The sequence below is a fragment of the Pyrgilauda ruficollis genome, unplaced genomic scaffold (genome assembly GCF_017590135.1).
Source record: "Pyrgilauda ruficollis isolate IOZ18807 unplaced genomic scaffold, ASM1759013v1 scaffold25, whole genome shotgun sequence".
Classification (NCBI taxonomy): domain Eukaryota; kingdom Metazoa; phylum Chordata; class Aves; order Passeriformes; family Passeridae; genus Pyrgilauda; species Pyrgilauda ruficollis.
The window spans coordinates 15,541,793-15,613,881 of record NW_024523822.1 but is presented as its reverse complement, the minus strand read 5'-3'; the positions used below and the strand labels follow the sequence as shown (position 1 = coordinate 15,613,881).

Genomic DNA, 72,089 nt, shown 5'->3' with positions numbered 1-72,089 from the left:
AGGTTCTTGTCATATATTTCATTAGTCTTGTCCACTCAGATTTAAAATATACCTTGATTGGTGGCCAAGTGTTGTCACTGGTCACATTTTTAAAGTTGTCACAGCAACAGCAATTACATGGAGGAACTGCAGTTTAGAAACCTGGTGGAAATGCTTCTATTTTGGGCTCTAATAGCTCTTCTCTGATCGAGGAGGTAGACAAGCTTGGCAGTATGGAAGAACAGTTGTAAAACTGGAAGGTGTTGGAAAATCCAGATTTGTTCTTATAAAACCTGTCAGTTTGAGACTGACGATTTCTTTCAAAGCAAGCTCCATGAAGCTGTGAGTAGTCTTTCTTTTATAGCCTACCCATGTGCTCTTGAGAAAGAAAGAGAACCAGTGAAACAAAATATAGTCAAAGGCTTGTACACTCTCCAACACTATGGCATGATTTAGCTTTACATTGTCCATTCCTCTACTTAAAGGGAAGAGTTCAAAATTGAGGCAATTGATCTAAAAGAGTAGACTTTGTACTTGGTACTTTAAGGGATAAAAAGTGCAATAGCTTTTGAGTGAAGACACTTTCATGGACATGAATGGTACGTTATCACATCTTTAGATTATTTATTTTGATTTATTTTGAAGTGATTTTTTAAAAATGTGGCCACAATCACACATCTATTTATAGTGCACTGTCTTCTCAGATCTGAAGGCACAACACAAACATATGGCAGTGATTCTGCAAGGAGCCCCAAGGACTCAGGGCTACACATGGACATTTTAGAAAATGAAGCCTTGAATGTTCTTGCATATGGGGATCCCTCGTTCTCATGCATTTTGTAGCCAACCCCTGTGAATCCCTGTGTAATCTCATGCCTGGGATGCCATGTGTCACAGTCTCTTTTTCATTCTAACAGCTGCAAATTGTCTGACAGCAACATGACTAGCACTCAGTACTGTGACCACGTTTATCTGCTGAGGTGAGCTGTGTTTCTTGCCTTCTAATCAGTCAGAAAACACCTCCTGGGGTGTATGAGGTGGGAGGGAGGATGTGACTGCCTTTTCCCCAATGCATCAAGATCCCACTTTGGCACGCCCAGACACGGGGAGAAACTTTGATGGCAGAGATGCAGCTGTAGCATCAGCCACTGGCTCCTCGGGGCTCCCCAAGTGTGTGCTTGGTTTTAGGAAAGACAGTAGAACTACCCTTGCCTTAGATTAAGCACGTGCTCAGGACTTGCTGCTGCACAGAGGATTCTGTACCCCCAGCAGTGACACAAAGTGCAATAGTTTAGCATGTAAGCCCAAAGGACAAAAGGTACCTCCACCCCGAAGTGTTTTGCTGACTGAGGGCGTTTTGAAATACTTTTTTTCACTTGAAAAATCATAATCAGAGCTGAGAAGGTCAAAAAATAAAACCTGAAAGAAATACATAGGGAATTCAGGATTCTAGACATAAAGTATCTGCAGCAACTATTTTGTGTGGCCATGCCAATTTGTGTGTGTATAAAACAGGCTTTTTTATTGTACTTTATGAATTGACTGTAGTCTATGTAATACAAGCAAAACATAAAAGAATAATGAAAAGAACAAGATACAAATTAGTCTCCAAAGGGTTTTTTATGGCCTTTGTCAGAAGAATAACCACACCCACACCTTACTTTGTAACTGCCTTTATCTTCACATAAAGATGCAATATTAGAACAAAATCTGTTCAGAATGTTCTTTCACTCTATCTCCACAAGAAAAGCATTAGAATCTGTCACAAAATGAATACAATGATGCTGATTAGAAACAGCACAAACTGGCTCTTCATTTTGCTAACTAAATTGGGAAGCTGAAAGGGTAAAAAATTAATTATTTTCCATGCCAAGCATAAATTCCTGTACATCATTAGTATTTTGCTGCTATTTTATTTGAATAATCCTATAATGATGCAAAGATAAATGGTAAGAGCATGCTGGCTGATGAGCATACAAAGAACTAATGTTGTGAGAGATACAGAGCTTGGGCATGTGGAATTTGAGTGTAAGTCCATTTGGTGGAAAAAAGCCTATCTTCACCACAAAGCCATTTTACCTTTGCCAGATGCAGGAGCAGTTGAATGATTTGTGTGATATAGTCAGAATATTCTATGATAAAAATGAGGTATTGATTCAAGGAGATTTTAATTTAGATTAGTTCACTTAAAATGAATAATAAATTGAAATGAACTCTACAGAACTCATGCTCAGAATGAATTCTCTTGCCATCTCACTGAAACCTGAGGTGAAGAATAGTTCTAGTTAAAACCTGAGCCCAAATAATCAATTTTAAATAAGAATTGTAAAAATAATTTGTACAAGAAAATGACAGATGTGATATCTGATTTATAAATGAATTCTAGGGAAAGGAAAAATAAGAAAACTTATTTTCCTAAAACAAATCAGAAGGAAAAATGTTAGTAATTTCAATACTATGCTTTAATGTTAACAGCTCCTCACATATCAAATACTGCATTAATATTTGATAAAAACTTGAATATTGCCAATAGTATTTCTTTCCAATAATACTTTTTTTTTTTTTTTTTTCTCATCATCCTGGCCATTCTGGATAGGATTTTTATGAGTCATTCCTATATTGAAGCCTTTTACAATAATTGACTATTCTGTTTGCTAAGACATCTTGTGCTGATTTAACCTATTTTGCTTTGCATATTGTTTATCCATGCATGTTTACAATGGGCACAGCCACCACCCACACTCAGCCTGTTAATCTGTGTAAGCATGTGTTCACACACTTCAATATATGATTTTTTCTTGCTCCCTTTTAAAGTCTCCAGTTCCCTCCTTAGTTTCTTACTATAATTCTGATTATATTTTTTCTATATTCATTTCCCTGTATATTGCTGAATTTATTTTCTACATGTGTTGAAATTTTCTACATGTGTTGTTGGAAATACAAGTTCTAAAAATAGATAACAGAACAAAATTGTGATGTATTTTACTTCTATTTTTTCCATAATAATAGCTTGCCCTTTAATCTTCATCTTATTTATTTTATGGGATTTTTTGTTGTTGGCATTGCTAATAATAAGCTTTCCTCTTATAACTGATGATCTTTGTTTTGCTGTCATGGCTTAAGCCCAGAGGGCAACTAAATACCCTGCAGCCTCTTACCCACTCCCCTCACAGTGGGACGGGGAGGGAGTCAGAAGGGTAAAGTAAAGAAACTCATAGGTTGAAACAAAACCAATTCATCAGATACAGCAAAAGCAAACCAAGGAGTTTGTTCACTGTTTCCCATGGGCAGGCAGGCCAGCTCCAGGAGAGCAGGGCTCCCACAAACGTCACAATGACTTGGGAAGAGCAGCACTATCATGCTGAATGTCTCAGCCAGGGGGGACTCACTCCAGGGATGGGGCATTGACAGCTTCTCTCAGCAACCTGTTCCAGGGCTTCAGCACCCTCATGGTAAAGAATTTCTCCCTAACATCTAATCTAAACCTGCCCTCGTTCAGTTTAAAACTACTGCCCCTTGTCACTGTCTGCCCACACAAAACATTCCCTCTTCTCCTTTTTAGAAGCCCCTTTTAGGTACCGTAAGGCTGCAGTGAGGTCTCACCAAAGGCTTTTCTTCTCCAGGCTGAGCAATCCCAGCTGTCCTCAGCTTGCACCCAGAGGTGCTCCATCCGTCTGAGCATCTTTGTGGCCATATTCATGCGACTTGTGTCCAGGCACTTGTAGAGACCAGTAATTGTAGACAGTGATAAGGTTTCCACTGAGCCTTATCAAAAGGCCTGTATAAGAAAATATACAAATTCCACAGCCCGTGGCATGGCTGCTTTGGACTTTTGCTGCCTGTATGTGGTCACCCTGAGCTACCAGCTCCTCTCTGCTTATGGAGCTGCCCAACTCTTGCTGCTCCCCGGAAATGGGACTAGAAGGTGATTGACATGAAAACATTGCTGATTTCACTCACACTTCCACACCAAGCACCAGGATTTACATACACTGGTGCTCTGTCCAGCATCAAAGATCCCTGAGTCCGTGTGGTCTGTCCAGGGTTCCTAGCGGAGGACAGGATACCATCTATTGAATCCTTATCTTGTCTCCTGGTTTGGGAGCCCTGTGCTGACTTGTGTGTGCTCTTTTCTGTGCTCCTTTGGGCCTGATGGTCCTTTGTGTCTCCACTTCACCTCCTCTGTGAGTTGTCAGGATTTACTCACAATCCTTTGCCACCCGGGTGACATGTGAAGCTGCACTTTGCTGCATGCTGCATGCTAGGATTGTGATGAGCTACTGATCTCTAGGTGTCTTCAAAACATGATCTGACATTTCCTTTCATTCCCCATTCACACCAGTCACAACATTCCTATTACTTTTCTCTACACATTCTGCACGTGTTTTTTTATGCACTGAACATTTCCAGTGGTGGTCAGATCTAAAAATGTATCAGGGTTCCTCTTCTCTTCCCAAAGGAATAAATCAAATGGTGCTAGCAAATTTTAGACACTTTAATTTAAGAAGAAATACATTTCCAGAAGCAGAGATAAAGGGAAAATTAATAAATTTTCTTCATGTCACAAAATAAATTCAGGTCTAGACTTAGAATGGATTGTATTTGACAACAGAAAAATACCATCTTTACTGTTTGACTCAAAGGCTGACAAGGATTCTGAATGGGGAAGAAAAAAACGACTAGCTCTTTGACAGCAGTTTCTGTGTTGCTGTAAATCTGCAGCATTACAAAAAAGGCATTTATAAATGGGCATCCACTTTCACAAGATGTTTAATTGGGATCCAGTACAAATAGGTCCTTTCTGTCACCCTCATGTGTCTGTGGCTTCTGCAGTGAGTGAGAGGCTCCTAAACTTGCTTAATGCTATCAATCAAATTTATCATTTGTGTAATTTCTAGAGAATGTCATGTTTCCCTGAGGAGTTTGTGACCACACAGGTAAATTAAATATGTCCAGGCCTATTCTCCAGTTCTGAGGCCACCTGGTATGCTGTCACCTGCACTCATCAGTCCCAAGGCAGGTTACCCAAGTGCAGATTGCCCAAGTTGGCGGTGCCAACTTTTGAACCTTGCCTGGGAAATATTTAGAAGGGAGCTAACTGGGTTTGGGCAAAATCATACCAGCGATTGGTTCTAAAAATTTACCACTTTAAATGAATGGGTTATCATTCTAGGAACCTTTGGAACAGCCTCATTTATGAGTACAGGCATGGCCAGTGTGGACTCAGTTCTTTGAAAAAATGAACAGATCTCAGCATTTAGTGTCAGAGAAGGGAGAAGACATTCACTGCACTGTGTGTTGTGGCTAAATTGTTTTTCTTCCTTTCCTTCTCCATGTCTGCTTTAGTCATATTATCTCCAGAGTGGATATGACACTATTTAATCCTTCTTCTAACTTTTTTCCAGGAGATTACATAGTTATCATTTAGGTAGTAATTAGATTTTCTCTAACATTAGATCAAATCCAATATTAGTAGATATAACTTTGATTTTAATAAGAAAGTATTTCTATTTCATAGACAGAATGAGCTAATTAGTAGATAGGATCGTAAAGTCAATACCTTTGAGCCCCTTCCTCAGATTTAATTAAATATTAATTGCAGAACTGCCATTTGCACATGAAAATTAATAGCAGGTTTGACCTTGCATGTTTTATAAAACATAAAGCTTTTCTTAGTTTTTTGCTGCTTATTTCCTTTCCAGCCTGATTCTTAGCTGCAGGCAGTTAATCTCCATTCTACTGCCTTCATCGTTTAGAAGAGAAAAAAGTGGATCTGAGATGTTTCAGACCTGTATTTGACAAATAATTCTTTCTCCTGGTGACAGCATGAAAAGTGTTTTGAGAGTGGTTTGGAGACAGAGGTGGTGCTTTGCCTGGGACTGGGCAGGGGGAAAAATGTTTTTTCTTTCCTTTTTTCTTCCTTTCATTCATTTGCTTTTTTAAAAATTCCACTCCTCTTAAATGACAGACTGGGGACACTACTGTACTTACTCATCCCTGTCCCGCAGTGCCTCAGACACATGGATGTTTTTCTTAACAGAACAAATCCTTGCTTTGTGGTAGTTTTCCTGCAAATCTCAGAATATCAGCAACAAGAAATAAAGTCCTTGCAATTGTTAGGTTCAGTGATGGGAGCAACGTGTGGCAATCAGAATGGTGCTAGGAAATGAGCCTGGATATTGAGAGAAAATCGCTTCAATCTCCTCAAGCAGTGTGAGCTGCCAGATATGAAGTAACTGATGGAGTTGCCAAGAGACCAGGATCAGGTCATGATTCATGCAGCAGACAGCCATACTAAGATACACTTTTTAAAACAGCTGTAATTTGAAGGGTGATGTAATTTTTAATTATAATAACAAAAAAACTGGTCTGCTTGTTATTTACCCTGTGTGATTTGCTAAATGACTTCAGCTTTCTGTCAGAATAAAACAGAATTAGTTACAAAGTTATACCTTAAGTCAGTTCATACAGCCATGTGTGAATGGATGACTGAGATCCCACAAGACTCAGGTGTCTGGGTACTTCCAGTGGAATCCAGCACCTCCCTATTGATTCCCAGACATCTGGTAAGATTTTGCTGCATGCATACAGATATATAACATGATAGACATTGTTTCTGCAGACCAAGGTTCATTTGTACAAAAGGCACAAGAGAAAAATAGAACTTTAATCATGCTGAAATTAAAGATACATCCTGTTGGTTAAGGGCTTCTAAATAGCATGACAATGCAGTGATCACATACTGGGGAGCAGTCTGCAGTGCAGCAGAGCTCTGCTCAGCAGCTTCTCCTGATAGCTGGGCACTGAGCAGCGTGAGCACCTACCGTGCTGAGCTCAGGGATTAGTGGCCTTTTGGGATGGTTTGTCTCTTTGGATGCAGGATGGGTGGTGGGCATGGTGACCACGCTGCAGGCCATGCAGGGGAGGCTCCTGTGCTGCAGCTTCGTGGCTCAGCAGAACGAGCAGCTGCCCTGATTTTGTAAAGCAGCTCCTCAGCTGTGTGGACCCTGCCTGGTGAGGAGCTGCCAGGCATGGGCAAACATCACCACAACTGTCTGCACCGTGTACAAATGAGGATTCCAGGCAGCCATGCTCATCCCATGCCAGTGGTGGGAGAGAAGCACTGGGGGAGGCTGAGTCGTGCCCTGTCTCTTGGGCTGCTGTCATTGAGGGGGGAGTGAGTTGCTGCTCCTGGTCTTCGACCCCCCCCAGCCCACTGGCTGCAGCAGCAGGGGAGTGTTGTGGGGAGCTGTTCCTGTACTTTCCACTTGGCATCTTACACTGACCAGTTCTGGAGACACAACAGAGGACTAGGTTGTCTATTTGCTTCTACCTGTTCTTAGAGTTTCATTTACTTATGAATTGCCTCTGGAATTTCTATCTGTTTCCACTGATTTTATATGGCACTGAAGAGGTTAGCTTAGACTAGATGCCTTAAAGTCAAATTATATTAATTCTTACTTAAAATCTTAACATTTCTATTCTGGGAAAGCAAACATACAAAAGGTTTTCACTCCTTAACCAGCAAGTAAATCTATAATATCACTGGGACTCAGCATGCATTTAAATGTTCATTAGTGCCTTAATAACTAAAATGATACTGAACCATTTTGGCAATTATAACACAACCGTGCATGAATAGAATATTTTTCACTGCTCTGTGGTGTATGCTGCAGTGCTCTTGCAAAGTAAACCTGTGAATACTTGCTGCTTAGCCTTTCTAATCTCTGAAATTTCTAATTAGTTCAATCAGGGACTTTTCTGTTTACTTGAACTGGCTTTGATTTGAACAGTAGTTAAGACAGCATTATGCAAATTCATGGCAGATGTGCAGAAAATTATTTTTCTGCTGTTAATATATTTGTCCAACCCCTTTCTCCCAATTCCTAAAAATATCTCTTTTCTTTTTCAACATTACTTTCCCTTTCCCAGCCCCATAGACACATTTGAAAGGAGAGAGAAAATCCACTTTTAGCTAGGCAAATAATTTCTTATTCCCTACCATTCAAAACATCTGAAATACTGGTCTGACAGCTTCCTTTAAGAATTCCCTGAGATGAAGCACTCCTGCTCAAAGCTGTACACAGAAAAGTGGAAACTCCTGGAATCTGGTTGTCAGGGACCTGTGCTGAAGTTACAGCAGGAATGTTGCATCATGAAAAGAAATGTTATCTCCTATTAAGAGGTAGAAAAAAAAGTCTAAATACTGATTTAGCAATAAAAAATAATAGGCCAGAAACCTCTTCATATGATGATTTTTAGGTAGGTGCTCTTCATGGATTTATATTCAGTTCATACTACTTAGAAAAGATTTCACAGAATCACAGAACGTGCTGAGTCGGAAGGAACCCTCAAGGCTGATCCTGGCCCTGCACAGGACATCCCCAAGAGTCACACCATGTGCCTGAGAGAGTTGTCCAAAGGCTTCTTGAACTCTCAGGTTTGGTGCTGTGACCACTGCCCTGGGGAGCCTGTTCCAGTGCCCAACCACCCTCTGGGTGAAGAACATTTCTTTTAATACTCAATATCAATCTGCTCTGACACAACTTCAGACCATTCCCTCGGGTTCTGTCACTGGTCACCACAGAGAAGAGATCAGTGCCTGCCCCCTCTCCCCACCCCGCTTCCCCCCGTGAGGAAGCTGTAACTGCAATGGGATCTCTCTTCAGTCTCCTCTTTTCCAGCCTGAACAGACCTAGTGACCTCACCCACTCCTCATTTGGCTTCCCCTCAAGGCCCTTCATCATCCTCATTTTCCTTGTGTGGACACTCTCTAATAGTTAATATCTTTCTCATATTTTGGCACCCAAAACTGTCCCCAGCACTCGAGGTGAGGCCGCCCCAGTGCAGAGCAGAGCAGGACAATCCCGCCCTTGCCCAGCTGGTGCTGCTGTTCCTGATGCCCCCCAGGACAGGGTTGGCCCTCCTGGCTGCCAGGGCACTGCTGGCTCATGTCCAACTTGCCACTGACCAGGACCCAGGTCCCTTTCCATGGCACTGCTCCCCAGCCTCTCATCCTCCAGTCTGTCCGTACATCCACGGTTGCCATTCAATGGGAATTAATGCTCAACTATTGCTATTAATTGATACTTTAATTCTTTAGCCATTTTAAAAATCAATTCCCATATGTCTGGGTAATGAAATGTCATTCTGCCAACCAAAGCAGATGTTTTACTGCAATGCAGTGGAGGAAAAATATAATGTGCTGGTGTAAGGAAAATTTGTCTGGCTTCACATTCCTCTTCACTCAAAGTTCTGAAAATATTGCACAACAGTTCCAATAAAGCTCCAGTACTATAATGCAGATACAACACCTCCAGAGGTGTTCTCATTCTGGTGTTATAAGCATTAATACATGTGTAATAGCTGGAAATATTGGAAAAAGAAAAATAATTGAACTTGGATGTCAGCATATTTTCCTTCTATTGCATTTCTCCTCTATGCAAATGTGTGTTTTCACAAACTGTTCCTTGTTCACTACAGAAAATGCACCTGCAAGATAAACTTGTCCCCTGGTCTATTCTTGCAAGAATTCTGAGCAGATTCTTTCTTGATGTCTCTCCTTTTTTTTTTAAAAAAAAAAATAGCTTTCTAGCGCAACAGAAACATTCATGGAAAACATCTGCTTTCCCTGGTTTTTTTTGGTCAGGAAATCAAATCCACACTCAAAACCCCTTTAATCCAGAACTCTAAACTTCATCTAATTTATGCTGGCATATATTTACATAAAGTTGGTGTGCATAGGTTTAAGAGACTGCATAAGCACTCAATATTAACATGTCCCATAGAACTACCAGCCTCATTCCTCTTTATTCATGATATATGGGAATGAAGCATCTTTGTTTCTGCAGCTTCTGTCATTACAAACCTCAGTTGCTGCTTTCCCCCATATCTTCTTGTTATTTTCTTGCTGTCATCTGTAGCCAACAGCCCATCCATCACTGTTGCTTTGATGATTGCCAGAGCCCTCACACCACCCTGCCAGTTTTACATCCTGTGGGTGGAATAACCTTCCCATTGCAGCAGGGGTTTCTAGCAGCCCAGGTGCCAACGAGACTGGCTATTCCCTGCCAGTGATGAGCATGCAGATGAAAAACTCCTGTCTTTCCTGAGTTTACATTTGTTTGTTTGTTTTATTACTGTCTGTTTTGATTTATGGTTTTGGTCATTCTGATTTCTCTCCTATGCTCATGTTGCTGCTGTGACACAATCTTTTATCCAGGATAAAATATTTTTTGGAAGAAGTGAACAGGATTTTATTTGCTCTGGTTGACCACAGTTATCAGGAGTGCATGGTGCTCTCTGTATTAGGTCTGATTTCTCAGTAAATACCAGTAAAATGGTGCTGTGAATGCTAACTCTCCTCAATTTTCCTTGGTTTGCATCAAAGCAGTTTTAAACAGCATGTTTAAACAATATATTGCCTTCATCCTTTCCCATGTAGCCCTCACACATACACCTGCATGTATAAAAGTATTGAATTTTATACATAAAGCAGGATAAAGCAAGTCAGATTCTAGGCATGAACAGACCCGACATGGAAGTAACCACGCTGCATTCCCTGAAATTGTTCAGCTTTGGGAGTGGCGGTGTGTCCTTCCCTTGCATTGCTGGGAATTCCTCAGTGAAGGAAGGTTGTGAATGCCATCTCTCTACCATGTACAGTTTGGGACATGCAAGCAGACTCCAAAGGTTTCAGTTTTAATCACTCACAGTCAATTAGTACACTTATGTCTTTCATTACATTATTTTATTTAAAATTTTTAAAAAATCCCAAGCAAGAAAAACTAACCTCAGAGAAATTTTCTGAAGTTTTATTTTGATACAGGATGTGTTCTTTTTTTAATTCTCCCCAACACATATCTGAGATTTTGAAAGCCTTATCTTGAACAGCTTTTTTTGGTACTCAGAGCCTTATACTATTAAATTGCTTCATTGGTCAGTCCACAGCCTGGACATAAAACTTCCTAGAACATAGGATCTTGCAAAAGATCTGTTTCAAGAGCATCTTCCCTTGTTGTGTATTTGTTGTATTTTTCATTGATGTTATCCAAGACTGCTCAGGCAACAAAATGTTCCTGTTTTGATGTTGGGGGAATGATGCTGCCACAAAGAATTTGCATATTCCTTACTTAGCAGGGGTTTTCCTGATGCAGTCAGCATGATGCACCAACAAGGAGATTTGCCATTTTTCTTTCTTCAGAGGAATCAGCTAATGCGTGTAAAATGTGAGGAAGCTCGAACATGTGCTCAGAGATGATAAAAATAAAATTATATTGGGATAATTTGATTTCTACTTTGTCATCAAAAATTATAAGAAATAAGGAGACAGTCACTCTCCTTGTAGTTATAGTTAATGGGCAGCTTCATCACCAGTAGAGCAAATACCTGCTCAGTTTATAGTTTTCCAGGTACACCTGCAAATGGAAAGGCAGACCCTCCAAGTAATAGAAAGTGTAAAGGAAACTAATAGTGGCTTCTGTGCAATCTTGTAGACAGTATTTGTCACAGCAGAAAGATGAAATAGTCTCCAGAACTGGAGAAAAAGTATTTTGGAAAGGAAATTAATTTCAAATGTTGAAAGTTGCTGAATTATACAAAGTGCTAATGAGTACAATTTGACAAAACCCTCAGAAAGGGAAATTACATTTAATATCTCCATGGCAGAAAGTGCACCAGAAAATAGAGGGGAAACTGCACTTCATTACTGGAAAAATGAGCTGGATTTATTCCTGAAAACATTCAATTCCTGACCTGCCAGTACATGGTCTGCCTGTGCCCATGGCATCCATGCCTATCAGGAATTTGTCCATTCCTCTCAGAAAGTTTATGACTAATTCTGCCATTCCTTGGTCAGGTAACTTTAAATTTTGGTAAATATGTGTCATTCAAACATATGATATTGACCCACAAAAAAAAGGTAGCAATGAATTTATGCATAAATATCCAGAATCATAGCTGTCAGTCTGCAGTAAACATAAATGTCAGTCTCTTCCAGTCCTCATTTTAATCTGGTGTGCCCAATATTAGCTTAATCATCAGCTGTTTTGTGAGGAAGATTTAAAGGCGTGCAAAACACTCCCAAAAGGGGAGTGTTACACAGCCCTGGGGCAGGGATCTGCACAGGTGCAAAGGGCAGAGCAGGGACAGAAGTGATGAGATGAGAACCTTCTCCCCCCAGCAGACTGACCACTCATCCTGGTCTGGCTTTGTGTGTAAGCAGAGCTGCCTGACTACCAGAAGAAGGAAACTGCAAGAAGAGAGAAAAAATCAATTCAGAAGAAGGAAAATGGGTATCTCCTATGCAATTGCCAGATTCTTTCTGATGTAGTTTTTGCATTAAATGCCCCATGGGCCAAGGATACTGCTAGCTTGGAAGAGAAATTGCCCTCAGAAGAACCAAAAGGACAGAAGGACTACACCTTTTGTCAAAGAAGACAAGGAGACTTTATTATTGCCTATCCCCAAAGTCATGCTGGAGTTACAAATATTGAGACTGGCTTGAAATTTACATGTCTGAATGAAAGGTTAGATTTATTATATTTACTATCTGATTCCTGAGCCTGTAGTAAGAAGCATTTATGTTACATTCTTAAATTTTCTGATGACCATTAGTGTTGGACCTTGTGGCTGCCTTTTTTTCTCATAACAAAATGGGCTGAGACTGGCAGTGAGTCACCTACTTCCAGAGACAAACCATAAACTATTGCAAGAATCAATGAGATGCTGACAGTTGTCAGCAGCAGGCTGGCTAAAAGGTGGCAGTAATCTGACTCTGGCTTCACAGAAATAATATGAAGTGCAATTTCAAAGCAAATAGGACTGGGACCATGCAAGGTTTCTATCAGATTCATGTTCTCATTTCCCTATGGGTCTCTCCCTCTTCCCAGCTGGCTGCATTTCTTTTCTACTGGTCACAGGATTTTTAGAACAATTTGATAAAGAATATTCTCCTTTATCAGCAAGTTTTTCTTGCCAGGTGATTTTTGCTGAGGAATTTTTGTAATCTGTGGTTTCTCTGTGTCTACAGAAGTTGTCTTGCAGAGGAAGATATTTTGTTTCATGTGAGCACTACCATAGGCTTTGGAGTTTAGACTTAATTTGATATCTAGTAATGCAATAATAAAGACATTTCATGGCATCTAGAGCAGAAGGTTGCCCCAACAGAGGAATACTTTTGCCAGATAAGGGCCAAGATGTATTTTCAGTGATGTTTTTCTCACTCCAAACCAGTTTTTGTGAAGTGAAAAGCAATGATGTGCTGATGGGAAGGAAAGCATTTCAATTCACTCCACCTTCATCTATTAATCTCCAACTTTTACATTTCTTTGCTTTATTGTTTCTGGATGCTGGTCAGCGTGCCCGTGGCTGTTGCAGAGCCCTGGTGCTGTGCTGCAGCAGGAGATTTTCCTGAGCCCCAAGGTCCAGCTCCGTGCCGCGCCCGCGGCGACACCGGCTGAGCTCCCGTCCCTGGCCGCACGTGGGTCAGGCAAAGGGCACCGCAGAGACAAAAGGTTTATTAAAGTTTAAATGACATGGTTGCCGTGAAGATATCTTTTATTTTTTCTGACATCTCCACTGTCAGCAGGAATGACAAAGTGTTCATCACTCACTCTCTTTCTGTAGAGCTGAGGCACATGGAAGTCTGGAAGGGTTTAGCTAGGGCATCCAGTCAAAAGGAGCTGCTGGGTTTGGCGGCATTATGGCAAACGTTAAGGAACAGGCAGGGCAGGGCTGCCAAGAGAAAGCCTAAAGGACACCAAGACAGCTTCACTGCTGATGTCCTCAAGGTGCCCTTCTTAGGGAAACTTTGTGACCTGTGGTGAGGGTCTCCAAGCAAGAATATGTTTTGGACCTGCCAGGAGAGAACCCGCCTGCTCTCAAAAAGGCAACCAGGTCCCTAATGTTCATTGAAATCTGCAGCAAGGATCAAAAACTGAATTCTCAGCACTAGGAGGACGACTGACTGAATTGTGACAGCATAAAACAACTTTGTTTTTTTCACGTCCTTTTTATGCTTCCTCAAATTCTCAGTTACCTTTGTGTTACCTCATTCTCACCCAGTTCCTCAACAAGAGGTTTCCTGAGGTGCTCAAACACACTCATCAAGCTTTCTGAGGTAGAAATATAAAGCTGAATGTCGTCAGCATGCCCTTTAGGCCATACCTCCTCTGAGCTGAAATGAGCATTTGTAAAAGAAAAATTATTCTGCCTTCTCATTCAAGCTCACGGGCTGAAGAGGAATTTTCCAGCTTTACCCCCAGGCTTTCCCTTTTCCAGACTTTGCAAGTCACTACCACACTACTCCTAGCCCAAAAGCATTTGCTACATCAAAGCAAGGACATCTAAGGACTAGTAGGAATTTCCTTGTCTCTAGCAAAAGATGCTTCTTGCTCTCAGTCATGCAAAGCAGCTGGTAAAAACTTGTTGGATTTGTTGCTTGTATCTTCAGTAGATGGCCATCCAAATGCACATGTCAGAGACAGGGACATTTAAGACGGAGATCTTCATTATGGGCTTTTCTCTTTTTTCTTGCTAAGTGCCAGCAGTGAAACTACAGTCTTAAATTGGTTGATATTTTGCCATCACCTTGAGGAAAGTAAAGACTTCACCTGCAGAATTTGAGACTTTTCTTCTCTGCTAATGTGTACAGAAAGGGCAGGGCAGACTTCCTGGGGAACTGTCATGGTTTGACAACCAAAGTGAAGAAAGGTTTTTCTTTAAAAAAAAAACAAAAAACCACTTTGGTTTGTAAAGCTAATTTAATCTTCTGTTTCCCTTGCCATGGAAAGGACAATGCAGTGACTACTCTCTGTTTGATATTGCTAGGTTGGAGCTGAAATAACTTTTATCAGAATTAAGTGACTTTAGGCAAGGATTTTTATAGGGATCACAAAGCACATGCTAGTTATTTGGGATGTCTTACAAGTAGATTGGACAAACAGGATAATCTTGGATCTTGACCCTTGTAATTTGGTATTGTAAGAGTTAAAGACTTTAATACTTGGTATGTTATAATAAATAACTAATATTTTGTATCACATCATAGTTACTGTATGAGTATTTTAGATGACCTTCTATTTCTGTTCATTAAGACATGGCATATTTGACTGTAACTTATTGAGATCAATAAATGCTTAATGTATTAACTTCTCAGTCTAATTTTATGTGACACCTTGCTGAGCCAGCAAAAGGAATGGAGGACAGATTGGGATGTGCAGTGATATCTGAGAGGTATTTATATACAACGGCTATGGATTTGTGGCATGTTTGCCAGGGTTATTAAACTATTTTCACATTGCTAAGTCCTCTAACTACCTATCCATAAAATGGAGAAAGAGTCATTTTGCAGTTCAAATCCAGGTTTCAGTAGATCATGATTTATTTTCTATCCATACTATAGATTTTAACTGTGACCTTGGGCAAATCGCTTACTCTCCCTGCCTCTCATTTCTCTGTATGCTGGAGTGGGGATAATAACTCCTTAAAGGTGAGAATGAATATGTCAGTGTTCATGTGGCACTCACACTGTTATTCAGCTCAGGTTCCTACCTCTGCCTTCAGCTAAGGCAGAGTTGATCAAATTGTATTTTGCCCACAGTTTGTTTCAAAGTAAATTTCTTGCTCTTGTAAGTTTGACACAGTCATAGATGGTGATTGGCCTGAGACTCTTCACAAAATGTTCTGTCTATAGCCTGACAGACTGAAAGACCTTTGCTCACCCTGCCTTTGGTGTGGAGTCTCTTCTCCTTTCCCAAACATTAAGCCAGATTCTAACACATTTCAGAAGCTGAAGACTTTCTGGGTGCTCAGCATTGCCACATAGCCACAAGTAGGACTTCATTTCTTCAGTGTAAAAGGCATAGTTGAAAGGAAAAGACCACCCTGGATTTGTTGCTTTTTCTTCAGTGTAAATTATACATTGATAATGATTTACATAATTCAGTCTGGTCAACAGGATGCCAGGGCACAGGAGTCTGCTTCTCTGGACAGCAGTTAGCCAAAGCAGTCAGCAAACACAACGCAGTTATATTTTGCTATCAATGAAGACTGAATCATCTCTCTGAACACTCAGAATGCCCAAATGTTTGCTGTTGGAAAGATTATCAGAAAGCCTTTTAATAATTGTGCTGTGTTATATATCAATCACTGGAGTGCACGCGCTGTGGTTCTCTGCTACAGCCATTGTGGGCTCATCTCTTTCCCCTTTACACAAAGTCATCTCCATAATCTTATGCATCTGCACAGGAGGTCTTTCATGCCACTACATCACAGGCTTTGGAAGAGATCTAAGAAGGTCATACCTGTGACCTTCTCTCCTTTTCTTTTTCCATACTGGACAAATAGCTCCTATAGATTGCTTCTTTTTTCCTTCTCCAATGGACATGTTCCAAAAGACATTTGGGTAAAATCAGCAAAATTTCTCTATGGTGCCAAGGTCACAAATCCCATCCACATGATAACTACATGGTTTTGCCCCAGCAAAACCCTAGATTTTCCATATGCCATTGCATATCAGTCATCCTTAGATGCAGTGATAAAATAAATAATATTTTGTTAAGTGTTCTGCTTTTAAAATCCCAGAAAGTGTCCAAAGCAGCAGGAAACATGCTGCTCTGATCTTGTGAACAAAGTAATTTCTGTCTCCTCTCCATCACAAATGCCAAGCCACTCTGGTTACCCACTGAGTCAGCCCTCATGCTACCTGAGATATTAGCAATTAAAATCTGTACACTCTGAACTGAAGGGATTTCTCTTAGTGCCAGGAAAAAGGAAAATTGCAAAAGTCATACTGAATCCATCAGCTTGCCTTTGAGAACAAGTACACAGAAAATTCCCAGTTGACATAGGATCAGTGCAGAGACCAGCCCTGGAATTACAGGATATAGCTGGCAAATTATTAAAAAATGAAACTGGGATCAGTTCTGCCTGCTTTATCTCAGATGAAACTATCTTTTCTATTGGAGAAACAAACTATTTTAAAACAAAAACAAAGATTTAAAAAAAGAAATTTTGGATAAGAAATGGGTACAATTACCTTTAGGTCATGTCAAGCATATTTCATCCTGAAATAGGAACCATGATTGATAACTGTTTGTTACTGGTGGCTTAAGTTTTTAAATTACAATAAAAATCCCATTCTTTTTCTAATTTCATAAAGGGAAACAGAGACCTTACATCTGTCCTGGGGGACCTCTGTGGTCTAGAGTGGCTCAGGAGAACTCTTTAAAAGTGCCCTTAAAATTAAAGAGGGGGTTTTTTACATCAAAGAGGACAAAGGGCATGTTGAAACTGTCCAGATTTACACAATGCAGTGCAAAAGAAAAGGTTGTGAAAACCAAATATGAACTAACAAGCACAGTTTACCAAGGGTGAACCAGATGTCTGGTCAGCTCCAGTCTGTGCCAACACTCTCAGAGACATAATCTCTACATCCTTTTGAGTTTCAAAAGCAGTAAGAGGAGAGCTAAGGAGATTCTCCATCCTTTATTATAGGGGGGGAAACGTGGTGAAAAAGGATGAGGGAAAGGCTGAGTTATTTAATGCCTTCTTTGCTTCAGTCTTTAATTGTAAAAACAGGTGTTCTCCAGGTATGCAGATTCCTGGAGGTGGAAGACAGAGAAGATGCCATAATCCAAGGTGAAATGGCCAGTGACTTGTCACACCACCTAGACACACACAGGTCCATGGGGCTGGATGGGATTCACCTGAGGGTAGTGAAGGAGGTGGCAGAAAAGCTCACCAAGCCACTCTCCATCATTTATCATCTGTCCTGGCTAACTGGGGAGGTCCTGGTTGACGTTGAAGTTAGCAAAAGTGTCACCCATCTACAAGAAGAGTCAGAAGGAGGATCCAGGGAACAACAGGCTGTCTGAGCTTGATGCTGGAAAAGGTTGTGGGGCAGATTGTTCTGAGAGCCATCACACAGCACATGGAGGACAACCAGGGGATCAGTCAGCATGGGTTTGGAAAGGCAGGTCCTGTTCGTTCAATGTGATCTCCTTCTATAAAGAGATGACCCTGCTGGTGGATCAGGGAAAGGCTGTGGATGTGTTTACGTGAGCCAGCAAAGACTTTGACACCATTTCCCACAACATTATCCTGGAGAAACTGGCTGCTTATCACTTGGACAGTGAACAGTTTGCTGGGTAAAAACCTGGCTGGATGGCTGGGCCCGGAGAGTGGTGGGGAATGGAGTTAAATTCAGCTGGCATCTGGGCCCTGAATGTTCCCAGGGCAAAGTACTGGGGCCAGTTCTGTTCAGTATCTTTATCAGTGATATGAACAAGCGGATGGGAGTGCCACTTCAGAAAGTTTGCAGCCAACACCAAGTTTGGTAGGAGTGTTGAGATCTGCCTGAAGGTGGGAAAGTCAAAGGGATCTGGATAGGCTGGATTGAAGGGAAAAGGCCAGTGGTGTGAAGCTCAGCAAAGGGAAATGCCAGTTCCTGCACTTGGGTCACAACAACCCCAGGCAGTCCTACAGGCTGGGGAACAGTGGCTGGAAAGCTGCCCTTGGGAAAGGACCTGGGGGTGCTGGTCAACAGGGACTGAACAAGAGCCAGCGTGTGCCCAGGTGGCCAGGAAGGCCAATGGCATCCTGGCCTGGATCAGACACAGTGTGGCCAGCAGGACCAGGGCAGGGATTGCCCCCTGTACTCAGCACTGGTGAGGCCATACCCCAAATCTTTGGCTCAGTTTTAAACCCTTCATTACAAGAAGGACATTGAGGGGCTGCAGTGTGTCCAGAGAAGGGCAATGGAGCTGGGGAAGGCACTGGAGCACGAGTCTGAGTAGGAGGAGCAGAGGAAGCTGGGGGTGTTTAGCCTGGAGAAAAAGGAGGCTCAGGAGAGACCTTATCAATCCTTACGACTCCCTGAAAGGAGGCTGTAGCCAGGTGGGGGTCAAGCTCTTCTCCCAGGTAACAAGGCACAGGAAAGGAGGAAATGGCCTTAAGTTGCTCCAAGGGAGGCTTAGATTGGATATTAGGAAAAATTTCATCATGGAAAGGGCTATCAAACATTCGAACAGGCTGCCCAGTGGTTTAGCTGCCATTAAACAGGTATTTAAATGATATGCAGATGTAGCACTTAGGGACATGGGTAAGTGGTGGACTAGGCAGTGATGGGTTAGGGATTGGACCCAAGGATCTTAAAGGTCTTTTCCAACTGATTCTATGATTCTGAAGATGTAACATATAACAGTGACCTTGCTACTTGCATGTAAATTGCGTGCTGATGAAATTGCTAATGAAATTAATGAGAAAAGTCAAAACAGCTTCTTCTGAACAAGCTTCTTCAAAATCAGCAGTTGCATTACAAAAACATCCTCCCTGCATCAGGGCCCCTCTAGTCTTTTCAGTAAATTTGTGACTGGAAAAGGCTCTGCCCTCATCTGTGAAGAGTTTGCTTCAGTTCAGCTTGGAAGAATAAAGATAATGAAACACTTTGTGTGTGTTGTGTCCCCTGAGGGAGAAGGACTGATACTCGTAAGAGGATTAGAGAAACAACTTCAGTGAACTGACGTGGATTGCACTCATCTTTATACTAAACTTTATATTAAGGCCCCAATTTCAGCTTCTAATGAGAATTTATGGGTAAGGCTGATGCTTTTTGGAAGTTTGTACTCCAGACTGATTCATCTTAACCTGTTAAGATCTTAATGCTAAGATAGGCATGTCCTGGTATAAGACAGGAAAGTTTTGATACAGATTCCCAAAGCTCCTACTGAAATGTCATTATTCTTTCATGGCTGATTCCTTTGGTCGAAGTCTTGTTTGCAATTATAATTTCAGACACCCCAGTACAAGAAAGGCATTTACAGACTGGACAAAGTCAATGAACAGAGCACCAAAATGGTTAGGGGTTCAAGCACATGACTAGGAAAAAAGGCAGAGGGGGCTGGATTTCTTTCAGCCTGGAGAAGAGATAGCTTAGGGAGATCTTACTGCTCTCTGAAACTGCCTAATGGGAGGGTGCAGAGAAGACAAGCCTCTTCTCAGAGCTCTCTGCAGAAGCAGGATTAGAGGGCAACAGACTCAATATGAAATATGGGAAATTCCTCTTTGTCATAGGGAAAACTTTTATTGTGACAGTGATCAAATATTGGAATAAGTGGCCACGAGAAGATTGGAACATCCATCCTTGGAGACATCTGAAACTCAGCTGGAGCTGAGCAGCCTACTCTAATTAGGCCTGCATTGAGCTGTGTGTTGAGCTAGGTGACCTCCACAAGTCCCCTCCAACTTAAATTATGCAGTGGGTTTAAGAGCCAGGAAAACAAGATGTTTTCACTGGCTGATTGAAAGGCTTTTGGTTTCCCTGCTTTGAGATTCTCTGTTTCTGAAGTGTTGGCAGAGTGCGAATCTGAGGGGAGAGTGGTAAGCCTTGCTCCCAGCTTCTGCTACAGTGGGTACCAGCATGACCTGCTTACATCTTCACATTCCTGAGCAGTAACCAGACCACCTTCAGGCAGAAGGAAGGGGCTGAATGGCAGGACCATGGGTGATAGTGAAATTCAGCATTTGGAGCATAAAAGCTTTGTTCATTTAGCTGTGCTATGCCCCTTGAGAGTTTTTATACAAGTGGAAGAATAAGGTCTTAGGAAATCTTGTAAAATGCATGATTAGCTGCAGCTGCTGGTTCAGACTCTTAGGAGGACAAGAGAAAGTGATTAAGGCCTTTTGGTATAACTACAATAAAATAAAAATATATCTGATGTGACCAAGCCTACTTCTTTAGAAGTCTAAGGTAAATAAGTCAAGTGAGATAAACAGAAGTAGATTAAACCTGAGAGCATTTCATCTTGCTTTTCCCTAAGAACCAAGCGTTACTCTGTTTTTCAGATTAATCTTGGTCCTTCATCTCATTCCACACTGGCATGCTTGCAGATCAAGGAAATATTTAGGTAGAATAATTCACAGCACTCTTTTTCTTCCCTTATGAACCTACTTCCTTTTTTTCCTTTTCTCCACACTCCCCATGCACATTCACCAACCCAAACTGTGCTTGTTACATAAGCTGTCAAGTTATCTGTATAATATTGTGTTAAGGATTTAGCTAGAGAAATGAATTCCCTTGGTGTGTGAGTAAGATTAGAACAGCAAGTGTATGTAATGGATTTGTGGACTGAAAACTCATTCCATTTTATTTTGATTATGAAGGCAAGGTTAAATATGAATGATATCAGCAGAAGTATAAGCATGACTCTTCAAAAACTCATGAACTTTAAAATCTCTGCAAACCTGTGTTTGGCACAGCAATATCACATTAAAATTGGCATGTACTTCCTCACTAGTTTCCATTTCTTCCCTTAAGCAACAAAAATTGCTAAATGCTTCAGGAATCAGCTTTTAGCCCAACTTACTTCTCTCAAAGCCAAATCTTCTGGATGCCCTCCCAAGAAGAGTCAGTGTGCACTTATTTAAAGGCTAGAGAGAGCAAGACAAAAGCCCTCACTGATGCTGCAGCTTGGTTTCAATGACATCATTGCCACAGAGACACATTGAAACTTCCCCAGGAGTGCCCCAAGCTCTGGAAATGGCAAAAACAAACACTGATGCAAGAGACTGTGCAGCAGCAGAGAGTCTGAAGCTCACGGAAAATGCTCTCAAGCCCCTGTCTACTCTTTCTGCCTTTGGAGCAGTCAGAAAACATAAGTCAGGAAGGACAGGCTTAATGCCATGTAATTTATTGCCCACAGCCATCCCCAGCACAAAGACACCCTAAGCATCAAGAGGCCACGAGTGTTAGCTATGAAAGGGGCACATATGACTGAGTGAAACACACCTCCCATCCAAATGTCAGGTCTATATGGGACACCAGTGTCATTGAGGCTGCCACACCATATTTCATGGTGTTTTCAGATGCAGAAACATATCAGCTGGAGTGGTCTCCTAAGCCCAAATTCCACACAAGTGTGCTGGTGAACCGACTAAACTTAGAGAAAAGTCTGGATTTGATCTCACTGTGAAAAGAAGATCTTGACAGTCATTTTAAATAGACATTTTCACATTGCCAGAATCAATCCAGTCTGCTGGTTGTTGCTACTTAAGTGACTTTCTGCAGATATTTAGTTCTAGATAGCAATATACATTTCTCTGTTAGAGAGCAACATGACCACTGACATGGACTTCAAACCTCTTCCATATTCCATTACAGGAAAAGTGAGTAAATAAATCCATGCTTATGACCTGTGGTGGCCTATTGCCTTTCTTGTGTGTGCTCTTGTTAATGATCAACAGAATGATGAAAAAACATTTAACAGGCAAATTGAGACTTGAAGTCTTCTCCTTGCAAATCTTCTTCTCCAGGTTTCTCTGAGAGCTGGACTGCATTTTGCTCTTTAGCCGTTGGAATAAAAGCCTTTCAACCCAAAAGCCTTTGCACTTTGAACACCTCCAGTCAGAGGAGACAGCAAAGTTGACAACACTGCAGTTTTAGATCTGTTATAGCTCTTTTTATCACCTGCTTTTGTGGTACAAGGAATTGTTTGCAAACTGGAGCTGAACACTGGCAGCCCCAAAATTTCTTCCCAATATGCCAACTGCTTTGTCTCATTATCTGTATTCTGTGATGGCAGAGATTTCAATCCCTGTTACTTGTCAGACAATTTGGTCATTGCAGATGGGGAAAGGCATGATTCACTGTGGATTTACTGTTATTTCATGTCACAAAGTGCTGTGTTCTGAAATACAGCCTCCTGGCTTAAGGGCAAATTCACATGCCTTATGCTCCAAGTCCAGGTAAAGCAGCTTTGTTAAACACAGTTATTTAAGCAGAGAAGAAATAATTGGTGACTACAGCAGCTGCTTTAGGAAGTGGGGTAAGTGTTAAGCATCAAGGGAGCAAAGGCTGCACTGAAACAGCAACCTGTCCTCTGGCATCAGCTGGTGCAAGTGATGGAGGCTCCTTCAAGTTCTAGTACACATCTGGGAGACACTAAAAGCAAGAGAGAGCTCTGCCTGACATCTCAGATACTGGCAATTACAAGACAGGAAAAACAGATTTTCCAGGCTGCTTCTGACTAAACACTAAGAGGAGGCTTGACACATAACTTGAAACTTCAGCATCATCAAAAATGAAGCTACAAAAATGTCACTTTGAGCAACCAAAGACCTAGAATCCACTGCTCTCATCAATATGGAGAAAACAGTGCTAGTTACTGGTGTGAACTGGTCAAGGCTTAAGAAATATTGAAATCTCAAGAGCTATGCAAGATATTCACCTTTAAATCATAATACATGGGTCATGACATTTTCAGCTTCTTCTGGTCAGCTTTATATTCCAGTAGGAGTATGAGAAGTGAGGGACTTAGGAGCAGAGCCTTTTGACAGCAGCCATGGCTGTTCAATGTCCATGATTTTGAGTATTGCAACAAAATTTAGAGACACACCCTTTGGTTTCTAAACCCCAGAGAATTAAAGGCAGAGGTGTTGCTGCAATGCATCAGATTTTTTTTTTCCTTATATATTTTTTTTTTTTTCATATAACAAAGCAAAGCTGCAATTTGAGCTAAAACTGCAAGTAAAAATTATCTCTGCCTTATTTAACCAAAGCTGTCTCCTCTGGTACTAGCAACATTATAATCCTGTTTATTCTCCAGTGAGTTTGGTTTGTAGGTTCTTTCAGGGGGAAAAGACTTTGCTAAAGGAAAATAAAACACTGAGGAAAAATTCCACATTTTTATTCCTTAAGCAAAGAAGATAAAACTCCAGACTTCTCCCCTTTTGCAAATCCTCTTTGAAATAGCCCAATGAATAAAAATGGTTTAATGGTTCAAACTGAGAACAAACACATACCCACTTACTCTTTTGAACAAACACATAAACATAGAGCTATGGTGATAAGGTAAGGTTACTGAGGCACTTTGTATGTACCAGAGCTTTAGCCTCTCTTATTTGATGGACTCCTAACCAGCTTTGACTTTTCATTGACTTTCCTCACCTTTAATTTAAGACTGCATTGACTTTTCCTGTCACCTTAATCCATTTCTACCATTAAATTGCTGCACAGCTAGCTATAATGCTACTCAGTATTGATTATATTCTTTCCTCTCAATAATGTTTTGTTACATACATTGAAAAATAGTCCAAGAAGGCTCCTACTGTTTTGCTGGTTTTTAGTAGTTAATAATTCCACTTATTTTTTCTTTTTTTTTTTTTTTTAATTATATTTCATTGGTCACTTAAACCCAGGTCAGTGTTTGGAGAAAGGAAAGCTGTAAATTACATGTGGTGCAGTGTCTATACAGAATGTATTTGATGTCTGGGGTTTGCCATAAATGAGAGCTGCTTGAGAGGAAATCCCTGCCCGGTCCCAGCAGTGCTTTCCAAGACACTGCAATCTTGTTCCCTTGGCTGGTTCCCATGCACAGCTGGTGCCCAGGCTGGCTCCCCTTAGAAGGAGTGGGTGACAAGGAAGAATGAAAGCTGTCTCAGCCTTGGGACTTCCCAAATACATAACCTGCCAACAGGAAAACACAGCACCCCTGGGGGTTTGAATTTCCTGCTTAAGACCCGTGGAGGACCCTCCAGCACTGGGCAGCTACAGATGAACTTCCAGGGATGCAGCAGTGCTAGAGAAGTGAGACCTGTCCTGTGCCAGGTTTGCACAGACAGTGCCTGCAAAGCCAGGACTCATTTCCTCCATGTCCTTGCCCTAAAATGGTGGCAATAGTTCCTTTTTATGCATGTGTTTTTTCATGTAGGTTTTTACACTAAGGTAGGACCTTACCTCCATTACAATAACCCAAGCCTGATTAATAGGCATTTATTTCTTATGAAAAAAATGGAATTACAGAAGTGAAAGGTAGAAACAAAATATAGTATTCTGCAGGCAACTACCAAATGGAATAACACTGTGTTAGCTGAGGCTTAAAATACTCTCTGGAAACTTAAAAGTTGCCTGAAGAATTGCACAAGGAAAGATAAAATCTTTTTTTCCAGCCCCAGGATTTAAGCCTGAATTTACCGTTCCATGACAGGGTGTCTCCTCTCACCATTTGTGGATCATAAAAAGAAAACTTAATTTTTCTTGTAAAAAAATGACTCATGCTTTCAGCCAGGCTCAGTTATGTTCTTGGCTGGGTAGGTCTTCAATGCTTTTTTGGTAGAGAAAGGATGGGACATAGCCATGATAAATATAAAATGTTTTTTATATTTTTTGCAGGAAGAAAAGTACTGTGTTCATTGCTGTCTGTCTCCTTGACTGTGCTGTCACTATGCAGGCTCATTCCCTTTCTTGGGCATTATGCAGGGGATGTAACACAGGGCTCGTGGAGAAGGATGCAGACTCTCCAATGTGCACCCTTGGCTGTCCTCAAAGTCAGCCTGCTTAGGTGGACACATTGCTAAAAAATAAAGTAATATGAGGTGATCTGTTCTAATACACCTTCCTTAGCACCTTTGAAAGAAGCTTTTGGCTTGTTGGATTTTTTTCCTTCTTGTGTCATGTGTTTGGTATCCCTTTTTTTGGTCACGGATGTTAAGTCCTCTCTGAATTTCCTTTCTTCTTTCCCATAACATTAACGTAGCTGTCTAATGCAGCCCAGTCTGTACAGGTAAGTGCTGATAGGTATTTGTGTCTGTTCCTGGGCAGGCCATTAAAGCACACTCAGAGAAATCTGGTTTGCATAACAGCTTCACCACAGACCTCAGATATGACCTCACAAAAATCACTCTGATTTCCTTCATCATGTTCCCTCTCCTGTCCTTGGTCTCTCCAGCCCTGGTAGGGCAGAGCCCATCTCTGACCACAAAAACGTGAGCTGTGCCTGCTACAAACTCTGTGTGCTAGGAGAATACAAATTAATGACATTAAACTGCTACTGAAAAGCCTTATTGACTCATGTTTTTTATTCAATATTGAAGCCTATATGACTCTTAAGCCTCTGTCACAGTTAATACCAGCTTTCAGTCATATCTTTGCAATTGAAACTCAGCAAGGGACTAATGGATGACCAGCTATTTTTTGCTAATACACCATAGAAATGAGTGTGCCTGATCAATTCTTGAAAACACTCAGAGTGCAGAAAGCACTCAGAGAAAGTCGAAACTATTCTTTGTAAGAGAACATTTTTTATGCTCCCTGATTCTGCATTTAATTCTGTAAGTGTAGTTTAAAGGGCAAAGGGAGTTTTTAAATTTCATTTCGCATTCAGACTCTTCTCCTGCTGGCACTCCTGTGGAATTGTTGCTGCTGCTCATGCATATTGAGGGGCAATGTGCACCTTTGCAGGCAGAGTACATCTCTGCAGCTCATTCCCAGCCATTTCCCAGGTGCATGGTACCATGATAACATTGCAGCCCATGGGGTTTCCCATTTATACCCTTATAATTTTTTCTTCTATCCTACAAAGGATTTGCTTTTGCAAAAACTGTCTGTGTGGTAAAGGAGAGCTGCATTAAATGTCCTCAGCTCATCAGCAGTTTGTGCTGCTCCTTCAAAGTGCACCACATCCTTCAAAGCACAGCATGTCTTTCAAAGCACTGCTAATGCTTGCCTGTCAGCAAATGAGAAAGCAGGGCAGGAGCCAAAAGTTAAAGACCCAGGTTGCAGGCTGCTGCTGGGAAGCACACTGCTTCCAAGCATTCTGGTATCAGAATTACCGCCTAGACCAGGAGCTAGCCCAGAGTGCCTTGTGCCTCTTTGTGGATTAGCAGGTTGTGCCATGATTAATGAATTCCTGCTCTTACTTATTTAGACAGAAGGTACATGAACAGTTCCAGTCAGCTTCAGTCTCCAAGAAAAAAATTAGCACAGAATATAATGACACAGTAGGAAAAAAGAAGCCGGTGCTTCACCAAAGCCTGGGTGATGGTTCTGCCCTTGCAATTCATGAGGAGTCCTGGGAGGTGAGAAGCTGGTAGCTGTGTCATGCAAGGAGTCCCATGGCATGTGTGCCAGCAGGACACCTTTCCCTGCATGCCATGGCAGCTTCTGTGTGTGTGGTAGGAGAGAGCACAGCCGGCAGAGCACACGGCAGCGCAGTTTGGGACTAGCAAGTTTGTTAGACTGCAAGCCATGGGATAAAATGTCTCTGCTGCCACCAGGAATGTTACACAATACAACCCTTCTAGCTTCTGTTCATTCATTTCTTTTCATCCTTTTTTCAAAAATTGAAAGTCAAACCCTGAGACCGTAGGGAAAAGCAGACATGTCTCTCATCAACATAACACCTGGGATGGAAAATCCTGAATGTGCACCAGCAACCATGTTTAAAACCCTCTGTTGTGCTTCTGTTCCAGACACTGTTCTCACCGGGCTGCTGTCCAAAGCTTCCTTTGCTGCAGTGCACTCTTGCTAGACACTGACTGTCTGACACAAAGTCCAAGCAGAGAGAAGTCAAAGGAGGCAGTTAAGCAACTGGAAGTCTGTAATTTCTTTCTTGCTTGAACTGTGTGTACTCAAGTGAGAAAGGATTTTATTTTTTTCAGCTGAAAGAGATTATCAGAAAGCTTGAGAACATGAAAGAGTACCTTAATCTGGAGACGGTTCAGATAATTTTTTTGCTATGAACATTCTAAATAACTTTAGTACAAAGTAAATATATAGCAGTACTGGACATGTGCTAATATGTGATGTCCGGAATGGCTGTTGCTCTTTGTTTTTATTAAGTTCCTGTTCTGAAATAAGATGCATCATTATGCCTCATTTTCAACAAACATGGAGCAAAAGGCAGTTTCTTTTTGAGGAGCTTTTATCTAACCACACTGGTTAAAGAGGAATGGGAAGAGTTGTAAGTAGAAAGGATATGCTCCAAGTACATGTTGGGATTGAAATTTGAATAGGTGGGTAACAGAGGCATTGATGAAAAAAGAGACATGGGCAAAAATAGAAGAGCAAGGAAGAAGGGAACAATAGTCAAAGGGAATGGAAAAGGAAAGAGAGTGTATCTGCTGTGGCTGAGGGGAAGGCACTGGGGAATGTGTGTTGGGGCATGCTAGCTGTTACAGCAGAGGAGAAAATGCTCCAAAACAAAATTGATATAACCTCTTGACATTGAAAAGAGACCTATTGCAGACATGCACTGTCCTTATTCCTTAGACCACCATTTGCTGCCATGAACAGGGATATCTGTTTGCCTTCCTCTGGAGATGATGAATTACTGTTATAATTTCTCAAACTAAGTGGACAGTAAATTCTTGATTTCATATACAGTTCTCATAATAACATTTCAGGAGAACACAGAACTATGTCTATATCCAGTAAGACACTATTCTATTGGTGATAATAATAGATTTGTTCCTTAGTTGTTCCCAGTTTGAATAATTATAAATACTTCTGTCACTGCTTGGTGGTCATCTCAGTGCACTAGTGGCACTTTAACCTTTTTTTCATTGCTGAATGAACAAAGTTTAGCTTTGCATTTGACTATTTCAAGATTTCTACTCCAAAATATCTTGAAAGTTTATTTGTATTTTGAAAGAAAATTCAGAGGAAAATGAGTATACACATATTCAGAGAATTTCAGTATGGGTTGCCCAGTAAAGTACTTGCCAGTATGGACTGAACTCCATCAGAAAACAGCCAGGCATGGAAAACAGACCACTTACATGAGAAACACTTTTCCATTTCACAGTGGTTCCAAGAATACTTTAGATATAGCAATTTTTGGTCAGTTCTCGTGTATTTATTCTTCTGACAGTCAAAACGATGTAAAGTTAATAAAAGCAGACAAGTCTAGAAATTGTCTCTGACCTCTGCATATCTCAGTAGCATTTCTGCAGAAATCCTCCCCAGTCAGTCAGACAGTATTCTGAAGACAACCTTGTGCCAAGATCATAACCCTGAGGATCAGACTAGACAGGAATGAAGAACAAACATACATTTTACATTCATTTACATTCACATATGCATAGCAGGAACATTAAACATTCAGCTCCTTATAGCAATATTTATAACGACAAGTAAATATTTTCTCTAAATTCATCTTCAATCTATTATATTTAGGTAAAATTCCCTTAGGTATCTAGCTTTAGCTAAAGACATGTGGTTAAATTCTTTTTGCTTGAAATATATTTACTGCTGCTAACAAACCCAGACTTCTCCTCTACCTCCCTAATCCTGCCCTGACCTTTACTGCTCACACCCAGGTTACACTACTGTGGATGGAAGCTGCTGCCTCACATCCTACTTAAAACTTTTTTACCACTTTCCCTCCACTCTCTTTCATCACAGATCATTATTTCATATGAACTCCTTTCCTTACATCCCTATATTTCACTGCTCCTTTTTCCAAAACATAATGAAACACTTTCCCACTTTCCCTTTCAATTAATTTGCCTGATAGCCTCAGCAGTCCTGGTGCTGACTGCTGAATCTTCTTTTTTCCAGCCCCTCTTTTGTTGCTTCCATCCAGATTTTTCACAGCTCTACTACTCAGCATAACTTTCTTAGTGGACCATATCATTTGCCCATTTAAATCTTTTCCAAAATCCACTCTTGCTCTTAAAATTCTGGTCTGTTTCCCTACCTCAGCCTTAATCTCAGAACTGAATCTATGTCCTATATGGATGTTTCTGTCACCCACATTATCTTTTACACTGGCCTTGACCACAAAACCCTTCCCCAGAATTCCCTATTATATTCACGTCTATATCCTCATTTTATTCCAAACTCTTGGAAAGACATTTTCTTTCATATGAAGGCCACGATATTAATTTGTCCTCTCTAAGTAATGAAAAGAATACTCAGGTTACCTGACAAGCACAGCTGAGTTGCCTTTGGAAGGAGGCAACTATGCTAAATTATACCAGCAGAGAAACTGGCTGACATACAACTTAACTTCATCATTTAGAATTTCTTACTGTGCTTTGATTTATTTGTGTCTTATCTTCTGGAGTTTCAGCTGTGAAGGGCAAGAATTGTCTTTATCACTGTACTGAATATCACTGCTATAGCCTCAGCTCTTTCAAGCTGATAAATAATGAGATACTCATGAAATTCCTAGCGGGTGTTTTGTTTTAATACCTCATCTGATTTCAGTGGGAGGTTTACCTGAGTAAGATCTTCCACTAAGCAGAATAATTTCTTGTTCCCCCTACCAGGTAACAAATGCCAGCTTAATACATCAATCTATCATCACGTAGTTATGTGTTATCTGTAGTCAAAAGCCCCAATAAAAAATTCTAATCTCCTTAGAATGATAAAGGAGAAAACTAATGTGAACCTATTGCTAATAAAACTGAATTTCCTAAAAAGCAAGGGCCATTTATACCTTAATAACACAATGGTCCTTCCATCTATCAGTCTGGAGAGTCAGTACCACTTGGTATCACAGAATTTATTTTGTTCTAACAAACCTGTTAGTAAAGTGAGCCCTACAGCTGTTGGAGAGAGAACTGTGGAGTGGGAAAACGTTATGTCTAGTTCTGCATGGTAAGCACTGTTAGGGCCAGGGGCAGAATTGAAGCTGTTTTTTGGAGCACTGGAGCATGCATTTTGAAGTGCAACCCTTGCTTTTGCCAAGAGGTGAGAGTTTAATTCAGCTGGTTGGACAAAAATAGAGGGATTGCAGAAAGACCTGACTCTTTGTTCTCAGTTCTGCTGTAAGCATTGCCAGACACGTAAAAGAGGATGATTTAACACATTCTCCTGCTTCTGGCCAAGGCAGGGTTAATTTTTGCAGCAGCCAGGAGGGGGCATGGCCAGGACCTGGAGGTTATTCTATACCACCTGCTATCATTTCCCAGGGATGGGGAAAGGAGTCGTGTAGTGTGGCAGCAGGGCTGGGTATTGCCAGGGGTGAGCACTGGCAGGTGAAACATTTGCCTCTGGTATCCTCTGTCATTGCTATTGCTGCTATTACTGTTCATTTTCTTACTTCATTGCTGTTCCCAGTAAATGGTTCTTATCCCAGCCTATAACTTTTACCTTTTGTGCCTCCAATTCTCTTCCAGTCCCCGGCAGGGGAAGCAGAGGGGGAATGTGGGAGTGAGCAAGCAGTGGTTTGGAGTGTTTTTGGTGGAAACACTCAGCTGGGGAAGCCATGACTTACATCTTGTTAGGAAATGTGGGAATTAGTTGCCTGAAGGAGAGGCATGTCACTTCCCCTTACAATGAATGGCTGTGTGATATGCCAAAGGTTTTTTTTAATTATCTGGTATAACTTCAGGGGAAGTAGTGTCACTGGGTAACACCCCACAGGTCACTCTGAGCTGTGAGACCAGAGAGGTGCTCACAATGGGTCCCAGATTTTCCTTGCCCTGATTATTTTTTCATTTTCTAAGGGCACCTGGTCTGTTTTATTGTCATGACTCAGTGGTACCTTGTGACATGGACACACAGAAATCCACCTCAAATCTTCTCTCATAACTTATCATGGTGCAAGTTATGGGTTAATAGTTCAGAATGCTGCTCATGCCTGGCAGAAAAGGGTTTGCCTGAAGGCTGGCTGAAAACATAAAGAGGGGAAGCTAAAAAAACAAAGAGCTGTTTGCCAAATACGAATGGAATGAACTCTTTTGTGAGTCATTCTCTTGAGATCCATTCTCTTGCAATCCATGGTACCTGACTGATACTTCCCTCAGCAGACAGGAAGAGGAGTGTCTGCCAAAAGGCAGGGAAAACATCATCACTTTCTTCAACTCTTGTGGTAATTTAAATTTTCTCTTTCATCCTGAGTGAGTGCTGAGTTTGCTAACACCAAACTCACATTTCATTACACCTGTGATAATTTGTCTGTTGGTAATTTGAAGGTTGATTAGGTTTTTGTTACCTGTAATTACAGTCACTCTAAATGTTGCTTTACTGCCAAACTGATGGTCTAGTCAAGAATAATTTAGATATTTCTCTTGTAATTTAAAGAAACAGCTGATGGACAGGCAATCTAGCAAATGGCTGGATTTAATACTTGCTCTCTCATGGTAGATGATATCAACAAAGAAAGGCCCATGCTTCGCTTGCAATGGCAGGGCTTGTTATGTCAGCTAATTACCATTTGTTGTTAATCAATTACATTCAACCAGCACATATAGTCTCCACTGACCTGTAAGAGGGGTGATAGTTATTTGGAGTAGCACACTGCTCCCTTTAATCCCTGGGCTCTTGGCAGAAGACACAGCCTGGTTTCTGATCCTCCCCTGATTCAATCTGAATGGTGATGGAGTGGAAGCTGTAGTGCTCAGACAGGGCTTGGGTAACATCTCTCAAAATCTTCTGGCTGTCTGTTGAGTCTGCTACAGATAGCAAGCAGAAAGCAATCAAAACACATATTTTGATAATATTTTAAAGTATTGCATACTTCTAATATAGACATTGATATCTAATATAGATATTGTATTCTTCTAGGATAGAAACCTTTAACAAGAAGTTTGTTTGAAAAGTGTTTCTTGTCCTTTTTATCCTCCTTTCAGGAACCTCCATGTCAGCAAACCTTTGTTCATTCAAATATGGTTGGAATATGCAATTTTGGCAAGAGTTAAGCTAAGTTAAGTAATCACCATAGAAATTCAGTTTGGCAGAAGACTGGAGGAAAGCAGAAATACTTAATAAAGATTAGTTCATCCAGTCAGGGAGTAGCAGCAGTGCCAAGTGGTTTGGGTGGCTGATAGACCCTCTGTTTTTGGACAGGGGGGACTCCATGGAGGACTTCACCTCTAGCCCCGTCCTTGGCCAAACACAGCTGGCTTTTTTTTTTCTTAATACATAAAAATCTGACAGACAGATAAGAAAATTGACCTGAGTAGTGGACAGTTTGTCAATTGGGATAAGAACTACCATTTAAAATAATACTTTAAAATATGAACTGGAGTTACCTTCAAACTCCATCTATTTTTAAAGACTGCTTTACTACTGGAGATACATCAGGAATGCATATTTGCCCTGTAAGATTTTCTTGTAGAGATCAACAGTTTTCAAGTTTGACAAAACTGTGATAAAAATCCAGTTTGAGTCTAACTATTTTAATTTATTTTTAATATCTTGTCATTTACTGTGTTGCCCTACAGCCTCTGCAGTTTTCAAGTTTTGGGCTAAGTAGAGGTCCCTGTTGTTTAGACAAGGTTTCTGGGAGGAGGATCTGAGAGCTTTATTTGTTATTATTGTTGATTTTATTTTTCCAACAAAATTATGACAATTTTTTTAACAAGCAACAGATATAAAGTCAGCTTAATCTGAATCAAGAAAGACTGACCTTTACTAGACAGCAGCTGAATAGTTACTCCCTGCTTACAGAAATTTACTGACCTGTGGCAATGTGAGCAGAGAGAGCAGTTTGATTCATTGTCAGAGACCAAAGATGAAGGTCGTGAACAGAGTTCACTTTTTCAACTGTTAAAATTCTTGCTTTTACAGCATCATAAGCAAATCCTTTTGATGTTCCTGAAAAGGAGAAATAGATGGAAAACCAATATTTTTAAGGGATAAGAATTGTGATCAATAGAGGAAAATGAATCATGAACCTTTATTCACTTAGATGTATCATTTCTATAAAAAAAGTATTCAATGTTTTGGAAAGCCCATCTGTGCTATGTAATCTTATGCCTTGGTTTAAACTGCTCCATGGAAGGTTGAGATTCATGCATGCTTAAAGGGATATTCTGAATGTCCAGTTTACATAGGGTAGTGAGCTGTTTAGCCAGATCATGTCGCAGTTTTGCACCAACATCTTTTGTGAGTGCATCTCTACGCCTACGTGAGCAGCATGAACTCATCATGCTCCCTTTGGATCAGTAAACTGAAACAGCAGCTCCAGCATCCAATTTATTTTCGGAAAATTCTGGGCAGAATATCTGCTTAGGAGATAGGACACTCCCCAGAGCTCCCCAGGAGGACAGTGGGCTTGGGGCAGAGGGACTTTGGCACGTCAGCACTGCTTACAGAAGCTGGGAGTCAGTGCTTTAAGAAAGAGACTCCTGAGTGTCAGGAGGTGCTCCCCCTTCCTGGTAGCTGTTTCGTGGGGGTTTTTTTTTGGTTTTTTTTTGGTTTTTTTTTTTTTGTTTTTTTGTTTTTTTTTTGTTTGGTTTTTTTTGTTTGTTTTTTTGGGTGGTTTTTTTGGGTTTTTTTTTCCAGTAACAAAGAGATCTGCTATTTTGGCAGCCAAAATACAGTCAGTTGCCATGCTCTTGCCTAGGTACACTTCTACATGGAAGTATCTCTATCTCAGAATCACTGAAAGCAAACCAGTGCTCAAATGAAACTACTGTAACAACATTTTATAACAGATATTTAATTTTTATTTTTTAACAGATATTTTAGTTCTTCAAAGAGCAGTAGGTGCAAGTGAAAGAGAGAAGAAACAGCCATGCAGGCAGTACCCATTCAAAACCTGCACTTTTAGAGCTACTTTTCCCTTTAATCCTCATGTCTTCACAGCTGAGAAAGAGGTTGCATTATATTATTCAATGTGAGTAAGGCAAAAAGATGCATCTGCGACTGCTCAAGTCATTTGGCCTTGCAAATCTAATATTCAGGCCCATAGCTGACAGGATTAAATATTGTTAAGCCTGGCTCTTCTTGCTGCTGCTGTGCTGAGAATTGTCTATTCCCATGCACTGGAATGCAACTGGAAAGCTCCAACAGCTTGCTTTTCTGGACTCACATAACTAAAAATCTTTTAAACTTCTGTCTCTTGCACTCAGCCTGTTTCACAGACACAGTTCAAAGCACAGTAAAACCACTTTTTCTTGGCAAAGACTTACATTTCACACAGGTAAAGGAAATAAACAATGAACAAGGTGAGTAGGCATCTCATATGCCAAAGGGGTGATAGGAAGAAATGCTACACGTATGGCAAACAAAAGCAATTCAGAGCTCATTAGCAAAATAGCAGTATAAAGGTTTTTTCAAAAACTGGCATTGGTGTAAATCTAATGTATTGGTAGAAAACAATTTTGATTAAAATTAGAAGTAGGTTTAAAGCATGATCAGAATTATGAGAGTATCAGAAATTGATACAGAAATGTGCTATTATACTTTTTTCCAGCATATATAAGCATTATGGAGAAAGCAACAGAAAAGAAGTCAAAATGCAAATGTATTGATTCTGGAATCAGGTCCTACCTTCCATTAACATAGTTAAAATATCCCTTAAAATCGTGACGGTAGTTGCCAAAACAAAGACGGAAAACACAAATGTGCAGATTGGGTCGGCTATTTTGTACTGTGGCTAGAAAAATATGAACACACCACTTTGTTAATTTCATTATTGTTGGTTATTGTAATTTTTAATTAGCATGAAAGAATAATAAATTCTATTCATCTAGTACAGAACAAATGCTGGCCCCCTTTGCCAGTTAGGGAGCCTCAGCACAGGGAATGAAGGTGCTACAGATGAAGAAAGGGAGGCACCAAAGCATCCAGTTGAAACAGCAAGAAGCAAGGGTTACACTCTCAACAGTTATTTCAGTTCCCAAGAATAATTCTCCTTAATACAATTACAGTGTGTATGATTAAGACAGAGGAAATATTTACATAGTACCCAGTGTCACAATGCTGTGAAAATAGCACTTAGCCTTGATTGCAAGGCAGGCATGTGAGCTAATAAAACCAACCTTAAAGAAGATGATAAGCGCGCTAATTAGCACACTAATGCTCTGGAATAGATCTCCAATGGTGTGCACGAAGGCTGCCTGCAGGCTGGCATTGCTCAGAGCTGGCTTTTCCAGAGGGGCTGATGTGTGCTCCCTGGCTGGTGCCCCATGGCTGTGCCCGTGGCCACTCTGGTGCAGAATCAGGCTTAGTCTGCAAGAGATGTAAAGCTGCAAATATCCGAGGCTATACTGCACCTCTGAAAGCAGTGAGGCCACACACATCACCACCCCTGTCACTTCTGAATGCTGAACAGTAAAATCTGACACATTAAGTAGAAATGCAGAGGTGGCTGAGCAGACAATTCCTAGGTTTTCAGTGATTTGCATAATCAAGAAAGTCTGTGAATGGGGTAATTAATGAGGCCTCATTTTCTATAGAGTTCTTGCATATTCTGACATCTAATAAAAAGTGAGATGGAGAATAATCTTTTCCTGGGGTTTGTAGATTCATAATTTTCCTTCCCAGTGTGTCTGCTAACAGAAAGGAGGAGAGCAATTGCAACTTCCAGTGAGATGCAGGACCTCTCTTTTTGACCCCTTTCCATATCCTCATGGAACTCATAAACACTTAATATTTTTGAGGCCATTATCTCTATATAGTTGTTTTTTTTTTTTAGTTGAATTACAGCAGCAGGTTGAAGGTTCAAGTGTCATATGAGAGGAGAACAAAATAACTTACAGGATGTTGGTGAGCACAGCACAAGCAGAGGTGATGAGCATCACTGTAGCATCAATATCATAATCTGGGTGTAGCAGCCTCATACATGCCAAATATGTCAACACACCAGTCACCATCCAAACTATTATCATAGACATCAAAGCTCCCAGAATTTCTAGGAATAAAAAAACCCCCTGATTTTAACAGTCAGAATAGGAATGCAAAAAATTTTAAGAGTTTGATGATAATGGCTCGAGGTGTATGAGCTTTATAGCCAGGAGAGATGCTTCCTGTATGCTGGCAGTCTTAAAGCTCACAAAGAATGGGCCAAGCTCGTTTCTGATCATACTAAATCCAGGGTAGCCTTGTGCATGTAGTGGCCTAACCCTGTTCTACCTGCTCCTGCTTTTGTCCCCTTCCAGTGCTGAGCTCATGCAACATTCTAAGAGATTGGAGGTCTGTAAAAGATCATTTGGGGAGTTCTGGGAGGAGCAAAAGGAGTTTGCCTGGCCCTGACTGTGGTGTGACACCCATAAAAGCCAGCCCTCCTCTCCCAACAAGATTATCTTCATCACAAGAGCAGAGGTTTGAAGGAAGGAGAGATGCACAGCCTTCCCTCTTTCTGCGCACCTCTCACCACTTCACATTTCAGAAAGAGAGTAGCAGCTCCCAACGAGGTCCTGTCAGCACAACTCATCCTGGAACTCATTCTGCCAATGCCACAAAGTCATTTTTGTGCCACCAGCTGTGATGAGAACAAAAGAAGTTATTTTTTCCCCAGGGTAGCAAAATTTAATTTTGTCTCTATTGGTTTTGAGTTGGGCTCAAATAAATCCAGTCCCCAAGGCCAGATTTTATTGCACTGTTAGAGGAGAGGTCCAGGGAAGTGCATATGAACGTGCAGCATGCTTTTAATAGGACATGGGAGTAGTAATTGCCATGTGACTTGAATGGGTAAATGAGCACAACTGAGACAATACCAAAGATAATGCAAGCTCACAGTAAAGTGAAAGGCAGTAGATAGCCAGAAAGCATTTGCACAGACCTCCACTGACAATCCATTAAAACAGCCTATGATTTTTTTATATAATTTTATGGGGATCCCCTCTTTTGCAGGCTGCAAAAGCTTATCAAAGCACTGTTTTGCCTAAAACTGGAAAATAATAAATCAAAGTGCACTGACAGGGGAATTTAGTTTTGCTTAAAAGTAGATAAAAGCAAATATAAATCATACCATTTCTTTTCTGCAAGTTGCAGGTTGAACTCCTGCAAACTTGGCCCAGCTGAAGGTATTGATGGCTGTGCTGTTTGGCATGAAAGCAGCCAAGAGCTCTTGTGAGCACATGTATCCACCTGTGTGGATTTGTGCATATCTTCAATAACAGAACATGTTAGTGGTCATCTTTACATATTAATTTTCAATGGAGCATCTTGGCAAAAGTTTAGTTAAGCTTGCAGATCAGTTCAGCAGCACTAAATATTTCATTTGAGATGTTCTCAGTTTCTTTTTTTCAGAACTACTAGCACTAACAGCACAGCAAACAATAATGTGGGATTGTGTGGGAATCAGTACAGCTGAGGAAGATTAAGGCGCAAGAGAGGCTTTGTATCTGAATATAGTTTGGCTCACACTATCAATCTTATTCAATATTGTGTTTCTGTGTTTGTGAAAGTAGCTGCACTGCTTTGGCATGGAGGGCAGGAGGCATTCAGATGGCTAAACCTGAGCACTGCCATAAAGAGTCTTTTCGTGACAATATCTATCAGTCTGAGAGAAGTAGTGAAGAAACATCTTCCAGTGTCATGGAGGGCTGCTCCTTCAAGATCGTGGTAGTCAGTGAAGAGTGACTTTGCCACCTGACTGCCCTCAGCTACTCTATTAAGGTGCCCACCTGCATATTAAACTGAGAATATAGCTGGGAAAATAAGCAAGAAACAGGACAACAATCATGGAATGCAATTAAATAGCTTCTAACATTTGATGCAAGGTTTTTTTTTGCTACCAGGAGAAAAAGGGCAATAAAGGATTGGTGTTCAAGTTCTGCATTACAATGACAAAATAAAAATAATTTTGTTCAGCCTGAGGTTGAAGTTACTTGAAGTGGCTGAACCTGCCTACATCATCAAGAGAGGTCTCTCTTTCACTTTTTTCTCCCCAGGATAAGAGATAATAAACATGAAAGGTAATGGTAGATCAACTCATGTTAAGCAGCAGTTTGCTAAGGCTGTAAAATTCAGCTGTGTGTTGTCTACATAATGCCAGCCCTGCTTGGGCCATACTGAACCTCCCATCACCCAGCAGCCTGTTTCCAGCAGAGCTGGTAGAATACACTTAGAGAGCTACAGAAGGGCAGGGTGAGCATGGCACAAGCCTTCCCTGCAACTCTCTGCAGCTACAACCAACCCTGGCCTACAGACACCTGAGTCAGAAGCTGTTTCTGGACTTTACTGCTGAACATCCCTGAAGCATTTCTCATCTGAGTCCTTGGTTCTGGTGCACAGATGTCTGCAGTCATTTAGGTACACTGACACCTCCATGCACAGCTTGACACAAGGTGTATAATTGACCCATAGACTTCCAGAGCAACAACTAGATTTCAAATGCCACAAATCATTCACATATAAGCAACAAAACTGAGCCCTGAGACATCCAACACGAGACTTATTTTCAGACAGAGACAACTAAATTACGTACCTGTAGTCACTACCTAAGTGTCTAAGCTCCCTCTGTGGACAGTGGACATCAAATCAGTGGTGATTGACACAGCTCCCTTCTTCACTGGCTGACTGGGAACACTTACTGGTTTCTTAGCTATGAGTGTCTGGTCACGTTTGACAGGCCCTGATTTTGTTCTTGGCACCTTGTGCAGTTTCCTACGAGTCTTGTGCAACAGCTGCCATTCCCATGCATAAGCCTCTGACATCCTAGACTTCCCTGACACACTGGACTTCCATGTTTAGGAGGCTGAATGGAGTTAAGATTCTTGTTGAATATATCAGAGACTTGGACCCTGTGCTTAAAGGTGCTCATGTGCATGTAGGCATTGACATTCAGGTGTCTAAATCTTGAACAGACCCATATTCCCAGAAAATTATTCTCATGGTTAGTATTTTGCTAGTGTCTTGTCTTTTGCAAAAACACTTGTGTTTGCTTGTCAGGATTTTGGTATTAGGTATCATCTGTAAAATGGTTGGTTTAGGTGGAGGACAGAGTACTTAAAAAACCTGTTTGCATCTGATAAAAACCAACAGTGATAAAGCGATATGAAAGGAGAGATTCTACAAGAGGGTAAATGTTAAAGGATCTCACTTTTCCACAAATGTAACATTGTGAACTTTTAAAAATAATTTAATCATTTGCTTTAGAAATGGAGCAAACCCTAATTTTTATGGTTATTGTTGCTTTTATAGAAACTTGTTTGATAACAAGTTGGGAGCTCAGTCCTCCACACACTCAAGTCACTGAGAGAAGTTGCTGTTATTTAGCACCAGCCCAAAACACTGGTAAGTAATGAACGGAAAGAACATGCTTTTAGGTAAGGGGTGACTCTTTACCTCTTTACAATTCACTGTTTTACTGCCTTTCATATTGAGAGCTGTGGGAGCATTAGTGCACTGTCTCTAAATGCCTGCAGACCTGTGTTGGACACCAGCTTGTTCTCCAGTCCCTGGCTATGATAACTCCCTTTTCCCATTCCACATGATGTTCATAATATGCCATGTTTGCTACCTGCTCGGTGCCACCCAAAAGTGAACTGTTTGGTAGGAGGTTTGGAGGTGAGGCACAGGGAGAAGAGGCTGATCAGGAAGCTTGTCAGGTCCACCAGGAGGTGCGCGGCGTCGCTGACCACGGCCAGGCTCCCGGCGACCTGCCCACCTGTGTGAGACACCGACCGGGTCACGGCTCTGCTCAGGGCTTGGAGCCAGCCACATCCAGCTCAAGACCTGTCTTGCTGAGAATCAAAGGGAACACTCAGTTTTCAGTCATCATACACAAGACCCAAGCCTCTTCAAAGATAATTTCATTTTGTACCTCATTCATGCAGTGAAAGGGATGAATTTATAGAAATACATAAGCCAAATATCTTAGAGACCTAAGAACAGTAAGAGTTGTGATACATTAGTCCTGTAGTTACATTACTATTGTACCGTTCGACCATGTCAATATCAGATTTTCTTTTTGTAAAAAGCCATATTTTTGTGAAATTCCATATTAGGAATCACATTTCCAGTATCCTCCCACTATCTTTTCACAGAACACCGACATTTTTATGTATGTACAACAGTTCAGAGACCTAGCTTATGGGATTTATTTCCTATTCATTACAGGAAAATATGCATGTACTTCCTGCTGCCTGATTGTTTATTTGTCACAGGCAACACTAAAACAGGAATACATTGAAAGATCTCGGTAGAAGAACTGTGATAAGCAATCAACCATTTTAGTGAGGGCATAGACAAAAATGTTCTGTTCTCAGGACCAATCTATCATTTTGAATCTGAAATGCATGACTTAACTTTCCTGCTAGACCTCAATAAATGTGGCTGAATATCATTTTACTCTGTGGGGGTTTGGATTTATGTGGATTCTGAAGGAAAAGACCCCACCAAATTAAAAACATTTTGGGTTATTTTAATTCACATTTCTTTTACTCAGCATTTATGCAAATTCTTGTAACCATATTTCAGGGCTAAAGACAAATCCAGATAAACTAAATGTTTGCATTAAACTTCCCCAGCTCCTGGTGGCTGCAGAAGACAAGGATCCCAGGCAGGACACTGTCCTTCCAACACATTACAGCAGGGGAATCTTTTCATCAAAGTGCAAATGTAAAAGTAGACATGTGAAAAAACAGAGCCAAAAAACCTAGTTTCTGCATTTGGCAATGCATTTCCATTCTTCAGTCATTTAATTAATTTCAGCTCACCCATTTCTTCTGACCACAAGCTGTATGAGAATTAATGAATCCTGAAAAACATAATAAAATGCCTCATTCAAATCTTTGGCAGCATACCACTGCCAAAAGGACATGTAGATATATCTCGTTTCCTTATAGGTGGAGAATTTTCACGCCAGCAGGATGGACTGGCTGTTTAATTTCCTTCTGTATGCATATTTTAGATTAGAATACCTAACACCATAAGTTTTTTCAGTGCAGAATTTTGCTCAAAGTTACTTCCCAAAAGGGAGAAAGCATGGCTGCAGAATTTGGGGGCATCTCATTCCTTGTGGTAAAACGAAAAATTCATCGGAATAAGTATTTCCCAGCACATGCTCAAGTGTAAATGCACAGATACTTTTTGGTCATGGCACATCTCTTAGACTTTCACTGTTTTCAGGGTAACTGTATCTCAAGAGGGAGGCAGTTCTCTTAGCAGGGGGAAGAAGGCTTGTCTGGCAGTGCCCAGATTTAATAACCCAGGTATCAGGTATCTATCAGCAAATATGTAGATCTCAAGCTGTGGGCAAAACCCTATTGCATTTTATATACTCTATTTCCGTGTTCTGTGGAACAGCATTTCAAAAGCTTGCTGCTAGCCTACTGCCTTTGAAAAATGTTTGCAAATTATTATTTTATGTATTGCTGGTATAACTAAAGCCTTGGGTGAGTTTCAGAGATCTCAGTCTGTTTAATTTAGCAACTTGTCTCACTGATAATCATTTTCCTGTCCTGCTCTGACATGAGACCACATGCAGTGTTTGTCTTTCTTTCTACTGCCCAAGTGGAAGTGCTCTGAAATCCATTTGGTCCTTAACCACCAAAAATCATTGGAAAGCACTTTCATATTTGGGCTCCTCACTGGCCAGTATTGGTCTGACTGATATCTCTGATCTATGGAGATTGTGATGGATCTGCCTTAGAAGAACAGAAGGTGATTGTCTTTCAAAGAGAGTTGCTGGTGTATCAGGCTCAACCAGCAGTGCCCCGTTTGGGAAAGCAGTTATGACCAGCACAAATGGTTTGAGAAAAATATCATGGAAAGGTCTAGGCATTCAAAGAAACGCAAGTTTTCAACCTCTCTGAGAGTGATGCAGCTTTGTTTCTTCTGTTTAGCAGAATAACGCCCACAGATGCTGCTTACCCTCTGAGGGCAAGGAGGGGAGGGGAAGATACTCTTTATCTTCAGGAGTAAAATAAGTGTCATAGTTATAGGCTTTTACAGCTTTTTATCAATACTCCCAACAAGTGGCCTTTAAGACTTAGCATTCCCTATAATGGATGTTTATAGATTTAAAGACCACAAGCAGTAGAAATTGTCAGTCACTCAATGGTCAATCATCAGGCACAGCAGTCTTGCCTAATGATTAAAAATATTAAATGTATGGTTCATAATTACAAAAATCTCCACAGAGAGCTGTCTGTAACTGCAGTTAATAACTGGTTTGTCAAAGTTTAATGGTCTGAAGCAAAACGGTCTTCAAGCCTGTTACTTAAGCTGTCACTGCAAAAAAGCTGCATGATTCATTAAGCAAAACGAAACATTTAGTTAACATATCAGCTGTCCTTCCAATTACCCTCTAGTACAGCCACATTCACCAAACTTAAGCCTACTGATTATATGGTTTTGTTAATAAAGCTTTACTTCTGGCACTGGAAATTACTGCATGGGGATTAGCAGCATGCACTGGTTTTCATGGGGGAAATGCACATGACCCACAAACAACAGGGCTTCATGTGGAGGGAGCACGTAGGAGGGAAGAGTTGGAGAAGTCCCTGCTGGGTTTGGCAGCCAGAGGAGAAGGCATAAATGCAGCAACTCTTTCAGTGCCTCCACTTCTCACGTGCAGGGAAGACAAAGCCTTTCTGTTTCGTTTTCATGGGGCTCCAGAGATGTCTGAGCTGGGAAAATATGAGTTTCAGAGGCCTTCCTGGCTGATTTTTGTTACATGGGCTGGAACACATATGGCAAAAGTCTGTGGGATTCCCCATGCCTTCCCTTACCTCAGCTCACTGCAGAGAAGGGCAAATTAAAGAGCCAGGAACTATCAGGTGGATATAAATATCACAGAATCCATGGAGAGAGCAGAGCAGTGAGACAAAATGAAAGCAAATACTCTATGAGCAAGCCAAATACTTGTATTGGATGTTATAGGGTGGGTCCAGAAGTGAAAGCTAATTAGGTAGGGGAATAATCTTCCATTGATCCAGAGGCATACCAGCAGGCCAATTTAAAAGATAAATGTGCCCTGATATAAATATATTGACTTAGCTGTAGAAAAACAGATGGTGAATCTGGCCCTAGATTTCCCTGGATTTTGAAAAGACTCTTGCATTTATTTTCAGACCCTACTGCTAGCAGCCTCTATCAGCGCTGAGGTCTCACTGGGCTGGATAAATACATAAAATCTTTTAATCTTTTAAAAAGAATGTAACCAATTTATTATACAACCTTTTGTGATGCTAAGACATGCATCAGTCAAGCTTAAAGACCTGGAAGACCTTAAAGACCTTAAAGACCAGTTCAGATCATTAACTGATCTTTGTATTCCTACCCAGGTGCAATCCTTGAATGAATATATGAAAATATTTTGATAATTTCACTTAAACCCTCTCCTCCCCTCAATTCTTTTAATGACTGGGGACAAAGGAGAGTTATTTAGTGCCAGGTGGGCTCACCCCTGGCACGGTCCCTGCAGTCAGAGTGCGCTCAAGGCAAGGCACCAGACTGGGCTCTTTTGGAACACACATACTTCCCTGTTATCTCAGCAATCATGAAGAAGGTGCAAATTACTGATGCTACACAGAGCTTCCTCCTGGCTTGATGCTGCTCCCTCTGTCTGTTCTCATAGGCCTGTGAGTAGCTGTGACAGTGATATGCTGGATTAGCTCCTGTAACTTCTGCTTCCTGCTGCTGCCTCTCTTCATTTGAATTCTTCTGAAGCCAACTCATCCTTTAGGATAGAAAGAAATGGAAGGTTAAAAAAGGAAAACCCTGGTTATTCAGGAGTCTGGCCCTACAGCCCCAGAAATGATGTAATTAATGCTTTCAAAGGATAAAAGCAGCATTGGGAACAACAGAGCAGGTCATAGAAAAGGCTTGCTCGCACAAGCAAGGCTCTGTGGGAGGGAGCTGCACATGAAATGAGTGTTCTTGCTGTGTTTCCCAGCTCTTTGGGCTCTCCTACATCATTTAGCAGTTTGTGAAGCACAGGGTGGCTTTCTTAGGCTGTGTGTATCATGCACACCACAGGACTTTAAAGAAAATGTACTTCATGCAAATAGCTACCAAGTTCAGCATAACATGGAGAAAATTCTACTAAAAAATCAGGATTTTATTCCAACAGCTTTGTCAGGAAGACTAGTCAAAAAAACACCCCAAACTTCTTAAATATAATCAGCTAAAGATATTTCTCTCCTTTCTTTGCACACAAAACTATTTTATCTCAAATTTCCACATGTGTACAAAATCTACCAATATTCCAGAAGAGCCTGAGCATAGAAAACATTCATCAAAAAATCTCAAAGGTATTCAAAAATCAAAGAAATCAATATAACCCATATTACACATAGAACCATTTGTGCCACTGAGTTTATGGTAAGGTGAGAAGTCCAGCAGAAGTGGCTCTTTTTTTTGCACTGCTCCATCACAAAGTGATTTTTCAGCCTTACCTGCTCTGCCACAAAACCTCAGTAGTGTGCCTCTCAGGGCTCCTGCACAGGAAATACAGGGTGGGGGTAGAGAGGTCTGGGGCCAAGCTCATTGCACAGCAGCTGTGGAAGCTCCTGGGTGACCACAATGTTTGGTGCACTCAGAAGAGCAACCTAGAGATTCCCCCTGGCAGGCCCCAAGGTGGTTTGCTGAGCAAGGATGTTCCCTTCTCCTTATCTCTCAACAGAAAAGAGCCCAAATTGTCAAAAAAAAAAAAAAAAAAAAAAAAACCCCAAAAAAAAAAAACCACCAAAAAACAACAGCCAACTTCTAAACCCCCTCCCAGGGGAACTTAAAACAATTCTGTCTCTCCCAATACAACACTTGTTGCCAGAACTACTCCTAACGTGATGAGTGCACTGAGACTGTGGCACCAGAAGGTGAATCCTGCCAAGATGCACATGCACACAGTCCCTATAATCACATATTGCAGCTGTTTGAGGTCTGTGTGTGCAGGGGCTACCCAGGAACACAGCAAACTCCACTGCTTTTTTCCAAGTCTGAAATTAGCCTGGGGACAGGATGTGGGACTGGGCTTAGTTGCCCCAGTAATAACAGTGGCTTTTTCCCCATTTTGACTTCAGAGTTTGCTCTGGGACTAGGAAGAATTGTTTCTTCAGCTGAAGAAAACTTATGCTCCAGGAAGTAACATGAATCCTGGTGACTTTCTGTAGTGCTTCTGCACTGTTTATAAAAGTGTCAAGATGCCTAAAATCTCACTGAAAAGAAATTAGCTGGTGGCTGCCAACCTGCAGTAGTCAATGTCCAGAAAAAAAATGTACTGAAATCACAAGCTTTTTCCAGCTGCTTTTTTTGGGTGGCCTGAGGGGGCTGCAGCTGCTCAGCAGGTTTGAAGTCCTGCCAGATGCCCCACACTGGTGGGCAAGAGGCAAAGGCACCTGCAGAGCTGATGTCTTGGCCATTTGTGTTCATCAACATCACAGAGGTACTGGTGAAAGAAGAGCTGACCCACCTTGGCAGCCGAGCCCTGCAAGTGTAGATAATCAGTGTGGATTTGTTTCTGTAAATATTGAGATGTTCCAAGGGTGCCACGTTCCCCTGAGTCAGCCTGTTTCCCAGCCAGGTTAGCATGTGGTCTCTGTTTGCTCAGTGGAGGTGACTGCTTCCCCCTGTACGTGAGGAGCTTGTGTGAAAGAGCAACTGGTCACATTTAATGTCTGGTGCTTGGAGACAGTGAGTTTCCTTAGTCCTTTTGTCAGCATTTTCCTTTATTTTCCTCACATCAACAAGTAAATAGGAGTTGGACTAGGAATGGGCTGCCCATCTGGCAGCTGGGGTCCCCACCAGCCAGTCCTTCTCCAGTCCTTTAGTTTTACATTTATCGGGTTCCTTATGTGCACTGGGTCATTTTTGTACAATATTTTACTGATGAATTAGACACAGAAGGTACCACAAATTAATTCCTTCCAGATGGCTGAATAAAATTCTGTCGTTCTCTCACTCTCCCCTGGAGATCAGGGTAGGCAAGATTTTCTTTCTCATGATCTCTCTCTGGAGTTAACTTCCAATGCTTTTCTGTCGTTTGCATGTAAAATTAATTTCCCCTTACCTCAATTTTCATCAGCTGGCATTCAACATTAAAATCATCTTAATGACATGAGTCACGATCAGCTCAACAGCCTCTCAGGCAGGAATGCCAAAATTACCACTGCATATTCTGAGCCACCAAGTCCTTTCCTTGTTGTTAACAAAATAGGTCGCTCTGTGATCTCACTCTCTTTTGTTTTGTGTTTTTCAGCCTCTCTGTCAACTAAGAAAGCCTCAGGGCATCACTGAGGGGCAGGAAAGCTCTGTCCACTGATCTTGCTGGACAGATGCAAAAGCAAACAGAGACAGTATAAACCTACAAATGTCACATTTTTCTGTCTAAAGGGTACCTAAATAAAAGTGCCCCGGTTGCCAGAGGTGGTCATTCACTGCTCCCTTTGAACTTGCAGAACAGCATCTGGCCTGATGAGTTGGGAAAACTCCTGCCAGCTCCTGTACGTAACCATTATTTTTCTCTTTCAAAAGCTGCCTGCCACTAATTAAAAGAATCTAAGAATCTAAGAGGCAGTTTTAGAAAAGAGTGAATCAAAAGCTTAAGGTGCAAAGATCAGCTCTGTTAGACCAGAAACTCCTTCATAGTGTTTTAGAGCAAGATGTAGCCTTTGAGCTTCAGGTCTCTGTGCCAGCATATTGCACAGTCACAGATTAAAAAATAATCTTTTCTCCATTTCAAATTCTCTTTTCTTTGTAAAAAAGATAGTCAGGGGAATGTCACTGAAAGGCTTCTACTGAGTTGTCCCCGGAAGGGGGAAGCAGAAAATATTAATACATATTTCAGATTTCATACAAATCATTAGCAATAGCTTTTTATTACCACTTCCTTTCTGTTTATTTTCATTTGATCTGCTGGGTGCCTTGATCTGCAGTCTTGTGAGAATAATTGCTATCCTCCTAGACCATTATGAGTTCCCCAGTCACAAGAGGAAAATGCGGAATCACTGCGCTTTCCACAGGAGATGATCTCCTTCATGAGGGAAAATAGTAATTTTCTGGTGCCTGAAAGGATAATGAAACTACCTTCAGAGAAAAATTTATCAAAGCCATAGTCACCTCCCTTATGCTGGCACCATTCTGATTTCAATTGATGTACCAATCTTGAATATTTTCAAGGTATTTAAGACCCTGTTAATAACCTGGCTATCCAGTTTCTCCTTTTCCTTACTGTGGACACAAAATAAAGGCAAATATTTATATGTTTGCATACATTTAGATGTCCAGTAGATAGGAGTTCGTGCCTTAGATATCTTATATGCCTCATTTTGAGGGCCTGGCCCTGTAAGCATAAATGTATTGTCAAGAGTTTTCCTTCTACATAACACTATAACAATAGCTGCCTGGAGACAGACCAGAGGTGCATGTAGCCAAGTATTCAAATTCTGTCATGGACATGAAGGAATACATAAGGTCAAAGTACCAAAGAGGAACATTCCCAGAGAGTTACTGCTCCCCAGTTCTGAACCAGAGCTCCTGTCCAACATCTCTTTACAGATCTTTATTCCACAAACCCAGCTGGCATGAAAGTATTGAGTTCCACAGTTTAATTATGATGTGTGTAAAAATAATGTGTCTTTTGTCACTCTGGCGCTGTCTGCCTGCTATTTTAATTAGTTCTAACACTGTTAGAAATGACTGACTATTCCCTGTTTACCTGTCTTACATCATTCATGATTTTATGTATCATTGTTATACCTCTGAACCATCAATTTTCTGAGCTGATGCCTTTAATTTCTGTTTCATATAACTCACTACCTTGGTTCTAATTTTCTTTCTGAGATGAAGTGGGCAAAACTGAATTGGGCATAATGGAGATGGCATATGGCCAGCATTGGGAAGACACAGCCCATTCTGCAGGGTCCTATTGTCACCTGCAGGGGGGCAAAGGCAAAGGGTTTGAGTTTGCTGAGTCTGCTGAGTTACTGTGTGCTACTGGGCCCGCTGGCAAGCCAGTGCAAAGGGGACAACCACAGCGCCCTCAGCTAAAACAGCCCAGAGATCACAAGAAACACCTATCATCCTCCTGAGCATTGATTCTGTACAGGATAAGGAGTGCTGGAAAGCGTATATTTGATGAGGACTCTTTGATCTGGTGAGAGTTTTCATATCACATGCAGGAAAGGAGAAAAAGAACAAAATATGTCTTATGTGCTTGCTATAGAAAATCACTCTTCACCTGAAGAAATCATCTCCCAGGTTCGCTTCAAACTTTTTGCTTGCTGGTATGAGCCTGGCAGACAGGAAGCAATTAGGAGTCTAAGGCCTATAGACAGGAATATCTACAGGTAAATGTCCTGTGTTAAAAATTATTGCATGAAGACAAACTCTAACATTTCCACACCACTTTCCTGCTATCAGCATTGCCCACCCCTGGGTTTTTCCCCACCTTGTCTCTTGTCTCAGAGACAAAATAAAAATCAAAACTTTGAGACTTAATGCCTTGAGTTCACTAGCGTGATGGTATTCAAAATCCCAATACAAAGACACATAAAGAACATAATAAGAAATCCATGCTGGATCAACCCAAAATCTAGCTCATAGCACAGCTGGCACAATCAGATGCAAATCCACTGATTTATGAAGTGGGATATTGAATATTTGTGGTCAATATTACAGTAATCTGTTGCCAGCAAGAAATAAAAATAATCTTGCCTGTCTTCTTTCATGGAAACTTGAGGAATTTGGTCAAGCCATTGCCTAGACCATGCTAAAGGGTTATCTAGATCACTATATAGGCAATAACAAATAGAAAAAAAATAGAAAATAAATGATTAGTCATTAGAAGAACTTATTCTCTTTTAATACCACCTTGACTGTGAAAAGACCATACAAAACTATCTCAGAGACCTAGTTCACACCTAATTTAAAGACAGATACTGTATGACTTATGGACAATACATACTGCATGAAGCAGGAGGTTCTGAGTGCTCAGCTTCAGACCCTGTAACCATTATGGTTCATAACCTTCCTCAAGTCTGGTAGGAAGTGGTGTCCTGTCCTGAGACCCATCCTGTGTAATGCCCTCCTCTGTTGCCTGGAGGAGGAGGAGGTGTAGGGTGCCCTGATCACATTGGCAGATGATGCCAACCTGGAGGTGCAGCTGATAGATTGGAGGGCAAGGCTGCCATAAAGAGTCTGGAGGAAGTGCTAAGCAGGAGCCATCTAATCTCACAAGAACAAATATAAAGTCTTGCACCAGGGACAGACAGATTTGTGACACCATATCTACAATATCATGTCCAGCTTTGGGGTCCTTAGCACAGGAAGGATCAGTAGATCAGAGCAGGTTCAGCAGAGGGTGACCAGGATGATTAAAGGCTGGAGCACTTCGGGGGGGGGCTGGACTTTTTTTGAGCACCTAGATACAACCTGCCAATATTCCTGAGAAGTCTATTGAGAAGATGGAGCCTTATTGCTCTACATGGAGAAAGGATGAGGATATTGGTCATAAATTGAAACAAGTTCCAATTGAATACGAGGGGGGAAAAAAGATTGTGAAGTTAATTCCCTGTTGAAGCAGGTTGCCCAGAAAGGTTGTGGAGTTTCTATCCTGAGAGATTTTTTTCAAGACTAGACTGGAGACTGCCCTGAGCAACATTATTCAATCTCTTGGTTGGACCAGAGACATTCTCAAGGGCCCTCCCAATGTGAATTGTACAAGAAACCTACAACTGATCTGACTTTCAAAGGGCTCAGTTGAAGCCCACCCTCTTTTAGGCATTTCAAGTTTGACATGGGAAGCCTTAATGCATCCAAACTGTCTAGTGACTACAGAGGTCTGGCATGTGCAAAACACTCTCCTCCACAACTCTGAGTGCAGGGAAAGAGGTCACCTTTCAGGCTTCCTACTCACATGGTCAAGGTAAAACTACTTTTGTTCCCTGTGTATTGTAATGATGGCATTTATTAAAAAGAAAGAGGCTGGGTGATGGCCAGGAAATAGGCAATCTGTGTGCAAAATAAATTCTGTTGAAAGCATTAGAGCTGCTCATTAGGATTACACATGGGGGACAGAAAAATGTGGTAATTTATACCAAAGGCTAAGATGAGCCTATTGCTATTATTGGCTTAAGGCAGCTGCTCTGTGAGCCCAGGCCCAGAGGGCTGCATCCCCTCACGGGCTGGCTGTGGCTCACAGGCTGGCACCCCAGGTCACTGGGTGGCACCCCAAGCTGCTGGGTGCAGTGGGAAGCAGGGCAAGGGCTTCCCCTGTGCTACCAGCTCTTTCCAACAGGAGGGAGACTCTGGCTCTCAGCCCCCATTTCTGGTTATTTCTGGAGTAGAGTAATTAAATTGTGCAGTTAATCAAATTTCATCTGACAGAAAAAGCAAAATGGAGATGCAGCACAAAAGCCACATGGCTGGATGACAAATCCTCTTCATTTTGGAGAGCTGTGCTACCACCTCCATCATTCAGCCACCTCAGGACCACCACTGCAGAGCACTCTGGGACCAGCTCTCCAGATCAGGGTCTATTGCATGTAGCTGCAGCATTAGTCCAACAATTGCAATTGCTGCAGCAATTCACTCCAACTATTTGCAATCCTAAATTAAGAAATAATTATCAGAAAAAAATTGACTCCAGAAGGTGTGTCAGCTCTCAGATAGGAGGATCAGCTGCCAGGGATTCTTGCCGCCAGTGTGCATCCTACCCTTCTGCTTAGCAGGGATATTCCCCATTACCAGTGATCCAGGGGAAAAAATGCTTCCTCACAAGGCAGCCTAACAACTGTCCCTGTCTCAGGAGACCATATAATGGGATTGCCCAGTGTTGTCCTTTGTGTCCAGAGGTTGCAAGGGGCCAAAGGACCACAAGCACTGAAGCTGTGCACACAACATTGAAAACTTTCAAAAAAACACTGAGTGTCTTCAATACCTAAAATGAACTGCAGAATCATATGGGATCTTTTTGAAATATAAATATTACCACAGGAGTCATTTTGGACAGTGCCATCTATATTTATGGAGCCATGAAATAATATTTAAATAATAACCCAGACGTTCAAATGACTAAAATACGATGGCACTGACCCCAGTATAAGAACATGAAGAGACAGATTTCCATTTGAACTGACAGTGTTTACGCCAAGTTTCTGTCCCACATGTTTTAAGAGAGCCAAGCAATAAATAACATGAAAACCAATGAGATAATGGAAATGTCAAGAGGTGCTAAACTGCAACTGAGCAGCTATTTTCTTTTAAAAATACTTGCTAGTCTGAGTCAAGAGGAAGAATGAAAAAAGGTTAAACTGCAAAACTATTTTGTGATAGACATTTATACTCTTTTTTTAACCCCATCTACAGTATCATGTTTTCAGAGGATCTTTCCTTACTCAAGCAAACATTTACTCACCAGACCTCTGGCATACAAGAGGTACATTAACTGTAAGCCCAACAGACTATCCACAAGAGTAAAGCATCGCCTTTCTTTCAAACCAAATGGATAATTTAGACATTCAAGCCTGAAGGAGCCTTGAGCCAAACATGGTGTCAATAGCACAATTATAATTCAGCCTAAAATTGCAGCATAATCCATGAGGTTTTGCATCCTACAATAAATCTACTACGCTTATAAAATACATAGCAAGAGACACTTGCTTCAAGAGTAGATTGGTTCAATCCATCACAGACACAGACACATCAGACTTCTGTCTAGTAAATGCTTCAAATATCTAATAAGAAAGTTTGGGAAGAAAAAAATTGAACAAAACATTTTGAAAGTAGTAAAATGTATGCATGATGAAACTCTTCAGACTTTGACTCCTGCAGCCGGTTGGCAGATTGGTGATCTCATATTGCTCTGACACAGAAATGTCAGTGAAGGAAACAAAGAGTGGTGTTACCTGTCTAGGGCCAACGAGTACTTCTTGGTGTCCTTCTCGCTCACAAGACAAGTTCTTTCAAGACCTTTTTCAGTAGCCATGAAGAAAGTCAGTGGGGTTTTGCTTGGTTTTTCCCTTTAAACTCTCTTTTCTCTGTCTGAAGTGATATGGGCAGAAATGTCCTCTTGACTTATGCAGAAGTCTCTGCCAAATATTTTAAAAAGAAAATGTTTTAATAATCTTCCCAATAAACCCAGAGAACCTGTGAGGGAAAACTTCTCTCCTAGCACCGGTGGCGTCACTACCATGCCAACCAGTAACTTGCTGAGCGTGTCAGATTGGAGACTTCAGGCCTCCCTCCCTGTTTTTCTTTTTTTTCCTTCCACGTTTGATGCTGGATCTGCTCTTTGGTCACACAGGGGGTGTGTGCTCTCCCAGGCACAGGCCCAGGGTCCAGCACAGCAGAGCACACATGGATGTGCACAAAGGAGCTCGCGTGGATGCATTGAAAGAGAGAACCAAGGTCATTAAAACAGTCTGATTTGCTGGAAACAAATCTGTTTGCCTTTCTGCATGCTTGGCTTGGGAGGAAAGTCAACCTCCCTCACTCCAGCTTTGCGCAAGCCTTTTAATCTGAGCAATCACTCTAAGGACTGATTTCTTCCCCTGGCATCTTCTCTCCTAATGGTTTGAAACAGAAGAGGCTGCTTATTATTGCCATTTGCAGCACAGGTTATTGAAATCTTCATTTCAGGAGGAAGGACTGCAGGTTGTTATTTCTGCTTTATTCAGTTCGTTTGTTCTATCAACAGCTGCAGTCCCTGGAGGGGAGGAGAAGCCCCCCAGTCTCACCTCTCTCACAGCCTGACCTCAGACATTTGCTTCAGCATTAATGGGAAATCTTCCACTGGTGCTGATTGTGTTTTACCATATTATTGGCAGAAGCAGACTGTGAGTGAGAGCCCTACCTGTGCACTGCTTTCATGGGAGAAATTAGAACAAAGCAGTGGGAAGCTGCACTTAAATTCTGCAGTCTTTTTTTACCACAGGTACTCTAATATGAATATGATGAACTGGGATTGCCCCTTTCTTCCCTCAGCTCTCAGAGCACATATTCTGTCTGAAATTCATGGGGACAGGTGGCACATTTGTACATATAAATGGAAAAAATTTGGCTTATGCCATCACAGATCCACATGTTGCTTCCCACATGTGATCTGTGCAAACATTTCCCTGGAACCTGTGAACCAAGGAGCTGACTATCTCAGGCATTTTTCTGAGCAGACACAGCAGAAATGCATTTTTTTTTCCACAATGTCCTGTCATCTTTGCTGCTTTAATGCCCTTTTCTTGAGAGCCTTTTCCCAGGTTCTTATACCCACTTATGCACCCTTCCTAGGTGGAAGAGATTGATTTTATGACTCATTCCTGGAACTTCCTATCCCCTTCGTAACTGTAAAATGTTGCTCTTGAATGTTTTTTAAAGTTGATGCCACTTACTGGACCTGAAAATTTGGTTGTCCAGCAAGGCTGGCTTGAGAAGAGACTCAGGTCCAAGGATGTGTAGTATGGATCCAGGGCTTTTGCAGAAATCTTACAAAACAGAAGTGCCACATTTCTTGTCACCCCAGTAACGCCACTAAGGAGTAACTTTATTCAGCTGCCAAGAGTGTGTAAGGGAGGAAAACGAAGGTGACCTTTCCAGCTGTGCACCCTAGAACCTGATACAGGGTTATAATTCACACCCAGTGAGAGATTCTCCTGGCTCCCCATCCCATAAATGCCACCATTATTGCAGTGTCTCTGTAAGCATCTCAACTAATCTTTCCTTCAGAAATTACCAAATAGCAACATCCTGTTGCAGACTCAGGATATCGGAAAAATAAACCTGACCTGGAACCTGATTTACAGCAGTTCTCAGCTTTTCTAGGGTGCTAAGCCAAAGTACCAGGTCTAAGCACCTTCAATTAAAGAAAATTTAAAATCCACCTCAGAAGATTACAGGTAAAGCCACTTTCTGTTTCGAATCACTGTAGGCATGTAACTTTTGTTAGTGAGATGGATGAGTTTCCATCATTTTGCAAGAGGATCTTGAGCCTCAGGTGCATAGCAGCAAAACGAAGCCATAGATCATTCACAGCATTTAATCTAGACTTCTGTTTTGTGTTTATTATTGTCAGTGCTGATGGTTGTGCTTCTCAGGAGACAGGCTGTGAGGCAGGATAGAAAGAAATCTCTTCTGAGCTATCCACAAAGACTTGGGTTTCCTCTTTATCAGACTCTGAAACTCATTAAGAGAGAGACAGCAGCTGTCTGTGGAATTTCTGTTTCAGAAAAATTATTCAGACCATCTCAATAAATTCATCTTGGGCTCTCAATAATAATGCAGTTTGTTTCTGAACCTACATTAAAAATGCCACAAATCCAATCATACCAGTTTTAATGACCCTAGTCAAGGACATTTCTCAAGATTTGCATCCAATACAGACACATGAAGCATCACACTGGCTTTTGCAATTGAAAGCTCCTTGTCATTATTATCCAAAATCTCCATTAGTAAAAAAGCATATCCCTCATCCCATTTCAGCTTTAATCAACTACACTTCAAATATGAAAAAAATCCAATCCCTCTCATCCTGTCATTATAGGAGCAGATACTGACAGCTTAAATGTACAGAGAAAAAATCAGTGCATCTATTAATTGAAAATGCCACTGAAGTAGATCATTTTTATGAGCCATGAAACATCTTGAAGATCATCTGCAAAGAGTTTCTCTACCTTTCTCTGGCACCAGCTTTAGTAGCTCTGTACTGCATCACCTGCAGCCTAGGGATCCAGGTATTTGTGATTTCTGGGGCTTGGTTATTACAGTTTTCATATTTGTAGTGAGAATATGCTTTTTTCACCCACTGAAGTTCCAGTGCCCTTCCAGGCATCTGTCATTTTGGGATCCAAGGCTGGAAGCAAGACAGATTTAAAGGAAATCCACTTTTCTCTTCTTGTGAACCCATCAATGCAGTAACCCATTATAAGTGAGTGTCAGAAGGAAAATATCTACCCCAATTTAGATCCACTTTAAAAATTGTTAAAAGGATGTTAATGTTCAATATTTTAAAATACTAAATTTTTAAACATCAATATTTTTGTCTTGGGTTTGCTGCCAATTTTTCAAAAGAATGGAGACTTTTGATAGTAACTGACTGAGGGGTAAAAGTCATCTGCAATGTTTTAGATGGATATTTTAGATTGTACAAAGTCATTGAGGAGAAAAAGACTTTTGAGGCCCTTGTCAAAAAAATTCAAACTTGCATTGGGAGTGGGGCTCTAGAAGGAACTACTCATGGGGGTGTACACCTTTCCTTCCAACAGTAAAAGTATATGCTGCTACCAAATCAAGTGGAGATCCTTCTGCAGAGCCTGGAGCTTCAGGTCAGGACATCTACTCCTCACATGAGTAGAATTTCCAGAGCATCCAGAGTTTCTCCTGGTGAAGCCAGTGGTATGAGACAGCCCCTCCCAAGACAGGAGTCTCTGGAGGGGCTCAAGGCCTTGCTGTGGATGGTGGGAGAGCCCAGGGTGCCCAGGCTGGGCAGGGAGCACTGGTAAATAGATGAGGAGATAGGGATGAATCTAGACCCCAGCATGGGAATCCCGCAGGACACCACAAACATGACCTTCCTCTGGCCCATGCAAGGCCTCTTGAAGGTTTTTTTCTCCAAGCTGTGATATGAATATGGGTCTAATCTGTGTGGTGGGGTGGGGGAAGGAGAGGAAGCAACCTTTAGCATTTTTTATCTTTTTTATCTTATTTATTCAAACTTCTATCTTGATCTCACTTTCTTAGGGCCAACATTTCAGAAGTGCTCTGAATTAGCTTCCCAGTGTCTCAGGTCTCATGGTTGAACGCCCACTGTACAAATAACCCAGCTGTCATTAAGTTCCTTGGAGGGACCGGGCCTTCAGAAGTGAGTAGTGCCAAGAAATGCTGTTTTGATACTTTGCTTTTCTGAGAATATGGCAAGGTACTTTGGTGGCTGAATGTCCCAAAAGGCCTGTCCAGGAGTAGCACAGCCTAACCTTAGAAGAAGTTTTTCATTCTAGGCTGTAGCTGAAAAGAAAAAGACAGTGCAGTTGAAAAACTAATGCTAATGTCACCTCAAATGTTACTGTCAAAGACTGTATCAGCTTTTGTTATAAAAATATATTATCCTTCTCTGAACACTTAGTGGTTTTCTGTCTCTTTTCCATTGCGATTGCAAAGAGCTTCTGCTTGGTTTTGTTTTTATGATGTCTGAAGCTGGTTGGGGAATTAAGCCTGTAATTGCATTGCTAACAAGTATTTCTTAGATACATTTATTTTTCCTTGGGGAAAGAGTCTGTTAGGAAGAGAGTACACATATTTCGGCAGCAAAAGAGACAGCTATGACATTTGGCTCCTAAGTTACTACCTGGATATCATTTTAATTGTTTTCTTCTACTAATAAAATATAGTAACTTTACTGCATTAGTTCCTTTACTACACTTCCAACATACATTTCATTGTCATGCTCTTCCTAAATATACTTGGGTCATGAAGATACATTACAATACATTGAGAGCCAGTTTGTTAAAAACACAAGGAGTTCTGCATTATTTCTCACCAGTGCAAAACTAATTGGTTTTTCTCAGCTGCTGCATATATATTTATTTTCCATTTTATCATCTCTATAATTGCAGTTTGAATTAGGAAAAGGACAGAGTGACCTGGTAAAAGCAGTTTCAGGGACAATTTGTGTTTTGCTTCCCAGCAATCAGGATTTCTCAAGCTTGTTGAGTTGCAGGGGTGTTGAAAGAGTGCTCCCTCTTGCCTGGGCCATACTGGCCATTGCTCAAGCACTTTTCCTTTCTTCCACGACTCCCGAAATTTTCTTTGCAATAATGTGTACTACTGGGAGGAAGGAAACCAGGGCTTCCAATTCAAATGTTCAAGAACACTGAAACTTTGAAGAAATGAGATGGTTTTTTGCCTACCCCCTTTCTAGTTTTTGAGTGCGTACAATGCACTCAGGGCCAGGCCCCAAGCACACCTGAGCCACGGCACAGGGATGCCATACCTGAAAATTCCTGGTGGGAGGCAGGTAGCCCTCTTAGCTTTGTCTCCTGGAAATTGCTACTGGGAAATATTTTCTTTGCAGCCACATATTTTCTCTCTGTTTTCTGCTAAATTAAAACTGAAAAGTCCAGTATAAGTTCAGGGCTGGGACTTCAAGGACTGCCACACTTGCACTGCATTATGGCATGCAGCAATGTACCCATGAGGCAAGGGATCCAAATGGGACACACTGGCTGTCTTTCAAGGCAGAAAACACATGGGGATTCTGCATCTGGCATCTCAGAGGGGCAGCACATGTGTGATCCCCAGGCAGTGCCCACCGGCACTCCCAGACAATTTGAAGGGACATCAACCTTGCAGCCTGACACTAACCCAGTGGAAATTGTTGAAACACTTCTAGTTCAGGGAAGCAAAGCACACTAGATAAGCTATAATTTTAATGGCATTTTCTACACATGCATACCTTTGAGTTGCCTACCATAAGTCTGTTTCCTGCCTGGATTCTCTGGATACCTTTTATGTGGTGCATATGAAGCATCTGGAAATTAAATGAAGAGTTAAATAATGGCTCTCTTGTGTATGGAGCACAGTAAAAATTACGCAGAGAGTTTTTATAACTTTTTTTATATAATAAATTTAAGGAGACTGAATGCTGGTTTTATGATATGAGATTTCCAGATTGCTCCCAAGTCAGCAACAAGCTATTCATAATCTTTTATTATAGCATTGTCATGATGACTGTAATCAAGTCCCTGAGCTACCTGATGATACCAGGGGTAGCATCAACCTGGTGAATATGGATAAGTTTGCATTTAATATATTTAAAGACTCTGGCCCCTGCTTTTTTTCTAATATTAAAACTCTGTTTATAAATTTGGATCTAGTTTTCTCTCTAAAGGTATTTGGGTTTTGTAGATTTCTGTAGGATACCAATGTATGAGCTGATTTGGTAAAATACAAGTTTGTGTCCCTACTAGAACAAACTTCTTCATCAGCCTTCCTCTACTGTCCCCCACTGTCTGGGGTTTTCAAACACCAATAAAAATTTGATCTAAGCAAAATCTGTTAGGAAGGCATCTAAGTAAGAGCATGCTGATTATTACAAAGGTTGGTAGCACTCACCTGCTAGGCTTTTTGGCTTTTTCTGGCATATCAATACGAGAAGATTGCAGCATCAGCTGGACCCCAATTCCTGCAGAGCATCTGGGCTGACCTCATACCAAGGGCTGAATGAGAGGATTTGCTTTGATGCCCTGTTTGTGTGTTTTAACATTCTGAGGTGCCATCTGTAAAAACAGGCCTTCTGTTAGGGTTTGCACACATCAATAAATTAAGTAATTGCTCCAGATCATCTTGTGCTAGTGCTATACAGGCAGCAGTGTGCTACAGCCATTAGATTTGCATTTGGAAAATGTAAATATTCTCCTCTTGCTAGCACCCAAATTAGAAGAACCCTTCCCCTTTTTCCTCCCCATAGCTGGGCTGCCCATTGCTTTACAGCTTACACAGCCTTCTCTTTAAGCCTCCAATGATGGATATTTCTCATGCAGTCTATTTCTGTGCTTAATTACTTTTGCTATTAGAAAGCTTTTCCAAATGCCTAACTTAAACCTCACTGTAATTTAAGCCATTATTTCATAACGGAGAATTAATTCCTTCCCTCTCTACAGCTACCTTTTATATGTTAGAAGCTGCAGTGTTAGAGCAGAGAGTGCCTCTCTCTTTTTTTTCTTTTAGCAAACAGCTCCAGTTCCTTCAGTCTGTTATTTTGGACTGTTCTGCCCTGGACACTCACCAGAGGCTGGATTGCTTCTGAGCATCAGTAGCTGGGCACATGTTCCAGCTGGGGCCATGCCAGTGCTGAAAGAAGAGACATTTCCACCACATAGACAAAATCCTGCTTATAAAACTCAAGACAATGGATATTTCTCTGGAAACAGTATAATGTTCCTTACCTTGTTACATCTTGTGATTTACTAAGTGCCCTTTCCACCCAGACAGATCTTCTCCTGTTATACTGGTGCTTACTCTATTTTGGCTATTGCATATTTGAGGAGACAATTGCCACTACCTGTGTATAAATACTTTTCACTCGATCTATTTGCATCTTCTATTTTTTTGTTTTAATTGTTTATTCAATTTGTCAAAAGTATTCTGAATTCCAATCCTATTTTTCCGTCCTTCAGGTAACACTTTCCAGACTGGGGTCATCTGAAAAATTCATAAACACATCCTCTATGCCTCTGTTCATAGCAATAATGAAAATACTGCATATTGCTGGTGAAGGACAGACCACAATGAAACCCTGGCTTAATGAATTAAAGTGCATGTGTACACAATCTGCAATTGATTTAGCACAGAACTCACAGATGTGGGTGCCTACCTGTGGTCGCTATGGTGATGCTGTAATATAATGCTGCAAGTCCAACAGAAGCAATGATAGCACATTGCTGTAAGGAAGTTATCCTTATTTTCTAACAGGAGTCTAATTGCTTTCCTGGAACCATGTTTTGACCAGGGTAATAGATGGTGTCCTGGAAAAAGGCCTCAGGACTTAATTTTTAACACCTGTGCCCAAGAACATGGGGGGGATATTGGTCTGTATCTGTTATTTTTCTGAGACTTTGTCATTCACATTTGCCACAAAATGTGGCAAATAACCTGGCAAAGACTCAGGTCAAGGCCTTGAGAGTGGATTAATTGTGGAGATTTGGTAGCTGCAGTTCCACACCAGTAACCTGCTGAATGCTGAGTACATGTTCCTGCTTGTGTGCCTCTGCAGGATCCCTCTTTATATCCCTCTTCCTTCTCCCTGAAACTCACATGGCTCCTCACCTTATCTACAGGGTCTGCAAAGATATTGGTTTGTTTCAAATATTTACACTTTAAACTGAGATTAAGAATCCTTTATTTATTTTTATATATCATAAATTAGGCAAAATAAAGGGAAAAAAATCTCCTATACCCTCAAGAGCTTTTTCTGTTGAAAGAAGTAAAAGAAAACAAATGAGAAATTACTACAAAAAGGGTTGTTTTACTTTAGAAAAAAAGAGTGTTTCAGAAAAAATTTCAAGTGGTTCTATGCAATGTCATGTCATCTGCCTTTGAAATCCTTGTAATGACTTTTGCTGTTCTTGATCAGCAAACAACATACAATGGCTTAGTACATGAAGGGCAGCAGTATCAAAATCAAAGAGCAATCACCTCTGGAAGGCATCCAAAAGAAGGCACCACCGAAGAGGAGGGAGTTCAGCTGAGGGCCACCGAGATGCTCGCGGTGGGAGCACTCACCCTGTGAGGATGTGAGGACAGGCTGAGGGAGCAGCGCTGGCCCATCCTGGGGAAGAGACAACTTGGGACGTAGCTAAAAGTAGCTCCTAATGCCTGCAAGCTCATCAAAGAGATGAAGCCAGGCTTTGCATGGCTGAGTGCCTGGTGGGAGGATGAGAGATAATAAGCATAAAATGAAAAAAAAAATAAAGAAAAGATAAATTCAGTCTGGATATGAGCAGGAGGACAGGGTAGAGAGCTCCTGAGGTCCCTTCCAGCATGAACTCTCCATGATCCTGTGGTCTGTACACTGCCCAAGACATGACTGTGATTTTAACTTCCTCTTTGAATCTCCTCATTCCTTTTGATTGGGATTGCATGGAGTCAAATTTGTTACTTAGTGGTTTTCATGGTGTAAATAATCTGAGCAGCACCCAGTGAGGAAACACTGGTTGTAATGTAAAAGTAAACAGCCTGCTTTGAGAGAGAGAAATACATCATGCAGTTTGAGGAAACATCTGCAATTAAAATAATCACTGTGCTGGAACATGGCACTTATTCAGGGAGAGCCATAAGTAGGGAAAAACAATTGTAATACATCATTTTCCTAGCACCCAATCTATAGCAGTTCTACACCACAGATCTGCAGTTTAAAACTTCTGAGTGCAGTGAAAGATGATTTATCTGATCTATGTGGTACAGTTCAAATGTCTTGTGATAAAAATGAGCTATTGATCTGAGGAGATTCTAATTTAGATCTGCTCACTTAAAAAGAGTAATAAACTGAAACAGTCTGGAAAGCTTATGTTTCAAATGACTTATCAAGGAGTCAAAAAATTTAGTAGCCTGAGCCAGCAATAACTTTAACAGTAGCCAGAGTCTCAGATTTTACTGAGCCAAGTTTTCCTGAATTATTCACAGAAGTATGTGGATAACAGTTCTTTCTGTTACACTGATGTCGAGAGAGATGCTCAGTTGTAGCAGATCTTAGGAAAATACATGAAAAGTAAAATATATTCTGGAGAGTTCAAAATGTAACTGTAGCAGTGATAGCAAGTAATAGCTTTTCAGGTATAAAGTGTTGTTAGTAAAGTAAGAAGAGATCAACCCCATTTTCCAATAGATTTTGCACTGTTGAAACTTGAGGTTTTGCCAAGGATTTGGTGAGATTTCTAGAAAAAGCTTGATTAATGTTTTATTGCTGAAAATCTGACCAAATAGGTACTTTGGCCATGCAGTTCTCACAATCACACTTTGTTTTTAACTGTCTAGCCTGTATAGCTCTGTTTTTTCAATGAAGTTTATGAAATGACTATGAATTTAGTGTAATCAAACACTATAAAGGTGAATGTGGTAATTGCTGTAAGATTGCACTCAATTTTCAATAACTCACACAGGCTGTATCCTACACAGTTGGGTGTACTGTGCCATACCCCCATTGGCAACCTGGATAACAAAAAAGCATGGATGTCCTCAAATGTGAAAATAATGAACAAATGGGAACTGAAAGCACTTGAGAGAGTTAGAATTTAAAACAATACTTTGGAGAAGTGATCTGAAGTTGGGAAGATGGAGCATGGCACAGACAAGAGCAAAAAGTGCTACACTTGGAAAGGAAAATAAAATGAAAAAGGAAAAATAACTTGGTGGCAACACAGCAGAAAAGATGGCTACAGGGAGCTGTAAACATAAATGATGTCATGCTGTTGCCAGAAAGGCATTTTCAAACCTGGAAAATGGACAGTAGCTCTCCTTTCATCAGCACTTCTGAACCTTGACAAGGAGTGCCATGTTCTGGTTTAGATGTCACACATCCAGAGATAAAGACCTTCGGCTTGATGTTCAGAAAAGCAGAACTTTGAAAATATTTTCTCTAGAGCATGACTGAAATAGAATAGGCTTTACTTAGATTAGCAGACTGGTAGAAGGGCAGAAGAAAGGAGATATTGCAGAGGGTGTGCAGAGAACAAGGACAAGATTAGGACAATTTGCAGAAAAAGAGAAAGCTGAGCAAGAAAGTGTCTAGTTAGAGGAGTAGTTATTCAATGCAACAAGTAACCAAGGGCACAAACGTTCCATCACCAAAAGTTTTGAGAAGAGTTTAAAAGAGATATTAATTTCTCCTTCAAAATGCACCCTACAAGGGGAGACATGACCTCCTAGCTCTTAAGTAGACCCTCATTAGTAAGTAAGAGGAGTCCCCAGCAAGATGGCAGAGAAGATTGCAAGAGATCTTACCCAAAGTTACACAGATGCACTCCTGAGATATGAAGGATACATGTTTAATTATCCATGATAAGATTTAATTCAATTCTCCCTGTCAGGAGACTGTTTAATCACCACATGATACCTATAGGCTGGCAGAAAATATTTCTTACAGATCCAATATTTAAAGTGATTAAATATGCACTAGCACAAGAGCTGAGGTCCAAAACAGGAGTATCAGGAGTAAGATGGAGGCTGTCTTTGCTTTCTGTGAAAAGGACAGCTGCTCAAATAGAGGTGAAATCATGTTTCTCTCTCTTTGTGTTGAGTGTGCCGGGGGCTGCTCTCTGCAAGTTCTGTCAGCGCCCCAGGAGCACTGCACCACTGTTGCATGGACACTCACAGAGCACTTGATGAAACTAAATAGATTTGAGGGGTTGTTTCCATGGGGTAATGGTCCAATGTCTCAAACAGCATGGTTGGTTACTGTACAGATGGTGATGGGAGTCTCTGTTGTGAGGGTCCTTTCAACAGCATCTTCAGCTGGACCTGGTGAGGCTCCCCAAACTTCTGCTCATGTTTTATAATCCTTCTGGGTATTGGTCCTGCATGACCACTTCAGCACAAGTATGGCCTGTTTCTACTGATAGTATTAAATTATGCACAAAATATGTATCTCAACTTTGTGCCAAATGCTGAGCTGTATGCCCATTTCTGCATCTGCACAGCTTCCACTATTTACAAGTACCTTACCTGTGCACAGTCTGGCCAGTTCTTTATCAGAAACTTCCTGGGTGAGTCATTTGGATGGCCAGTTCCTGTCCAGGATAATCAACATATCTAACACATAAATATTGCCTGTCAGTCCATCCAGGCACAGCAGAAGCTGCCCAGGGAATCTCCAGGCCAGTCTGACACTTCTGGATGGCTCCTGCAGCAGCTTCCCAACAGCTCTGCTGTGCAGGGGCTGGAGTTCAGGCAATGCCTTCCTTACAAGGCAGTGTCTTGTCTTGGAGCTATCCCTCATTTCATGCATGCAGCAGCTGGCTGAGAGCTCTGGGACCAGGAATTAAGGGTGAAGTGTTGCACATTCAGGCCAATCCCTGATTCCCAGTGACACCACATTTAGAGCTGTAGAAAAACTTGAATTTCAAACTTAGGTGTCGTGTTTGACTGAAGTTCCATGGCTTTTATCCCACATATACTCACAAGGCAAGGGGTACAGCTAAGCTTGAGCGGAACCCTGGGTATGCTGAGCATCTTCTCCATCAATTATCACCTCATTAATTCCCATGGCAGTGCTTTTACTCTTTTCCAAAAGAACACAATCTCTATGCTTTCACTACTTATCATGGTGAAACTGAAGCTCTTTGTTAAAATTTTCACTTGATGGACAAATGTAGAAGCACATAAACCTGATAAGATAGCAAATTAATAATGGCTTGACTGCATCAGGAAGTAATAGAGATGTTTAGTTTAAATTACTGTTTCAAGGTTGGTAGATGAGACCTTTAATCTCCTGTATGCAAACCAACTTCCTGACCCTACAATGGTGTCTGTCATTAACAAGCACAAAGCCCTACTTGTATTTAATCCTTGTACACATTTCTCTGAATGTAGACTTTAATACATCCTTGAAGGTTCTTTCCCCATGACTTTTCCTACATATGTAGCGTAGGTAGGACAATGATGGTACAAAATTCAGTTCAAAACATTGCAACTCTTACTCTGCAACTCCACCAGCCATGTGAGAGTTTTGATACTTTTCCTAGCATTACCTGTGCAATTAAGTTACATGAATTTAATTACCTGCAAATAAAATGGTTTCACATCATGACTGGTAGTTTCAAAATAAACAGCCACACTGCAGTTTGGAGATTTGGATGGGAAAAAGATAAGAGGAAAGATATTTCAAGGTGGGAGTGAGAAGAAATTTGCCATTATGTAAGAAAATAAAGAATTGTCTACTCCAAGGAGGTAATTACAGGTTTTTGGGTCTGAAACATATTCTCCAGTTCTTGCCTAGACACAGAGTGGAAGCTTTGAAAGGAGATCCACACTGAGAAAAAATCAGAGAATCAAAGGTCAAGTGCTTGGCTTTGTACATGAAATAAGACAGCTAATTTCTTCATTCCTTTTTTCCTATTTAGACAGCAAACTAAATAGTGGAATAACTTTCCTGGAATTAATTTTTCATTTATAAACCAGAATACAAGTCCCCTCTACTACAGTGTGAATGTATTAAGAGTTTGAGGCCAGATATCATATAATCATAAATCATAGAATCATTTGGGTTGGAAGAAACCTTGACTATAATTTAGTTCCAGCCCCCTTGGCATGGGCACTGCCATGGGCATCTTCCACCAGACCAGGTTGCTCAGAGCCACATCCAACCTTGCCTTGAACACTGCCAGGGATGGAGCACAACATGTCTGGACAGCCTGTGTCAATGTCTCACAACCTCACAGTACAGAACTTCTTCCTGACACCTCATCTAAACCTGCTTCTTTCTGCTGTAAGCTGTTTCCCCTTGTCCTGTCACTACTTGTCTCCTGTTAATCTTGGGAGGTGCTATAAGGCCTTCCCAGAGCATTCCCTTCTTCAGGCTGAGCAATCCCAACTCTCACAGCCTGTCTCTATAGAAGAGGTGCTCCATCCTTCTGATCATCTTCATGGTCCTCATCTGTACTCATTCCAACAGGTCCATGTCCTTCTTCTCTGGGGCCCGGAGCTGGATGCAGCACTCCAGGTGGGTCTCACAAGAGCAGAGCAGAGAGGAGAATCCCCTCCCTCGACCTGCTGGTCACATCATATCTTCAGAAACATCAGTGACAGCTCTTCAGAAGAGCTAATTCCTAAAGGAGTTCATTTCATAGTCATCCACTGGGAAGTGCAGTGAACACAAGGGTGCATGGCTAAGAATTTTTGAACTGAAATATACCAGGATAGCTCATGGGGATGAAATTCTGAGGATGTGAGTTTCTGTAGCTGTAAAAGCCAAAAAAATGTCACTGGTCTTCTCAGGAAAACATTTTGAGATAAAAGCAACCTGATAGCATTGCAGGAGAAAAACCAATTTGGAATCAGGAAATTGCCATACTTCAGTGGATACTCCAGCCATATAAATACCCACTGGCTGCTGGAAAGCTGCTTTTAAATAAATGGAAATAACACATTTTTGCAGTATTTTAAGGGAAAAAGAATCTCCTTTTTACCAAACAGACTTACTCTACGTATGAGCCTTGGGGGATTTCTATAGCTTTCAGCATCACACCATCTGAATGAAGGATTATATTTATAATCATAACACAAAGAACCCCAAAAATGCCACTCTGCTCGATACTCAGGACTTCACAGATACAACCAGAAGAGAGCTCCAAATCCCATTGGAAATTACTATACTCGTTCCAGCTATTTCAGTGGCCTTCAAATCAGACCACAGGGGCACAGGCTGCTTGAGTCGAAGCATTCCTCTTTTGTTACACCATTGTTTGATCCTCACATTGAATTGACAGTGCTTTATGCCTCACATGATGCTATAAATAAAAAAAAATCTCTTGAATGAATCAATTAAATGAAAAAAATTGTTGTCATATGTGACAGATAGATGCTGATGGTTCCAATAAGGGTGGGCAGAAAAAGGGTTAATGACCTGCAGGAAAGCCCCTGAAGGTGCCTCCAGCCACACAGGCATCTGCCTTTCAGCCCATCAAGGGTAGTCACAGCAGCAGGACTGGGTACTATAGAGACAGAAATATTAGACCTCTTAAAGCCATATTCATTAGCAGTCACTTCTGTGGATTTTCAGAGTATTTGTGATGCTAGCTGGAAAAACACAGCAAATTTCCTTCACAAGAAAAGCCACTAGATTTTTTAAAGTGCAAAAATACCACTGTTGTTACTTACACAGCAGGAAAAGTCATGTTGCTTTCCACAGCTAGTAAAGGGGTAATAAATACCCCATGAATAGCAACCAAATTTCCTGATTTAAGGAGGATTTTGGCTACTTCATGCATGAAGGATACATGCATGAGATCCACACACTCATGGTTGGGTGTCTAAATCAGCCTGAATTATTGCAAATGATTCCTAGTAGGAAGATCCCAAATGAAGGGTATTGAACTGCATTATTTATTTGAACTGAAGTGTGCTGGGTACCTGTCCCATCTCCTGAAGCTCCCACCTGCTTGCACTTGTGAGCTGTATCAACACCAATCTGTCACTTGATTAGTTCTATTTAGTCAAGTCATTGTTTCATTTGTGCCTTATTTTCTCATTATAGACCAAATTTTACTCTTATTAACAAAATGCTACTCACTTGACATCAGCACAGTGACTCCAGTGCAAGAGGAAACAGGCTGTGTTTACATTCACTTGGCTGATGATTATTTAGACCTTATAAGCGAACTTGGGAGAAGACCAGGCAGTCTATCTGCTATTATCTTACAGGCTACTTCACACTTCATATGCCTTTCTCTGCTTTCAGAACTGTGTTGCTCAAAAAGGCTTGTCAAATTCCAGTGACTTTTGCAGCTTGTGCTCAGGCTGCCTGTGTTAGTTCACTGAGTATGGATTTCCAATACTTCTTTTACATTTTCATGATTTTTTACAATTCTGCATCTCTTTTACCATTATCTGGAATAGCCAGATGCCAATTTTGTTCTGTCCTAATTGCTGCTAATGACTTATTGATGTAAGCAGTTGCTTTCTATCTTTTACTGCCTTAGAGGTATTTATATAAAGCTCTTTAATGCAGTATCAGGAGAAATATTTCTTGATGAGAGCTAAGGTCTGGCATAGCTTTCTTGATTCTACTTCAGAACAGATTTACTGAATACCTATCAAGATGGTGGAGGTCAAAACACTTAGAATTACAGGTCCATTCCCTAAGTGTGTTTTTGTTCATAATGAGTAAGCATGTCACTACAGAAAGTGCTGCAAAAATGTTACACAAATAATATACCCTACTCTGTGCCTATCGTGTTCAGTGCTGGGATTCAGAGTTACTGGCAGCACGATTAATGGGCCAAGCACTTTCATGGCCACATGTGGCTCCTGTCGAACTGCAAAACTCCACCAACAACACTGAATTTTCCATCAGATCAGATAAGGCAATAAGTGGGTCTGTGATATCTAAAGCCATTCCTATTCAGGTCCCTGATTTGGGATTTCTAGAAGGCTGTTATCTTTCACAGAAGTGAGGTCCTCAGTGGCAGCTCTACAGAAACCCCCAGAGCTTCTCACTACTAGCCCACAAGTTGCTGTTGGTGCAACTATCTGTGGGAGAGATCCTGACTGCAGGATGATGCCTGGGAAAGATAAAATCAGACTTCTGGAGGATCCAGCACATCACCACAGCAAATCTCACTTAGGCAATCATAGGAAGAGTGAATACAGAAAGTAAAGCAAGAAACTGAGGCACTCAGACTAATTAATGGTTGGCTGGAAACATCTACCAGGGAAATTTTGGATTTTTATTCCAAACCTCAGAATAACCCCTGATAACTATCTCAATAAATGCAGAGGTGACAGATCAAATAGAACACAATTTTATCTTCTTAAAAGGAAGAATATATTCTCTGTTTGCAGCATTTTAATACTTAGGAAGGAGCTCTTAAGTCATCTTTCATATTATTGGCACGGCACTGTCTTGTTAAAGTGTTTCTAAATAGTTGTCACTACTTCTAAAGAACAGTGCTAGAAGTAGATATCAAAAAACTTAAACTCACTGAGTGGTTAAGACAGAAAGTAGGGTTTTGGCATGTACAAGTAGAACTTTTGTCAATTATGCAAACTATTCCATTTTATGTATATTTGTATTAATTTCTGCAATTAAGCATCCCACACAACATACATTTAATGTAGAATTTTTATTTTATCAAATTTGACTTTCATTTCTAATTTCTGGGTATTTTTTTTTCTTTTACTTTTGTATTTCATTAAATGCCAACTCTTATAACTTTAAACTCTTAAAACACTTAGGTTTTTTTCTCCAAGTTATATTTAATGTTTTAATGCTGGTTAAAACAAGGACAGTAGTGGCATCTGTCAGAGAGATGTTGCCAATAAAATTCAGTGCATTTTTTTTCAGCAGAGAGTATAAAGAACATCTTTGACTATAATGTCATTCAGAAACACGGCTGTAAAAGAGGCTCATACCTTCCTGTTTACTCTCACCTTGAGATTTATCATGATGGAAGTTAGTGCCATAAGAAAATTCAAGGTTGTTTTCTTCCAAGCACCTCCTGTAAATTGCATTGAGTAGCAGGAGAGAATTGTTTTTAACAGTGTAAGAAACAAGAAGGCTAATTTTGGAAGCACTTCAAATACTCTACCATTGAATATTGCCCCTTTCTGTCAAGCATATGGTAGATACTCCTGAGCGAAACAGAAGGGCACAATCAAGTTCAGATTATTTTTAATTTCATTGGTTGGTGCTTAAACCAATTGTGCTAATGAAAGAACAGGACAATTATGAAAAAACTGTCCTTGTATTTGGAGCAGCTTTGGCCTACATCTGCTCACTGATGTAAGTCTTCCATTGAAGAGGCACTGTTTAACCTCAAGCAGTGGAAGGTAGAAAGAGAAAGTTGCCCTTTTGTGATTACCTTTGTCCTAGACATGGCATCCACTGAAACATTTGGAGGGGAACTGGTTCCAGCTGATATTTGTATCGCCTGTTGAGCCCTTGCAAAGGCATACACATAGCAGTTTCCTCTTTTCAGCTTTGGAGGGGAACTGGTTCCAGCTGATATTTGTATCGCCTGTTGAGCCCTTGTAAAGGCAACACATAGCAATTTCCTCTTTTCAGAATGTTCTGCCTTCCATTTCTGAATTCATCCTTTGTTGCAACAGACATGGCATGGGTTGGTCTTAGTTTGGGATGAAGATACCCAAAATTAGCTGTTTGCAAGTAAATGTCTGCATGGGAACTTGGTGCCCAAATCACTGCTATAGTCAGTACCCTCAGGGAAGCTTAGACAGATCCAGCTGCCAACCGGGTGAGAGCTGAATCTCTACTGACTCTATGATCCTCAATCCCAGAGTAGTTAGGGTTCTGTTCAATTAGTGAACATGTGCCATTTCAGATGACCTAGGACACCCACACAGATAGCAGATACAGCCATGACCTGCAGGAGACCCATCTGCTTCTAGAATTGCAGCTGAAGGCCAAATGAGCATCTCAGCAAATTCACAAGGGCATCTTGAAAAGCACTAGGCATCTATGTTTAGGCACCTGAATCAAGATCTTACATTTAGACATCTTAATTTAGATGTCTCGGTCTTGAGCTAAATGCCTGCACTGCAGAGGATTTTTTAATCTGAGTTACCTTTAATCACTAAAGAAGTCTGTAAGAATCACATGTTCCTCAGAGGGATGTAGGGACTCCTCCTGTAGTACCACATTATGGGGAGGACCTTTATGGATACTAAATCTTTCCATGTGGAAAGCACTGTTGTTAAGCTTAAGATGCTAAAGAAATCCCATCACAGAACTGGAGAATTAGAGTGGCTATATACAGTTTCATCTGCTCATGCAAAGAGAGGATACTGACTGCTTCTGTTAAACTGGGGATTAGATAAAGTATCAATGTCACAGTTATTTTAAACAGTCTTAATATATTTTTTCAAATTAGATGAATCAGTAAGTGGGAAAACAGGTTTTCAGACCACCTTTAGCAGAATACTGTTAGCATAATAATTAACAGCTAGCAACCCACATATTCTCAGTGAATAAAGGTTTACTGAAGCAAAATGAATAAAAAATAGAAAATGTCTATTCAAGTCCCAAACAAACAGAAGGTTCTTTTTTTCCCACAGGAACTGAGAGATAACTAGCATCTCTGAAAATTAGTTCATTGATTTTGATGACTGCATATGATTCAGGTACTTCAGCCTAAATTATTCTATCCTTACTAGTCTCCATAAAATACTAGCATGGAAATAGAAAAAAAGACATGTCTTGGATTCCTAGAAGTGGCAAGATGGACAATTACTCTGATTAATAAATATTTTGGACATACAATTCAGTACTGAACCTCTTCTGGGTCATGGCTCATATGGACAAGGAAATGCACTGGATCTGTGGAATTGACAAACCATTCTTACTGCTTCAAGTATCTTCTCATCTTTACTCTGATTTCTTCTCCTGAGCTCTGTTTTAAATCTTGGTAAGTCCCCAAAGACAGTGGAACCCAAGTTTCAGCCTGGCTGTGGTAACATATTTCACCCAGGATCTTTTCTCTACCTGAGAGCTGAGCAGTTGCAGTCAACCAGCTCTCCACTGGCATGGGTTGTTGAGATTGTCTTGCCTCCAGGCAGAAATCATAATCGTGTCTTCAGCTTTCTTCACCAGAAAAAGAATGAAGAAAACAGCAACTACTTCCTTTACTTAACCTGCTGCTTCACTTGTTTCCCAAGAGTAACCATGGCCCGAATGAGGAGGTCAAGGTGAGCAGCTCTCCCCAGGATGAAGAACAGCTGAAGGAAAGGTATCTTTTCTTCCCAGAAGGTTTTGTGGTAGAAGCATTGAAAACAGTATCTGAGCAGTCATCTCTCTCTGTATATGAATGAAACACAAGCATGTTTCTCCTTAATGTATGGTGAGGCAATATGTGCATTTACGCAATGTGTGCTGAAAGCACTCTGGGTATGGTGAGCAGAAAATCTCCAGTAGGAGTCATGGTTGCTCCATGAAACAGGAAAAGCAAGGTCACACAAAGCTCACTGCCTTCTCTCACACCTCAAGAAGATGGAAAGTAGCCAAACAGATGAGAAACATGTTGTGTGGGAGTGTGCAGCACATTTTCAGACGATCTTCACAGGTCTCTCGGCCATGGCACGGCTGACGTGAGCGCCATGCACCCACACTGTGGAGCTCTTTTGTTGTCCGAGGAGTACTGTCCACTCCCACCGTACCTACTGATGGGGACCTGGTGAACCTGCTTCATAGTCCTGCTTAGATCTGATCCTTTCAATGACAAGGATTTGAAACTTCAGATATTTTCAGAGGCCCAAGGAACAGACGGGCTTGGTGCGGTTTTGATATCAGACCTTAGGAGGAGAGTTACTTCTGGTACGTGAGGGGGTGGTGAGACATTTTAAGTAAGTACTCAGATGTATTCCTGTCTTCTTGAACCTGCACAATGACATTAGAAAAAAGAGTGTTAGGAGTGTGCTTGAAAAGGGAAGACAAGTGTTTAAAAACTTTCATAGAAAACAGTCCATAAGGAATTCTGAAAGTTAAAAAGAATTGAGGGAAACTGTAGGAAAGATTTGTGACCTGAAGTGAGAAAACGAAAGGAGGTGAACTTAC

At 41.0% G+C, this 72,089-nt stretch overlaps 1 protein-coding gene across 1 annotated transcript; it reads right to left on the bottom strand.

Annotated features, from left to right (window-relative positions):
• Window positions 1-32,011: 32,011 nt before the first annotated feature.
• SLC30A8 (solute carrier family 30 member 8) lies at window positions 32,012-52,307 on the bottom strand. The gene is made up of 8 exons (XM_041470832.1): window positions 52,228-52,307; window positions 43,855-44,063; window positions 39,900-40,046; window positions 36,191-36,344; window positions 35,473-35,662; window positions 34,982-35,087; window positions 33,167-33,301; window positions 32,012-32,157 (listed from the first exon to the last, which is right to left on the bottom strand). Exons 1-8 carry the CDS (start codon window positions 52,305-52,307, stop codon window positions 32,012-32,014), a joined length of 1,167 nt encoding a protein of 388 aa, XP_041326766.1.
• Window positions 52,308-72,089: the final 19,782 nt, after the last annotated feature.

Bases quoted from the DNA above. Each gene is read 5' to 3' on its own strand.
- SLC30A8 (XM_041470832.1), bottom strand. From the start codon at position 52,307: ATGGCTACTGAAAAAGGTCTTGAAAGAACTTGTCTTGTGAGCGAGAAG. The intron at 36,345-39,899 runs GTAGCAAACATG...TTTTATTCCTAG, and splicing joins TTTTGGGTGGCACCGAGCAG to AAATTCTGGGAGCTTTGATG. The intron at 32,158-33,166 runs GTCAGTAAATTT...TGCTATCTGTAG, and splicing joins CTCTGCTCACATTGCCACAG to CAGACTCAACAGACAGCCAG.